Raw genomic sequence first — 72,089 nt, 5'->3', positions numbered from 1 at the left:
CGAAGGAGCCTTGGTGAATTCCTGCAGTGCATCTTGTAGATGGTACACACACTGCTGCTACTGTACGTTGGTGGTGAAGGGAGTGAATGTTTGTGGATGGGGTGCCAATCAAGCGGTGCTGGTTTGTCCTGGACAGTGTCAAGCTTCTTGAGTGTTATCCAGACAAGTGGGGAGCATTCCACCACACTCCTGACTTGTGCCTTGCAGATGGTGGACAGTTTGTGGGGCGGGGGCTGGAGGAAATTACTCTACAAAGTAAAAGGGAAGGGGTGAGGAATGGAGGGATTTGAAACCGAGGGGGTCAAAATGACAAAATCACGGTGCTGCTTAACCGGAAACAGATGTAGGTCGGTATGTGCAGGGGTGATAGGGGAACAGGACTCGGTGTGAATTCGGACACGGGCGGAGTTTTGGATGATGTCAAGTTACCCCAAACCCGTGCACTAAATCATTGTCAAGGGACATATAAATAGCTGGTGTACTCCGGCCTGTCTGCCAGTTGACTCTCCTTCTGCCAACACAGTTAATCATGCTTGTGTTCTCTTGTAGATGCTGCGATCTGTGTTCTCTTCTGTCTTTGGTAGCCTGGGCTCCTTATACTGTCTCAGTGTATCATCTACGGGTTTGGCGAATGGCCCACTGTGTGCCGTTGAGTCTGGGGACTGGCAATATCCCTTCCAGGACTCCGAAAACAGGTAGGTCACAAACTTCCCCGGCCAACATTGTTTTCATGTTGCCTTGATTGGCTGGAGGTGACAGTGATGCGGAGAGGGGGGTGGAATGGCTGACGGGAACAGCCAAAACTGAGCGGTTTTTTAAAAAATTCTTTCCTGGGATCTGGGTGTCGCCGGCCGGGCCAACATTTATTGCCTCATCCCTAATTGCCCCTTGAGAAGGTGGTGGTGAGCTGCCTCCTTGAACCGTTGCAGTACCTGTGGCGTAGGTACACCCACAGCGCTGTTAGGGAGGGAGTTCCAGGATTTTAACCCAACGACAGTGAAGGAACGGCCGATATATGTATGGTGAGTGGCTCAGAGGGGAACTAGCAGGCGGTGGTGTTCCCATGTACCTGCCGCCCTTGTTGCTGGTACAGACTGGGATGTTTGTCCATTTGACCCCTACCCTCTGCTGCTTCCAATAGCCAGAGTGTCTCAGATGGCCTGAACTCACCATTTCTGTAAACTTTAGGTACTACTTGAACTTAAATCCCAATATCTATTTGTTCATTTGAGACTTTAACCATACAGGCAACAGGAGACAGTCTGGTGAAGTAACTCAGAAAACTTTACTTAAGTTGTAAGGTAATACTTAACAAAGCAGGGCAGTGACTATAGTCTTTGCTTCCCAGTTCAGCTTAGGGCGCGGGGTGACACTAGGTCTCAGTCCTCTCCCTGTCACTTCTGTGGTCTTCTGCTTCTCCATGACCAACAGGCTCCACAAGCTTGGTGCACACCTTGGCCACTGAAAGTTGCTGCTTATTAACTCTTCCCAAGCCACAGCCCACAGTGTGATCAATGCCGTTATTGTGATCTGATTGGTCGGCATGAGGCAAGGCTATTTTCTGACTGGCTGAAGGGATGCGTGATCAATCTGTGATTGGCCCTCAAGGGTGATGGTCATTGACTGATGTCACTTCCCACTATCCCCTGACTGGTTCCTTAAAATGCCAATTACTTACAGGACCACCCTCCTCATTATAGTTTGTTTCTGTTACTTTTATGACTTCTTGCTAAGATATTGCCCATTTGTATAGGGTAGGGGACGTATAGCTGCCATGCCCTCATGAATGATACCTTAAGCTCATTGTCTCAGACTTTGATTATTTGATGCAAGTTCCTCATTAAATCAAACCCCTATCAGTGGCTGTTTTTAGGGGCCAGTTACTAGGCTGAACTCACCCCTCCTCATCTCATCAGCATGTCCGGTGACAGTGCGGTCCTGAAGGGCTCAGCTCAGGAAAGATGCCACAGGATCAGGAGAAGATAAAGTTTCCCTGCTGCATCTCCATGATACGACCCTGTCCACAGAGAGCAAGCGAGCTGCCAACAGCCAGAGAGGAGTCAGACATTCACATAAGCTATGTGAGGATGTGAGGATCTGTGAATCCTCCTGGGGAGGGTAGGGGCTAAGCTGCATCTCCATGACAGGAGCCTTATCACAGAGGATAGGCGCACTGCCATCAGCCAGACTGGAGTCAAATGTTCACAGATGCAATGTGAGGATCTATGGAGTCTCCTCGCTGCATGTTGTCATCATCCTTCACAAATCTAGCGGATATGAGGGTTTCCCAAGCCACGCCTGCATCGTCTGGCCAATACGATGGTGTCATTGCCATCATCCTCACATTCAAGGACCTCGTCATCCTCATCCCCGTCGACATCTTCCTCATCGGAGGAGATACACAGCTCCTCCTCAGCCAGCTCGTCTCCCCAGTGCCAGGTTGTAAAGGGCGCGGCAGGCAACGACGATGGGTGACGCCCTCTATGGCCTGTATTGCAGGGCTCCACCAGGCCGGTCCAGGCACCGGAACCTCATTTTCAACACCCCAGTGGTTTGCTCCACCAAAGCGCGAGTTGCAGAATGAGCCTTGTTGTATCTTCGCCCTGGTGCAGTCTGAGGGCACCGCACGGGTGTCATCAGCCATGGCCTCTGCGGGTAACCCTTGTCCCTGAGGAGCCAATCCTGCAGCCTCCGTGGACCCTGGACCTGAAACCTACTGAGAATGTAGGAGCCATGGACAATCCCTGGGAATTGTGCGCAGACCTGCAGGATGTGTTCGAGGTGGTCGCAGACCAGTTGAACATTCAGCGAGTGGAAGCCCTTGTGGTTGACGTAGTCGACTGATGGTTGCCACTGAGATCTGAGCGCCGTGGGAGTGCAATTGATGGCACCCTGCACCTGTGCGGAGCCTGAGATCTGCACAAATCCCAGCGTTCTTGCTTCCTCGCTTTCCTGACCCCGGGCAAAATGCACCAAGTTGTGTGTGAGCGCCTTCGCGAATAAGGCACCCGTGACCTCCTGGGTGTACTTGTGGGCGGAGGCTTGCGAGATGCGGCAGAGGTCACCTGTGGGGCCCTGGAAGGAGTCACTGGTGTAGAAATTGAGTGCCGCAGTCACTTTCACGGCCACTGGCAGTGGATGCCCTCCAAGTCCCCAGGGCGCTAAATCCTGCAGCAGGTGGCATACGTGACCAACCAGATCCCTGGACAGGTGCAGACTTCGGCAACACTGGGTCTCGGTCATCTGCATGAATGACAAGCAGCGTCTGTATACTCTGGGTCTAGCTAGGCGCCGACCAGCGGCGTGAGCAGGAGCCCCAGCTGCCCCTTCTTCTTGAGGGTGCTGCTCCTCCCTCTGCCCAGCCAGGCACCTCCGTCACTCCCTTCTCCTTCGTCTCCAATCCTCGTAAGCCGTGAGGCATACAGCTAGGTCACCAGGCTCCATGCTCCCGATGTACTCTTCCTGCAGGGTGAAAGAGAGAGAGAGAGACACATGGGTTAGCATTGGTCTCCTCGAGGCCTCTGCCACAGCTCTTGGTCAATGCCCCTTAACACATGCCGGAGACTTGCCCGTGCCCTCGCTCGAACGGGTGACCCTTGCAAACGCTGCACAACGTTAGTCATTCTGAAGCCTATGCCGACGTGGGAGGTAAATCCGCTGTGTGGGGGTTGTGGGGGTGGGTGGGGGTGATTCCAGCCGACAGGCAAGGTTCCCGGTGTTGGACGGTGGGAGAGGCAGCCCTTCATTGACGAGCAGAGCAGACGATTGCAGACTGGTTTCACAACGGCGTAAAACCGGTTTTTGGCTCTCTCGCCATATTGTCTGCTCTCATCAGCCCGATGCCAATGGAAAATTGCAGCCATTGTCTTAAGTGACAAGTCTAAAAGGATTATACAGTTACAAAACTAATCACACACTGCGACAAAAGTCAACTCTAATATAAAGAATATGTTAAGCCAAATGTGATTACTTTTCTTCTAAAACACTACAAATTAGAACCAGCTTAATGTAGGACACAGCTGTTGTTATTATTTCCTTCCTCTTCACACAATAAATCCCTTCTAACTTTACTGTGCTGATAACACTTGGTTTGGATAAGGTTTTAACAACGTGAGAGGATGTAAGACAAAAACTGAAAAGGCTGGAAAAATGTGGTTCTGCGAACTGGAAATGTGCACAACATGGGCCTCTCCAGCAGTTGTTCTGTGGTTAATTCATTAACGTGTTACCTTCATTCTGTCCAAAGTCCAGTGGTGCACCTCTCTGTCAAATGAAAGCTATGCGGAGCCACATGATGCATTGATGTTACAGTTTAGACAGAATAATGCAATATTAGGTTAATCGATTAACATGCTTGGTGTGGAAACTAAACTAAAACTAATCATTAACCATCAATTCCCCCACATCTCCCTCACCCAACCCCTCCCCAGCAACATAAACTCCATGGAGTTTAGAAGGATGAGGGGGGATCTGATTGAAACTTACAGAATACTGAAAGGCCTGGATAGAGTGGACATGGGGAAGATGTTTCCATTAGTAGGAGAGACTAGGACCTGAGGGCACAGCCTCAGAGTAAAGGGAAGACCTTTTAGAACAGAGCTGAGGAGAAACTTCTTTAGCCAGAGAGTGGTGAATCTATGGAATTCATTGCCACAGAAGGCTGTGGAGCCCAGGTCATTGAGTGTATTTAAGACCGAGATAGATAGGTTTTTGATTGCTAAGGGGATCAAAGGTTACTGGGAGACGGCGGGAGAATGGGGTTGAGAAACTTATCAGCCATGATTGAATGGCAGGGCAGACTCGATGGGCTGAATGGCCTAATTTCTGCTCCTATGTCTTATGGTCTTATGGTCTTCTATTCAGCTCCTTCCTTTTCCTGAGTGAAAGTTCTCTGCTGTCTGGAATACCAGTGGCAGTGGGATGAGTGGGCATTACTGCCCGCATAAGGCTTCAATTGGCACAGACTTAATCATGGTGGAGGAAGGGTCTTCAAGATAGTTTCATGCTTTCCATTGTAGAATTACTAATTAATTGAATTTAAATTCCATCAGGTGCAATGATGGGGTTTGAACCCATGACCTCTGGATTACTGCTCCAATGACAGTACCCCTCCCACATTTGCAAATGGGAGGGAGGACAGAACGGAAGGAGTGTGAGGGAATAAAGTTACAATTGTCTCCCCGTGATGTCAAACCTGACTGAAACCCATTTCTTTCCCCCAGTTACCTAGGCAACCAGACCTTGTGGGAAATTTGCAAAGATCCTCCAAACATCGTCATGTGGAATGTAGTCCTCTTCTCCATTTTACTCGTGGCCAGTGTGATCGAACTGGTCTTCTGCGTGTTACAGGTTATTAACGGATGCATTGGAGTTTTCTGCGGAGATTGCCGAAAGAAACACAGGAAAGATGTAAGAATCTGTTTTGCGTCAGTCATTCTCTTGTGTTTTCCCTCCTTCTGGGACTTTGACCATGTTGATTCTCCAACCGTTCCAGTGCTGGGTTCTAAACTCCTTGTGTTCCCTCTTCAAAGAGTCATTTTCACATGGAAGGAGGCTATTCAGCCCTTTGAGCCCATGCCGGCCCTCTGTACACCAATCCAGTCAGTCCCATTTCCCTTGCTCTATCCCCGTAAGTTCATCTCCCTCAAGTGCCTATCCAACTTCCTTTTGAAATCATTCATTGTCTTTGTTCCAACCCCACCCCCATCAGGCAGCGAGTTCAGAGCATTACCACTAGCGGAAGAAGGTTCTTCCTCACATCTCTTACCCAAAACCTTATATCTGTGTCTCCTACTCCTTGTACCACCAGCTAGTGGGAACAGCTTTTCTTTATCCACCTTATCTAAACCTGTCATCATCTTGTGCCCCTCGATCAGATCTCCCCTCAATCTCCTTCGCTCCAAGGAGAACACCCCCAACTTCTCCAACCCAACCTTGAAGCCAAAATCCCTCATCCCTCGAACCATTCTGGTAAACCTCCTCCGCACCCTCTCAAGGATCCTCACATCCTTCCCAAAGTGTGGTGACCAGAACTGGATGCAATACTCTAGTTGTGGTCTAACCAGAGCTCTATGGAGGCTCAGCATAACTTTCTTGCCTCTGGACTCAGTACCTCTACTTTTTTTTCTTTATTCTTTCATGGGATGTGGGAGTCACTGGCAAGGCCAGCATTTGTTGCCCATCCCTAACTGCCCTTTCCTCTTGTCACCCTTGCTTGTTTCATCAATCATCTAAAGTTGGTGTCCTCTGGTTCACTAATGGCCATTGAATCTAGTAGCTTGGCCATTTCAGAGGGCAGTTAAGAATCATACAAACAGACAAATATACGAATTAGGAGCAGGAGTAGGCCACTCAGCCCCTCTAGTCTGCTCTGCCGTTCAATAAGGTCTGAATTTCAGGAAGAATTTGGTGAGCTCTAAGACACAATGTAAGTCCATCGGAAACTATTTTCAATCAGGGAGACATGGTGTTCTCTGAGAGAAGGACTTAACGAGTGGAAAGGCCCGGGAAAGATTATAGTTAAAGATAGTAAAACAGTCATTTTATAACATGGGAACCGGGTACAGTCATCGAGGTTAGTTGGCGTGGACTACAAATCTGTGGGTTCGGTAAGTGATGTAGGAAGGGACGAGGAATCATGTACTTCTCATACCCATACGCTGCATCATTGTGAGGACCAGGTAGCTGAAGTTGACGGGGTATCCGAAGATGGAGACAGCAATTTGGATGAAGAAGATGAGGTGATTTGTCCCAGAGGACAATTGTCGAAAGCTGGCACTAAAGTTCCATACTCGCCGGAAGGGGCCCGTCAATGGCGACTGTGGGTAGAGCAGGGAAGGCCGCTGGAAAATATAAAGACTGGTTAAATGTACCAGATAAAGGACTAGGAGGTTAGGCCTATGCATTGCGAACATGAAGATCAAAAATGGAAGGCATGGAAATGCAGTATCAGTTCGGACAGTGGGTCTGGGAGTGAACATGCCTCTAGGAAGAGATCGTAAACTGTTGGAAGAACATCTATAAATGGGAGAAGGAGATCAGACAGCAACAGTCCGGAGTGTGATAGAAGGCAGGATAGAGGGTGTAGCTTAATAAGGTCAAGGAATGTGGAACAGACTGATAATGCTACAAGGAGCAGGAGCATATGTGATCGAGTAGTCTAAGTGGTTTCAAATAAATTCAATGATAAATTAATAAAGGATACCAAACAGCAAGAACTATATAGTTGGAAAGAATTTTGGGTATACAGAGGTGCCAAATAGGGGACAACAAGCTCTGTCTCACAGATGGATATGCACTGAAAAGATGTTTCCTGATGGGACTTATAAAGCTAAAGCCAGGCTAGTGGCACGAGAGTTTGAAGAAAAATTGGGTGACCGGGATATAATTAGATTCACTTACAGCAGGGAAAATTATGCCGAAGATCTTTTTGGCTCTATTAGCTACAAAGGGAAGTTGTTCTCCGTCCACCAAAAGAGGTGCCAAACGCAGAAGGGAGCTCTCTGGAAGCTAAATAAATGCGCATACAGTTTAAATGACGCCTCCAGAGTTTGGCATTTCTCAGTGAGGATAGTTTTGTTAAAGTTGGGCTGTCTTCACTTGGAAGCAGACCCGGCAATGTTTTATTGGTACTGTGGAGGGAAACTTGCAGGCATCTTTATGATGCATGTCAATGATTTTTTTTGTGGGGAGGTGGTAGTGAATGTGAAACCATTGTCACTAATGGGCTCAGAATGGAGTTTAAAATCGGAAATCTGGCAGAGCAGATCCCACACCCTTCTACATCAGCAATCCTATTTGGAGAACTTCAATCCCATTGCAATTAGTTGTGGTAGGGCCTCCCGGAAAGATACAGCGGCTTCTGAAACAGAAAGAGAGGAACTCAGGAGTCTAACTGGGCAACTCAATTGGCTAGGCAAGCAAACAAGGCTGGACGTCAGTTTGGCTGCTTTGGAATTGAGCACTACAATGAACGATCCCAAGGTTGAAGAAATCATTCGGGCGAAGCTAAACATTGACAAAATTAAACACGGAGCAGTGTGTTTTGAAATTCCCATCTTCGGTTAATTTAAGAAAAAGAAACTGATTGTGTTGAGCGATGTGGCTTATGTGTGATGGATTTTCGAGTGTGGGGGGATTTATAATATTTCTCATGGTTGGCGGGGGTGGGGGGAAGGCAAACGCTGCCCTTTGGCATGGCAATCTAAAAAGATACGAAGAGTTCCAAAAGTTACATTGGTGGCAGAGACTCTGATCCTTGTTGAGGTGGTAGCTGTGGCATTCTTGATATCAAAGATACCGGCAGACGTTTTAAATGGGAAAGGGTATTCAGATAGGGTACCGATCGAATGTCTTATAGATAATAAGTCACTCTGGGGAAAACGTTCACTCTACGGAGGTGCGTCAATGAGAAGAGATTGCGAATTGACATTGCAAGTCTGAAACAGATGCTCGAGAGTAAAGAGATCGCCAAGGTCAAATGGATTGATAGCAAGCAACAATCATCTGACCGCTGCACCAAAAGAGGAGTGAGCTCCAAGAAGTTATTAGAGATCCCCAAAGAGGAACGTCGTTTTCTTTAAGAAAAAATACTTCTTTTGTGTGGACACGTGAGGTTTTTTTAAGTAGAGGCAGAAGGTGAATCTATTGAATGAGAAAATATATACTGATATTTGTTATTACTACTCTAGTTTGCTTGTGTGGTTATATCAACTTAAGGGTTACTTTCATTTTTTAAGAGAAGGGGAATCTGTTAGGGAAGGAAACAGTTAAAAAAGTTCAATTGCTAATCATTAGATTGTTTAACAAAGCATCCATTTGGTTGTATCAAGGTCCTCTATAGAGGTGTCCTCCTGCTCTCCATCGGGGACCTGGGGTGGAGGTTGTTGCGCGCAGCAGTCCCCTATAATCGTCGGATGTGTCGGTTCACGGACTCCCCAAGATACCTGCCCTTTCTGCGTTCTTGTGGAGTCCGTGGGCCACGTTTATATCGGGGGTTGTCGGCTGCACTCCCTTTTCAGTTACTTAAAAAAAAACCTTTGGTTGTATCAAAGGGTTAACGGCTGAGACTAGCACAGCCTGTGGGAGAATTTCATGACGAGCGGTAAGATTCCCGGCGGGATTTCCCCCAGCCAACCACAGCCGAGGTCTTCCGGTCCCGCCGCAAGTCAATGGACTTCTGGGCTAGGGTGCTGCCTCTCCCCGCGACAGGTCCCACCCGCGATGGGGGCCGGAAAATCCCGGCCTCTGTCTTGGTTTCGGTCTCAAGTGCTAGTGGTTGTTTCGAAATGAACAGTGAGATTTAGATCCATGCTCTGAAACCATTTGCCTGCAGTTCTGTATTATTAGTCCAGTGATGTTACCACTATGGCAACACTTCTCCTTAATTTGCAAAGCACAAGGTTCCATAACTTTGCTGGCTAAACCAACTATTCTCATGCATGTGGTTGGGACAAGTCTTTTCTCCCATTCCACCGTGTGGAAGAAAAATTGCCCACCGGGCACAGGAAGAGGCAAATAGACCCACGCTCCGCGGGAGCAGAGAAGATGGAGCTGTAAAATGGCGGGAAAGGAAATGTTGATGTCAGCTTCTTTACTTGATCAGGATCATCGAATTCATAAGAATGGTTGGAGCACAGAAGGAAGCCATAGAACCACAGAACCATAGAACACCACAGTACAGAAAATAGGCCATTCGGCCCTTCTAGTCTGTGCCGAAATATCATTCCGCTAATCCCATTGACCTGCACCCAGTCCATAACCCTCCAGACCTCTCCCATCCATGTATCTATCCAATTCATTCTTAAAATTTAAGAGTGAGCCCGCATTTACCATGTCAGATGGCAGCTCGTTCCACACTCTCACCAGTCTCTGAGTGAAGAATTTCCCCCTAATGTTCCCCCTAAACCTTTCCCCTTTCACCCTAAAGCCACGTCCTCTCGTGCTTATCTCTCCTAATCTAAGTGGAAAGAGCCTACTCACATTTACTCTGTCTATACCCCTCATAATTTTGTAAACTTCTATCAAATCTCCCCTCATCCTTCTACGCTCCAAGGAATAAAGTCCTAACCTGTTTAATCTTTCCCTGTAACTCAACTCCTGAAGACCTGGCAACATCCGAATAAATCTTCTCTGCACTCTCTCAATCTTACTGATATCCTTCCTGTAGTTAGGCGACCAGAACTGCACACAATACTCCAAAGTTGGCCTTATCAATGTCTTTGGGCCTTCAGGTGCCTGTGTCCGTTCTCTACAACAGCAACACTCAAAACCCAGTCACCCCTTTTCCTCGTGGCCCTGCAAAATTTTTCTCGTCAGATAGTGATCCAATTCCCTTTCGAAAGTCAGGATTGAATCTTCCTCCACCGCTCCCCGACATCTGCTCCTTGGTTTCCTCATGTCGCCACTGCTTGTTTCCCCAATCACCTTAAACCTGTGCCCCCTCACTCTTGATCCTTCTGCCGGTGGGAAGAGCTTCTCGCTATCTGCTCTGTCAAGACCCCTCGTTATTTTGAAGAACGCTATCCAATTTCCTCGCAACTTTCTCCTTGTCAAGGAGAACAGCCCCAGCTTCTCCAATTTGTCTAGGTGACTGAAGTTCCTCAACTGTTTCTCTCGAGTCTTTTCTGCACCCTCTCTAATGCCTTGACATCCTTCCTAAAGCACGGCGCCCAGAACTAGACGCAATACTCCAGCTGAGGCCGAACCAGTGCTCTATAGCGGTTTATCAAAGGGTCCCTTTACTTATTTTTACCTCCGTGCCCTATTTACAAAGCCCGGGTTCCTGTATGCTTTATTGTCTGCGTTCTCAACCTGTTCCGCCACCTGTAATAATTTTTGTACCTGTACTCCCAGGTCCCTCTCCTCCCGTAGCCCCTATAGAGTTGTGCCCTTTATTTTGCATTGCTTCTTTTTGATTCTTCTGACCAAAATGAATCGCTGCGTTAAATTCCATCTGCTCCTTGCCCTCCCATTCCACCAGCTTGTCTATGTCCCCGTGAAGTTTGTAGATACCCCTCTCAGCGTTCACAGTACATTTTAAACCTCGCTCATTGTAATACTGCTGTCTGCTCTTTATTACAGGAGGATAGCTTTTGAACACCTCGGACCTGAAGTGGCCCTGAAGAGGCAGCTCCCACTGTAGACTTAGCAATTTAAAATGTCCTTGTGATCCTAGTTTGTTAGCTTCGGCTTGCCCCCTCTGTCCTGTCCAGCCTTTCCGTTTTCATTCTTACAAAAGTGACTACACGTTTCAAAAAAATCGCTTAATTAGCTCTAAAGCACTTTGGGATGCCCTGAGGACGTAAATGGCGCTATACAAATGCGAGTCTTTCTTTTCTTGAAAAATAAGCCCAGGGAAGGGTGACCAACTCTTACAAAATAAAATAAGTGACAACTTAACCTATGAACTAGCCGGTGGGATTTGTGGGGTGGTGGCAAAGATGGTGGTGGTGACCATAAGAATGGGGGGCTGCGAGGGTAGGGGGGCTGTTGTGGTAAGCATGAGAGCAGGAGGGGAAGGGGTTCATGGGGGGAGTGCTTTGAGACCATAATAGTGGGTGTAAAGTTTCAAATCAACTAAAACTTATGACTTATCTTGTTGAGTCCACACGTCACCATCTCTCTGCAGTCCGCTCCACTCATTCACTTGCAGTCCTGCTCAAATCATTCAAACTCGCCCTCGAGACTCCCAGGATCAGTCTCCCACAGGCTGTCCTAGAAGTACAGGTCAAAATGTGTCCCTTAAGGGACATGGGACAGTCTAAATAAGGAACAATCACTTAAAATACAGGTAGGTTGATCACCTTGGCTTAGGGCTTTACCTGGGGTCGAGTCAGAGACTTGCTGATTCACCCACTGGTCGTCAGTGACTGGCACTAGATGAACATATGAATTAGGAGCAGGAGCAGGCCACTCGGCCCCTCGAGCCTGTTCTGCCACTCAATAAGACCATGATTGTAACCTCCCACCTACCCCTGATAACCTTGCACCCCCTTCCTTATCAAGAATCTATCTACCTCTGCCTCAAAAATATTTCAAAGACTCCGCTTCCACTGCATTTTGAGGAAGAGAGTTCCAAAGATTCAGGACCCTCTGAGAGAAATGCTCTGGGGGCCTGGGGTTCGAATCCCACCACAACAGAATGTGAAATTTGAATTCAATAAAAATCTGGAATTAAAAGTCTGATGATAAACCACGAAACCATTTTCCATTGTTGTAAATGTCCTTCAGGGAAGGAAATCTGTTGTCCTTACCTGGTCTGGCCTACATGTGACTCCAAACCCACAGTAATGTGGTTGCTCTTAAAAGCCCTCTGATCAAGGGCCATTAGGGATGGACAATAAATGCTGACCTAGTCAACGACACCTCCGTCCTATGAATGAAATAATAAAAAAACGGAGGAAAGTCATTAAGTCTGTTCCCTCGCTGAATTAGATCGTGGCTGCCCTATGTCTAAACTATATTTGGCTGCTGTTGGTCCATTTGACCTGGTCCTCTTACTCAACAAAATTCAACTGTCCTTAGCCTTGAACATTTCATCTGGGCTCCAACATCCACTGTTGTTTGTGGGGGGGAGAGAGCTCCAGATTTCTCAGACCTTAGGCCATTTTGTGTGTGAATACATGTATTAGTGTGTGTTGTGCACGTATGTGTGTGTGTGTGTGTGTCTGTGTGTGTGAGCGTCTGTTTATATGCGAGTATACTTATGTGCGTGTGTTTGTGTCCATGTGTGCTTGCACCGTGCACGTTGATTTGTATGTGCGTGTGGCTGAAATTCTTCTGCCTTTCCTCAAGATGGATCTGTCCTTGGAGTTGATAATGAAGCCAGTAGCTTTAGTTCAGATATTCACTCACAACTCCATTGAGTATGGTCATGTCCTCGTGCCTCCCTTGAGAGTTGAGATAGAGAGTGGGAAAGAAATGGGTTTCACTGCCAATAACTGAAGAAAAGGAAACAGCATTATACAGTGTACATACGAACAAGGAACAGGAGTAGGCCATTTAACCCCTCAAGCCTGCTCCCCCATTTAATAAGATTATGGCTAATGTGATAGTAACCTGAAATCTGCATCCCACCCACCCCCGATAACCTATCACCACCTTGCTTACCAAGAATCTACCCACCTCTGCCTTAAAAATATACAAAGAAATGGTGGAGGATGATCCTTTGCATACGGAGGCTGGTGGGGTGAAAAGTGAAGACAAGGGGAACCCTATCATGGTCCTGGGAGGGAAGGGAAGGGGGGAGGGCAGAAGTGCGGGAAATGGGTCAGACACAGTTGAGGGCCCTGTCAACCACGGTGGGAGGGTGGCTTTAGCTCAGGGAAATGGAAGGCATGTCAGAAAGGCTGTTGTGGAAGGTAGCATCATCGGAACAGAGGTGATGGAGATGGAGAAACTGGGGGAATGGAATGGAGTCCTTACAGGAAGCAGGGTGTGAGGAGCTGTAGTCAAGGTAGCTGTGGGAGTCGGTGGGCTTGTAATGAACATTGGTAGGCAGTCTATCATCAGAAAAGGAGACAGAGAAGCCAAGGAAGTGAAGGGAAGTGTCGGAGATGGGCCATGTGAAGGTGAGAGAGTGGAATTTGGAAGCACAATTGATGAATCTTTCCAGAAATACCAGTGAAGCTTGGGAAACGACCGGTACTGGTCTGAACTGGTCTTGTATATCTTAAAATGGAACTCAGACCTGTACCAGTCGTTTCCAAGTTTTTCCTTCCGGGCCATGCTCATGTTCATAGGAACATGTGAACAGGAGGAGGCCATTCAGCCCCTCGAGCCTGTTCCATCATTCAATGAAATCATAGTTGATCTGTGACCTAATTTCATACACCCGCCTTTGCACCACATCCCTTAAATGCCTTTGGCTGACAAAAATCTATCGGTTTCAGTTTTAAATTAACAATGCACCCAGCATCGATTGCCATTTGAGGCTGAGTTCCACATTCCTGCCACCCCTTTGTGTAAAAGTGTTTCCTAATTTCACTCCTGAATGGTTCTGCTCTAATTTTTTGACTATTCCACCTAGTCTTCAACTCCCCAGCCAGCAGAAATGGTTTCTCTCTATCGACCCTATCTGCTCCCCTGAATATCTTGAAAATTTTGATCGAATGATCCCTTAACCTTCTAAACTCCGGGGAATACAACCCTAGTTTGTGTGTAATCTCTACTTGCAATTTAACCTTTGGTGTCCAGGTCTCATCCTGGTAAATCTGCATTGCACTCCCCCCAGGGCCAATATACCTTTCCCAACCTCAGGTGGCCAGAACTGCTCACAGTAACTCCAGGGGTGGTCTAACCGGGGCACCACACCGGCCTCCTCCTATTTAAACATATCAACGTATCCTTCTATTCCTTTCTCCCTCATGTGTTTATCCAGTTCCCCCGTAAGTGCATCCATTCCTATTCACCTCAACCACTCCCTGTGGTAGCAAGTTCCACACTCTGGGTAAAGAAGTTTCTCTTGAATTCCCTGATGGATTTATTAGTGACTATCTTATACTTGTGACCCCCTGGCTTGGACCCCCACAAGCAGAAAAATCTTCTCGAAGTCTACTCCATTGAGTCCCTTCCCAATATTAAAGACCCCAATCATGTCACCCCTTCTTTTTGCTGGTTTTTTTGCCCCACCTGAGAACTGGCTGAGGTCCAATTTCTGCTCCCCTCCATTTCTTTTGCCATGTAATGGACTGAAGCCCCAATAAGAGGCTTTTCCATCTTTGTAAATAGGTTCCATGGTGGACTTTGCTCTGGGCGATGTGAATAAGATGTGCGTGTGTGCGCGTGTGCATGTGCATGTGCATGAGCATGCATGCGTGTGCCACATGCATGCGTGTGCATTGCGTGACAAGCAGATAAGCCAATCACACTGAGATCACTGCTGGACAATATTGGGGCAAAGATAAAAGTCAGTCGATTTCAACTCTCCTTCAATTTCACCCTTTAATATGTTTCTGCTATTGTGGGCTGGGAATTTACCCTCAGATGTTTCCTTTTAATGAGAAGCAAGAGGGAAAAACAAATCCTGCAATGAAAGAGAGGATTGGGGACTAATGGAAAGGGGGAAGATAGTTACGAGTTGGCAGTGATTGTGGATTACCATTGTGGGTTTTCAAAGCGGAGGACAGACAACTCAGAGGGATAGGAAAACTCTGAACTTCAAGGTTTTGGAATCAATTCAATCGATCAGACTAGATTTCAACACATTGGGGATGGAGGCAGAATCATTCAGGGTCTAGCACTGGCTTTAGGACGCTCACCCTATCCCAGAAGGAAAAATCAGTAAAAACTGGGAAATAAGAGTGCTGGTCCGAACTGTGTTTTCCCTCTGGGTTATTATGTACATGTCCTCCCAGTATTGCTTCTCTTTCTCAAGCCCCATTTCTTTGGTAGAGAATTCCCACATCTGTGGGGACAGTGATGGATTTACAGAGAGTAGACAGGTTACATCATTTTGTAAAGGAGACAGGCTTTGTAGCTGAGAGAGGAAGACACGTTTCACAGCTGGTAAATCTGTCTCAGACATGTCAATGATGAAAACACAGTTTCCCATTGGATCTCTGTAGAGAGCTGTGCCCAAACTCTCAGTGCATGTGTTCCCCATTCTGTCTGCTCTCCAGACGATATCTCACTTCAGTAAAACAACCAGGTTACTCTCCAACGGTTTGAATATGCTTCCTCTCTGAATGATTCTCCCGCCCGGCAGTATCGTGTCAATCACGGTCCTGTTCAGGAATATTGACCTCACGTCATCTGGTTGGAGAGAAATCGCTTCGTAATATTCATCCCCACTTTTCTTCATATTACCGATCGCCTCGCTTATCAAAGTGGGGATAATTATCGATGGAAAGAAGAGGGAAATCATGGAATGGAAATTAAAGATATCACGTGTTAATTGCACAAAAATTGCTTTTAATTGTATGCTGGTGGTGGGCACAAACTGGGGATTCACTCGTGCCTCTGTCAATAGAAACTGATTGAAATGTGATTGTTAGGCGAAGACACTAACTCTGTAAATAAATGCTTATCAAGGTGTGTAAATATTGGCTCCAGTTCTATCCTTCACCACTTGGCTTCCTGGAGTAGAACATGAGGGGACGTATGTGAAATGAAAGTTAAGCATTGGGAAAGTGTTTAATGAAAAAGATATTAACAGAATTTCTCACTGCCTCCTTCGGCGAAATTTAAATTTTTGAGAACTTTTCTCTGCAAAACCTCCCTTGAAACTGTTTCAGAGATTGTTTCCTGCTGGGTCTTTATTTACCATAGCACATGTCAAATCATTATGCTAAATAACGCAGATGTATGCATGAGTATAACTGCATGCAAATCGTACCTTTTTTGCCTAACATGCAAAATGCCCTGAAGAACTCATGGTGTACGATAGCAGTCTTGTTCCTCGCTTCCGAGTACCTCGCTCTTCCACGCTAGAGATGTGTTTGTGAATCAGCCGTGCATCTCCTTTGCCCCTCACTGAAGGAACTACTCTTAACCCTTGCATCGGGGCTGTCCATCATGAACAGAGCCCTTAGTGAGCTGGAGATAGAGAGGAGCACAGAGAGGATTCACGCTGAGGCTGATATACTAGGAGCACAAGCGTGAAAATGGGAAGTGACTGACCTGTTGGCGATGTGGGTGTAAATTTTCAGTTTCATCTAAGGCTCCAACATTTTCTGGGTTTCTTTCAGATTTCTAGCGTCTGCAGTTTCTTTTCTGGCTTTTGATTTTAATGGCGAGCACAAAATGGACATTTGTAGAATCTTACAGCACTGAAGGAGACCGTTCAGCCCATTGTGCCTCTTCTAGCTCTTGGAACTGGGCGATCCAATTAGTTGCATGACCCTACCTTTTCTCCATAGCCCTGAAACATCCTCCCCTTTAAGCATCTATCCTAATTCTGATTGAAAGTTCCTATTGAATCTGTTTCCATTGGCCTTTCAGACAACGTGTTCCAAATCATAACAATATGTTACCTCAAAAGAATTCCCCTCCCCTCACAGCCAGCTCTTTAGCCAATGACCTTAAACCTATTCTGCCCCTTCAGCCATTGCAAACAGCTTTTCCTTCTTCCCCCCCTTTTCAGCACCTCTATTCAATCTCCTCTTAATCTGCTTTGCTCGGAGAATGATACCAGCTATTCCAGCCCCTCTGTGCAACTGAAGCCCCTGTTCTCCAATTCTTGGTAAATCTCCTCTGCACCTTCTCCATGGTTTTGACACCTTTCTTAAAAAAAAAAACATGGCGACCAGAATTGGACCCAATTTTCCAGCTGAGGCCTAACTAGTGAGTGAAAAGGGTCATCATAACTTCCGAGATTTTCTCCTCTACCCTTCTATTGATAAAACCCAGGATGGTTGCCTACTGAAACCCATGGGTTTTAGGGCCTGTGGCAACATGGATACAAATTTAATTAATGAATAGAAAACAAGGGATTGGCAATGATTGGTCAATTTTCAGATTGAAGCAAGTTTTTAAAAAATATTCCTTCATGGCAAGTGACTGTCGTTGGCTGGGCCAGCATTTATTGCCCATCCCTAATTGCCCTTGACAAGGTGGTGGTGAGTTGCCTCCTCCTTGAACCGCTGGTAGCCCCATGTGGTGTAGGTACACCCACAGCGCTGTTAGGGAGGGGTCTCCAGGATTTTGACCCAGCGACAGTGAAGGAACGGCCGATATATTTCCAAGTCAGGATGGTGAGTGGCTTGGAGGGGAACTTCCAGGTGGCGGTGTTCCCATCTATCTGCTGTCCTTCTAGATGGTAGAGATCGGGGGTTTGGAAGATGCTGTCTAAGGAGCCTTGGTGAATTCCTGCAGTGCATCTTGTAGATGGTACACACTGCTGCCATTGTGCGTCGGTGGTGGAGGGAGTGAATGTTTGTGGATGGGGTGCCAATCAAGCGGGCTGCCTTATCCTGGATGGTATCGTGCTTTTTGAATGCAGTTGAAGCTGCACTTACGCCGGGTAACAAGTGGTGTTCCCTCGGTTCAGATTGAAAATCACTGCAGTTTTTGATATACATTAATGTCTTGAACTTGGGGCTACATGGCACAATTTCAAAATTGGCAGCAATTTGCAAGTGTAGTTAACAGTGAGGAAGACTATAGTCGGCTTCAAGAGGACATAGACTCACTGATGGAATGGGCAAACGCACAGTAGATGAATTTCACTGCAGAAAATGTTGGGTGATCCATTTTGCTGAACACGATGAGGAACAGAGAATGTGAGTTAAGTGATTTCATTTTAACAGAATGCAAGAACAGAGAGAGAGCTGTGGAGTCTTTGTATACAAAGCTTTGAAGATTCCAGGAAAGCTTAACAAAGCAGTTAACAATACATATGGGATCCCTGGCTGTACCCCTAAAGACGCTGGTTCAGTCCCCAGCTGGAGAATTGTGTCCATTTCTGGGCACTACTGTTTAGGAAAGCTGGGTGGAATTTTGTGGAGGTGACGGTCTTGGCTATCAGCTGGGATGCTGGTCAGACCCCCGGCGTCACCTGTTTTTGGGAGGGCCTGCCACATCATGTTCCACTCAGGCATTTGACCAGGCTAGCAGTGGCTCTTCCCACAAGGACCACAGGGAACAGAAGTCCCGCCCACCAAGAGCTACCAGCCAATCAGACGCAGAAGCTCTATTGAAAGGCAGTGCCGCTGGGAAGATGGTGGCTGCTGCCGGTATGACAACCACCCAAGGCAAAGATTGTCGCTGAATCCCAGGCTTCTGGTATGGCAACTCCTCACTCTGGCCCTGTCCATTGATCGTGCCCCTGGTGCACTCAGGAAAGTATGGATCCCAGAACCTGTCAGTGCCCTGGATACAGGAGGGTCGGATGTGAGATGTGTGGAAGAGCAGAGAGTGGAGGCAAATAAATGTATTAATCCAAAAAACACAATCCCAGTTTGACATGAAGGTCAACAACTTCCCAACTCTAATTCACCCCCATCTCTCTCAGTCCCACCACAGGCTCTAAATTGTCAGACTAGTGGCCAACATCAAGTATTGGACCAGCAGAAATTTCATGCAACCAAATATTGTGCCCCCGCCATAAACTCTGCTCCCCCACCACCAACTCCATCCCTCTTCTTGGGAACTGTCCGAGGCTGCACCAGACTATTTGCAGCAACCTCGAAGTCCTATTTGTCCCCAAGAGGAGCTTCTGACCACCTCCTCATACCATCGCCGAGACTGTAACATTGCGCGATTCCGTCCCAATCCCACCTTGCCTCCTGCTGAAAGCCTCATCCATATCTCTGTTGCCTCTTGGCTTGATTATCCCAGCAATTTCCTGGCTTTCTTCCTATGTCCCTCCCTCTGTAAAGTTGAGATCATCCTGAATTTTGCTGCCTGTATCCGAACTCACACCAATCCCCTTGCTGTTATCCCCTGTGCGCTGAGATATCGGATTTGCATTTATTCTGGCCACTTGAGCATTCCCCGATTTTAATCACTCCACCATTAGCATCTGTGCCATCGCTGACTGGTCTCTAAGCTCTGGAATTCCTTCCCTAAACGTCTCTACCTCTGTTTCCTTTTTCATAACCGGGCATTTCATATTCATAATTTAAACATGGACTGTGCTCTTATGGAAGCTCCTGGAACTACATTTATTTAATTAAAAATGGACACTAACGAACTGTCAAGATGGCTTTCAAGAGGGTCAGGTGACCTTTGCAACTTCCGCCCAGACTAAGAAGCTTCCAGAAAGTTCTGAATTGAATCATCATGAGTGAGGGTCTCCATCTTGAATGGAAATACCTCAAAAGCACTCCATTGTGGAATTCACATGTGCTACTGTTCGAAGTTTATCCAAAACACAGAGTCAGTGGAATGCAGCAAAAGAAAGCTGACAAGACCAGTTATCCGCAAGGTAAGTGTGAAAGACCACCATCTGCATTCTATTGTGTATCAATGGCCATTGACCATGTGACTGAAACGGTCCTCTGATATTGAAATGTGTTTTTTTCCTAAAACTCAGAAGGGACCTGGGGGAGGGGGGGGGGGGTGCAATCTGCAGAATAGCATTAACAAGACAACAGCTGCAGAAAAATTCTGTCTCACCTTCCACCCTTTAAGAGCCTGAAAGGCTTAAAAGTCTTTTAAAAAGCCTCCCAGCTTGATTCCAAAGCTCCAAGTTCACCTCTAAAGAAACTGGACCTCCTGAAACAGCAGCCTTGACTGCCTGACCTCATGACCGACTGAACATTTTTCTTCCCAAAGCAATCTTGATTTCTGACACCCAGCCATCTGAACTTACCTGAATTACAATTCAAGAGTGATGAAAACTTCCTTCTTCATTGTACCCAAACAGACACCTGAGCTGTTAACTATTCTTTTGGTTTATAGTTGTAGAAGTGTGTTATCTTCTTTTATCGTATCATTCTGCAGTGTGTGTGGTATGTGACTGATATAGCATTTAGTTCTCTCGGGTTGAGTGTGTGAACAAATAATCCTCTTTGTTTAAACCCACAAAAGTCTGCTGCTGCTATCTTTGAACTGACCACACATGTCCCTACCTTTTAAAAATTAAACCACACAGATTATAGACAGAGGGAAGAGAGTTCTGGGATTCAGTTTTTCTTTCCTAACCCTGTCTGAAACACCTCTAAGATGCTTCTTAAAACCTATCTCTTTGATAAAAGCTTTGGTCAATGACCCCATTATCTCCTGGGTGAGCTCCTGCAGCGCATCTTGTAGGTGGTACACACTCCTGCGATTGTGCACCAGTGGTGGAGGGAGTGAATGTCTGTGGATGGGGTGCTGATCAAGTGGACTATTTTGTCAAGCTTCTTGAGTGCTGTTGGAGCTGCCTCCTTGTATATTCTAGCCGTCTAGTTCCAGCTTACACCCTGCTCTTTAGGCCATGAAGCCTTTGGTTCTGATGGCCCTCTCCTAGGCTGCTGTAGACCTGTATCAGACAAGGGGGGGAAATGAGCACTAAGGGCAGACCTTCACTAGCCCCTGTGGGCTGGGAGGTAGGATGCAGAGGATTCCAAAGTTTTGTCTCTGTGACTGACTATTTCTCTTCAGATCACTGCTTTTGACTCTCTTACTGTTTACCTGTCTCTATTTCTTCCTGTCCTGCCGAGCCTCATCTCTCTATCTGTCTCTGTCCATATCTATCTGTCTCATCCCCCTCTCTTTCTAGCTTCAATTTTCTGTCTGCCTCTGTCCTTCTCTGTATCTGTCCTCCGCACTGTCCCCTACATGAGGTTCCCGACCTCTCAGTCTTTCCCTTTCTGTTTACCTGTCCATCCCTGTGTTTATATATCCATCAGTGTCTTCCTGTCCTTGTCTCTCTCTGTCTGTCTTTGTGTCCATACCTCTATCTCTCTCTGCCTCATACACACCCTTTCCCTATCACTGACAAAGCCATCTCTGGCCACTCCCTTGTATACCTCACCGCCCACATTTCTCTCCCATCAGATGCATTCGACCTGTACAAGGGCCCATGTCCTGAACCTAATGTACTGCATTCGTTGATGTGCTTGACCTGTACAAGGGCCCTTCCTGTAATCCATGGGGACCTGTGTGTCCAATCTTGCATTTGTCAGCATATATTTAATAAATTGATAATCTAAAATTATACGTTTGTAATTTAAGACTTTTTTTATTTAAAATGTAGAAAGTGCATTGATTTTAATTGGTCGCTGATAGGATAAGAAAATGATTGAACTGAACCAGTATCAACACACACATTGCTGCAAATCATTAGGACCATTTCACAAACTATCCACCAGTAATAAATCATTTATTAATCAGCGAAACAGCGATTTTCATCAGCTGATGCTGAATAGTTCCACCTCGGAAAAAAGAGCACAAACCTCCTAACTTTTTAAACCAAATAATCCCCCAGACACAGGATTAAAATATAAGAGTTGCAGAAAATGAATTCACAACGAATGCAACAATCTGGGTCTTGGGAGTGTGTCTGTCTCTTTAAGTGTCCTCATGTCCAATAGAGTTAACAGAGAGAAAGTGGTAGATATAAGGACAGAGTGATGTCGAATCTGCCTACACTGGTTGAATGGTAAATGCAATGTGTCAGTCTGTGACTCAGAGGTGCAAAGGATCAGGGAGATTGCAAATTTGCTCCTGATCTTGGTTTCTGAATCAACTGGACCTCAGGCAGAGTGATAATTTCAGCAGCATTTCCATTTTGAGAAATCAGAGTGGAGAGCAAAGCCCCTTGCCAAAGAATGCACCAAGGTTGGAAAGAATAAACGAGGGAGCACATATTCAATTGAATAATCTGCTGTCCTTACCCAGTCTGGCGACCATGTGTGTCCAGGCACAATGGTTGAATATTACCTCTGAAATGGCCTCGCATGCTACTCAGTTGTAGCAAGCTGCTCCAGAAAATGTGAAATATCTGCAGTGATTCGAGAAGGCAGTTCACCACCACCTTTGCAAGGCCAATTAACGATGGCAAGGAAATGCTGGCCTTGCCAGCAGCACTTGTATCCTAAGAAAGGATGAAGGAAGAAAAATGATTGCAGGCAGTCAGAATGACTGAGGGAGGTAAGGAACCTCAGAGGCCTGAGTTTATGGGTAGAATCAGAGGAGCAGGCTGAGTTGTCTTGGTCATAGAGGGACAGTCAGTCAGGTTCTGAAACAAAAACAGAAATACCTGGAAAAACTCAGCAGGTCTGGTAGCATCGGTGGAGGAGAGCATGGTTGACGTTTCGAGTCCTCATGACCCTTCAACAGAACTAAGTAGAAATAGGAAAGGGGTGAAATATAAGCTGGTTTAAGGGTGGGGGGGGGGGGTGGGGGAAGAAGGTGGGGGGTGCGGGGGGATTGTTGGGACAAGCAAGCAGTGATAGGCGGAGATAACCAAAAGATGTCATTGACAAAAGAACAAAGAGGTGTTGAAGGTGATGATATTATCTAAAAGAATGTGCTAATTAAGAGTGGAGAAATATGGCTGTGTGTTTGTCCTGGTTATAATCTTGCAATAGTTTGGAAAATATCCCCTTCTATTACGTAGGAATTCTTCAAGTATTGCTTCCTTTTCTCAAGCCCCATTTTTTTGGTGCAGAATTCCCACATCTGTGGGGACAGTGATGGATTTACAGAGAGTCGACAGAGTACATCACCTTGTAAATGAGGCAGGCTTTGTAGCTGAGAGAGGAAGACACGTTTCACAGCTGGTAAATCTGTCCCAAACATGTCGATGATGAAAATGTAGTTTCCCATTGGATCTTTGAAGGGAGCTGTGCCCACACTCACAACGCGTGTGTTCCCCACACTGTCTGCTCTCCAGACGATATCTCGCTTCAGTAAAATATCCAGGTTACTCTCCAGCGGTTTGAACACGCTTCCTCGCTGAATGATTCTCCCGCCCGGCAGTATCGTGTCAATCACGGTCCTGTTCAGGAATATCGACCTCACGTCGTCCGGTTGGAGAGAAATCGCTTCGTAATATTCATCCCCACTTTTCTTCATATTACCGATCGCCTCGCTTATCAAAGCGGGAACATTTATCGATGGAAATCGAAGAAAAACCATGCACTGGAAATGAAAGATATTGGAGAAAGAGTTTGTAACAGAAGTGTGCAATGAAGATGAAATATGGTTTTTCACTAGTTAAAGTCTTTAGTGGGTAAGATACAATCAGAATCTCTCACTGTCTCCCTCTGAGAAATGTATAGTTTCTTGTGAAAAATTTAATTTGAAGCTCTTTGCCAGTGTTACAGAGATTGCTCAGTACTGGGGTTTGTTGATATCATCCAGGAGAACTCATTGTGTGAAATTAAAGAATGAAAAAAACGGGAAGACTTGCATTCACATAGCACTTTGAACCACGAGACGTTTCAAAGCACTTGACAGCCTTTGAAGTATTTTTTGAGCTGTAATCATTGTTGCAGTAAGCACAGCGGCCAATATGTGCTCAGCAAGATCCCACAAAGAGCAGTGAGATAATGACAGGCTAACCTTTCTTTCTCGGGATAAATATTGCCAGGATCAAGGGTGATATCTCCCACTTTTCTTTGAAATAGCACCACGTGGACTTTTACACCCACCTGAGTAGGTACACGGGCATCAGTTTAACGTTACATCTATTAGACAGTACCACTGACAGTGCAGCACTCCCTCAGTGCTGCATTGGGAACATCAGCTTTGAATTTTATGCTCAAGTCAGTCTTGATCCCAGAAAGTTACCACACAGAGGCAAGAATGCCACCCCAGCTGAATCACAGCGGGCACCGTGTGAGAGTATAACTGCATGCTAATCATACCTGTTTGCTTAATACAGAAAATCCTTTGAAGTACTCATGCTGTGTGAGGTAACACTGCCTCTTCACCTCCGGGTACCTCGCTCTTACACGTTCGAGAATGTGTTTATGAACCAGCCGTGCAATTCCTTTGCCCCGCTCTGAAGCAGCTACTTGAAGCCCTTCCATCAAAGCTGTCTGTCCATCGTTCACGATGTGGGCAGAACTCATGCCAACCTGGAGGTAGATGGGGGGTGGGGGGAACACAGGGAGGATTCACAATGGTGTCGATGGATGAGAAGCTGAAACTTAATAGTGGCGAGTCGTTGACCTGCTGGTGCTGAGGGCATGAGGTTGCAAATCCACCTCCCAACACTTTGCGACTTTGCTTTGGATTTCTGACGCTGCAGGGTTTTACTTTTTGACTCGTGGTTCTAAACAAAAGCAGATCCACAGAGGGGAAATGAAGACTCATGGAATCTAACAGAGCAGGAGGCCATTCAGCCCATTGTGCCTCTGCCAGCTCTTGTAGTTGATCTCCAGTTGCAATAGCCTACTCCATCCCCATAGTCCTCTAACATTCTCCCCTTTAAGCGTCTATCCTAATTCTCTTTGAAAGCTCCTATTGGATCTGCTTCCATTGGCCTTTCAGATCATATGCTCCAGATCGTACCAATGTGCTACCTCAAACAAATTCCCCTCCTCTCACTTCTAGCTCTATAGCCAATGGCCTTAAATCTACTTTCCCTGGTTACTGGAAACAGCTTTCCCTTCTTCACCCCTTAGCAAAATATTGCATCGTTTTTAAAACATGATTCAATCTTCCCATTAACTCAAAAAGAAAACCCCCAGCTTTTCTCTGCCCTTTTTTTAACTGAAGTCCCTCATCTCCAACTTCTCTGTAAAACATGGTGCCCAGAATTGGGCCCAATTCTCCAGCTGAGACCTAACCAGTGATTTATAAAAGTTCACCTCAGCTCCCTCATGTTTCTACTATGAGTTCCTACTTATAAAAGCCAGGATATTCACTGGAGTAAAATGGGCGGAATAAAAGTGACAGTAACAGGGTGAATACAGATTTGGCTAAGGGACAGATAATATAGATTTGTGACGGATGCTTGAATCTCTGAATGGAGGGAGTTAAGCAGTGCTGTTCCCCAGGATTCAGGATGAGGGCTGCTGCTCTTTTCAATATACATTAAAGATGTTAATATATTGGCGAATCCTCAACTGTCCACGCAGGCAGCAAAATCTGAGCAACGTTCAGGTTTGGGCTCATAAATGACAAGTAACATATGCACCATCAAGTGCCAGGCAATGATCATGTCCAACAAGAGAGATCTAAATTCCCCAACCATAAACATGGTTAGGGTTCCCACTGATCAGAGAGTGAATTCACCCTGAAATTAATGTGTTTATTAATGATATCAGAGTGTGATATCACCCTGACATTGTTGTATTCATTAATGGTATCACAGGGTGATTTCACACTGACATTCATGTGTTTAATACTGAGATCCCAAAGTGATTTCACCCTGACAATCATATGTTTATTACTGAGATCCCAGAGTGATTTCACCCTGACGTTCATGTGTTTATTACTGAGATCCCAGAGTGATTTCACCCTGACATTCATGTGTTTATTACTGAGATCCCAGAGTGATTTCACCCTGACAGTCATGTGTTTATTACTGAGATCCCAGAGTGATTTCACTCTGACATTCATGTGTTTATCACTGATATCCTAGAGTGATTTCACCCTGACATTCATGTGCTTATTACTGAGATCCCAGAGTGATTTCACCCTGACATCCATGTGTTTCTTACGGAGATCCCAGAGTGATTTCACCCTGACAGTCATGTGTTTATTACTGAGATCCCAGAGCGATTTCACCCTGACATTGATGTGTGTAATACTGAGATCCCAGAGTGATTTCACCCTGACATTCATGTGTTTATTACTGAGATCCCAGAGTGATTTCACCCTGACATTCATGTGCTTATTACTGAGATCCCAGAGTGATTTCACCCTGACATTGATGTGTTTAATACTGAGATCCCAGAGTGATTTCACCCTGACATTCATATGTTTATTACTGAGATCCCAGAGTGATTTCACCCTGATATTCATGTGTTTATTACTGAGATCCTAGAGTGATTTCACCCTGACATTCATGTGTTTATTACTGAGATCCTAGAGTGATTTCACTCTGACATTCATGTGTTTATCACTGATATCCTAAAGTGATTTCACCCTGACATTCATGTGTTTAGTACTGAGATCCCAGAGTGATTTCACCCTGACATTCATGTGTTTATTATTGAGATCTCAGAGTGATTTCACCCTGATGTTCATGTGTTTATTACTGAGATCCTAGAGAGATTTCACCCTGACATTCATGTGTTTATTACTGAGATCCCAGAGTGATTTCACCCTGATATTAATGTGTTTATTACTGAGATCCCAGAGTGATTTCACCCTGACATTCATGTGTTTATTACTGAGATCCTAGAGTGATTTCACCCTGACATTCATGTGTTTATTACTGAGATCCCAAAGTGATTTCACTCTGACATTCATGTCTTTATCACTAATATCCTAGAGTGATTTCACCCTGACATTCATGTGTTTATTACTGAGATCCCAGAGTGATTTCACCCTGACATTCATGTGTTTATTACTGAGATCCCAGAGTGATTTCACCCTGACATTCATGTGTTTATTACTGAGATCCTAGTGTGATTTCACCCTGATATTCATATGTTTATTACTGAGATCCCAGAGTGATTTCACCCTGACATTCATGTGTTTATTACTGAGATCCCAGAGTGATTTCACCCTGACATTCATGTGTTTATTACTGAGATCCTAGAGAGATTTCACCCTGACATTCATGTGTTTATTACTGAGATCCCAGAGTGATTTCACCCTGACATTCATGTGTTTATTACTGAGATCCCAGAGTGATTTCACCCTGACATTCATGTGTTTCTTACGGAGATCCCAGAGTGATTTCACCCTGACAGTCATGTGTTTATTACTGAGATCCCAGAGTGATTTCACCCTGACATTGATGTGTGTAATACTGAGATCCCAGAGTGATTTCACCCTGACATTCATGTGTTTATTACTGAGATCCCAGAGTGATTTCACCCTGACATTCATGTGCTTATTACTGAGATCCCAGAGTGATTTCACCCTGACATTGATGTGTTTAATACCGAGATCCCAGAGTGATTTCACCCTGACATTCATGTGTTTATTACTGAGATCCCAGAGTGATTTCACCCTGATATTCATGTGTTTATTACTGAGATCCCAGAGTGATTTCACCCTGACATTCATGTGTTTATTACTGAGATCCCAGAGTGATTTCACTCTGACATTCATGTGTTTATCACTGATATCCTAAAGTGATTTCACCCTGACATTCATGTGTTTAGTACTGAGATCCCAGAGTGATTTCACCCTGACATTCATGTGTTTATTATTGAGATCTCAGAGTGATTTCACCCTGATGTTCATGTGTTTATTACTGAGATCCTAGAGAGATTTCACCCTGACATTCATGTGTTTATTACTGAGATCCCAGAGTGATTTCACCCTGATATTAATGTGTTTATTACTGAGATCCCAGAGTGATTTCACCCTGACATTCATGTGTTTATTACTGAGATCCTAGAGTGATTTCACCCTGACATTCATGTGTTTATTACTGAGATCCCAAAGTGATTTCACTCTGACATTCATGTGTTTATCACTAATATCCTAGAGTGATTTCACCCTGACATTCATGTGTTTATTACTGAGATCCCAGAGTGATTTCACCCTGACATTCATGTGTTTATTACTGAGATCCGAGAGTGATTTCACCCTGACATTCATGTGTTTATTACTGAGATCCTAGTGTGATTTCACCCTGATATTCATATGTTTATTACTGAGATCCCAGAGTGATTTCACCCTGACATTCATGTGTTTATTACTGAGATCCCAGAGTGATTTCACCCTGACATTCATGTGTTTATTACTGAGATCCCAGAGTGATTTCACCCTGACATTGATGTGTTTAATACAGAGATCCCAAAGTGATTTCACCCTGACATTCATGTGTTTATTACAGAGATCCCAGAGTGATTTCACCCTGACATTCATGTGTTTATTACAGAGATCTCAGAATGATTTCACCCTGGCATTCATGTGTTTATTATTGAGACCCCAGAGTGATTTCACCCTGATGTTCATGTATTTATTACTGAGATCCTAGAGAGATTTCACCCTGACATTCATGTGTTTATTACAGAGATCCCAGAGTGATTTCACTCTGACATTCATGTGTTTATCACTGATATCCTAGAGTGATTTCACCCTGACATTCATGTGCTTATTACTGAGATCCCAGAGTGATTTCACCCTGACATCCATGTGTTTCTTACGGAGATCCCAGAGTGATTTCACCCTGACAGTCATGTGTTTATTACTGAGATCCCAGAGTGATTTCACCCTGACATTGATGTGTGTAATACTGAGATCCCAGAGTGATTTCACCCTGACATTCATGTGTTTATTACTGAGATCCCAGAGTGATTTCACCCTGACATTCATGTGCTTATTACTGAGATCCCAGAGTGATTTCACCCTGACATTGATGTGTTTAATACTGAGATCCCAGAGTGATTTCACCCTGACATTCATATGTTTATTACTGAGATCCCAGAGTGATTTCACCCTGATATTCATGTGTTTATTACTGAGATCCTAGAGTGATTTCACCCTGACATTCATGTGTTTATTACTGAGATCCTAGAGTGATTTCACTCTGACATTCATGTGTTTATCACTGATATCCTAAAGTGATTTCACCCTGACATTCATGTGTTTAGTACTGAGATCCCAGAGTGATTTCACCCTGACATTCATGTGTTTATTATTGAGATCTCAGAGTGATTTCACCCTGATATTAATGTGTTTATTACTGAGATCCCAGAGTGATTTCACCCTGACATTCATGTGTTTATTACTGAGATCCTAGAGTGATTTCACTCTGACATTCATGTGTTTATCACTGATATCCTAAAGTGATTTCACCCTGACATTCATGTGTTTATTACTGAGATCCTAGAGAGATTTCACCCTGACATTCATGTGTTTATTACTGAGATCCCAGAGTGATTTCACCCTGATATTAATGTGTTTATTACTGAGATCCCAGAGTGATTTCACCCTGACATTCATGTGTTTATTACTGAGATCCTAGAGTGATTTCACCCTGACATTCATGTGTTTATTACTGAGATCCCAAAGTGATTTCACTCTGACATTCATGTGTTTATCACTAATATCCTAGAGTGATTTCACCCTGACATTCATGTGTTTATTACTGAGATCCCAGAGTGATTTCACCCTGACATTCATGTGTTTATTACTGAGATCCCAGAGTGATTTCACCCTGACATTCATGTGTTTATTACTGAGATCCTAGTGTGATTTCACCCTGATATTCATATGTTTATTACTGAGATCCCAGAGTGATTTCACCCTGACATTCATGTGTTTATTACTGAGATCCCAGAGTGATTTCACCCTGACATTCATGTGTTTATTACTGAGATCCCAGAGTGATTTCACCCTGACATTGATGTGTTTAATACTGAGATCCCAAAGTGATTTCACCCTGACATTCATGTGTTTATTACAGAGATCCCAGAGTGATTTCACCCTGACATTCATGTGTTTATTACAGAGATCCCAGAATGATTTCACCCTGGCATTCATGTGTTTATTATTGAGACCCCAGAGTGATTTCACCCTGATGTTCATGTATTTATTACTGAGATCCTAGAGAGATTTCACCCTGACATTCATGTGTTTATTACTGAGATCCCAGAGTGATTTCACCCTGACATTCATGTGTTTATTACTGAGATCCCAGAGTGATTTCACCCTGACATTCATGTGTTTCTTACGGAGATCCCAGAGTGATTTCACCCTGACAGTCATGTGTTTATTACTGAGATCCCAGAGTGATTTCACCCTGACATTGATGTGTGTAATACTGAGATCCCAGAGTGATTTCACCCTGACATTCATGTGTTTATTACTGAGATCCCAGAGTGATTTCACCCTGACATTCATGTGCTTATTACTGAGATCCCAGAGTGATTTCACCCTGACATTGATGTGTTTAATACCGAGATCCCAGAGTGATTTCACCCTGACATTCATGTGTTTATTACTGAGATCCCAGAGTGATTTCACCCTGATATTCATGTGTTTATTACTGAGATCCCAGAGTGATTTCACCCTGACATTCATGTGTTTATTACTGAGATCCCAGAGTGATTTCACTCTGACATTCATGTGTTTATCACTGATATCCTAAAGTGATTTCACCCTGACATTCATGTGTTTAGTACTGAGATCCCAGAGTGATTTCACCCTGACATTCATGTGTTTATTATTGAGATCTCAGAGTGATTTCACCCTGATGTTCATGTGTTTATTACTGAGATCCTAGAGAGATTTCACCCTGACATTCATGTGTTTATTACTGAGATCCCAGAGTGATTTCACCCTGATATTAATGTGTTTATTACTGAGATCCCAGAGTGATTTCACCCTGACATTCATGTGTTTATTACTGAGATCCTAGAGTGATTTCACCCTGACATTCATGTGTTTATTACTGAGATCCCAAAGTGATTTCACTCTGACATTCATGTGTTTATCACTAATATCCTAGAGTGATTTCACCCTGACATTCATGTGTTTATTACTGAGATCCCAGAGTGATTTCACCCTGACATTCATGTGTTTATTACTGAGATCCCAGAGTGATTTCACCCTGACATTCATGTGTTTATTACTGAGATCCTAGTGTGATTTCACCCTGATATTCATATGTTTATTACTGAGATCCCAGAGTGATTTCACCCTGACATTCATGTGTTTATTACTGAGATCCCAGAGTGATTTCACCCTGACATTCATGTGTTTATTACTGAGATCCCAGAGTGATTTCACCCTGACATTGATGTGTTTAATACAGAGATCCCAAAGTGATTTCACCCTGACATTCATGTGTTTATTACAGAGATCCCAGAGTGATTTCACCCTGACATTCATGTGTTTATTACAGAGATCTCAGAATGATTTCACCCTGGCATTCATGTGTTTATTATTGAGACCCCAGAGTGATTTCACCCTGATGTTCATGTATTTATTACTGAGATCCTAGAGAGATTTCACCCTGACATTCATGTGTTTATTACAGAGATCCCAGAGTGATTTCACTCTGACATTCATGTGTTTATCACTGATATCCTAGAGTGATTTCACCCTGACATTCATGTGCTTATTACTGAGATCCCAGAGTGATTTCACCCTGACATCCATGTGTTTCTTACGGAGATCCCAGAGTGATTTCACCCTGACAGTCATGTGTTTATTACTGAGATCCCAGAGTGATTTCACCCTGACATTGATGTGTGTAATACTGAGATCCCAGAGTGATTTCACCCTGACATTCATGTGTTTATTACTGAGATCCCAGAGTGATTTCACCCTGACATTCATGTGCTTATTACTGAGATCCCAGAGTGATTTCACCCTGACATTGATGTGTTTAATACTGAGATCCCAGAGTGATTTCACCCTGACATTCATATGTTTATTACTGAGATCCCAGAGTGATTTCACCCTGATATTCATGTGTTTATTACTGAGATCCTAGAGTGATTTCACCCTGACATTCATGTGTTTATTACTGAGATCCTAGAGTGATTTCACTCTGACATTCATGTGTTTATCACTGATATCCTAAAGTGATTTCACCCTGACATTCATGTGTTTATTACTGAGATCCCAGAGTGATTTCACCCTGATATTAATGTGTTTATTACTGAGATCCCAGAGTGATTTCACCCTGACATTCATGTGTTTATTACTGAGATCCTAGAGTGATTTCACCCTGACATTCATGTGTTTATTACTGAGATCCCAAAGTGATTTCACTCTGACATTCATGTGTTTATCACTAATATCCTAGAGTGATTTCACCCTGACATTCATGTGTTTATTACTGAGATCCCAGAGTGATTTCACCCTGACATTCATGTGTTTATTACTGAGATCCGAGAGTGATTTCACCCTGACATTCATGTGTTTATTACTGAGATCCTAGTGTGATTTCACCCTGATATTCATATGTTTATTACTGAGATCCCAGAGTGATTTCACCCTGACATTCATGTGTTTATTACTGAGATCCCAGAGTGATTTCACCCTGACATTCATGTGTTTATTACTGAGATCCCAGAGTGATTTCACCCTGACATTGATGTGTTTAATACAGAGATCCCAAAGTGATTTCACCCTGACATTCATGTGTTTATTACAGAGATCCCAGAGTGATTTCACCCTGACATTCATGTGTTTATTACAGAGATCTCAGAATGATTTCACCCTGGCATTCATGTGTTTATTATTGAGACCCCAGAGTGATTTCACCCTGATGTTCATGTATTTATTACTGAGATCCTAGAGAGATTTCACCCTGACATTCATGTGTTTATTACAGAGATCCCAGAGTGATTTCACCCTGACATTCATGTGTTTATTGCAGAGATCCCAGAATGATTTCATTCTGGCATTCATGTGTTTATTATTGAGACCCCAGAGTGATTTCACCCTGATGTTCATGTATTTATTACTGAGATCCTAGAGAGATTTCACCCTGACATTCATGTGTTTATTACTGAGATCCCAGATGATTTCACTCTGACATTCATGTGTTGAATACTGAGATCCCAGAGTGATTTCACCCTGATATTCATGTGTTTATTATTGAGATCCCAGAGTGATTTCACCCTGACATTCATGTGTATTTTACTGAGATCCCAGAGTGATTTCACCCTGACATTCATGTGTATTTTACTGAGATCCCAGAGTGATTTCACCCTGACATTGATGTGCTTATTACTGAGATCCCAGAATGATTCCACCCTGACATTCATGTGTTTATTACTGAGATCCCAGAATGATTTCACCCCGACATTCATGTGTTTATTACTGAGATCCTAGAGTGATTTCACCCTGACATTGATGTGTTTATTACTGAGATCCCAGAGTGATTTCACCCTGACATTCACGTGTTTATTACTGAGATCCCAGAGTGATTTCACCCTGACATGTTACTGGGCTGAATTTTCCCAGAATTGCACTAATTGCAGTAAGCGTGCGAGTAAAATGGAGTCCTACCCGCCAACGAAAATGGCGGGTTTTCACACCGTATCTTCCAGATCTGCCTCATTATATATTCACACCCCCCCCCCCCCACCCCCCACCCCACCGTGAAACACGCTGTTTCCATGGTGGGCGGGCTCTCACTCGCCTACTCGCCGTCACCTCACTGTTACATCACGCTGGCTGCCACCTTTAATAGGCAGCCGGCCGCAAAGCGCTCATCGCCACCAGCTCACCACCGATGTCCGGGAGACATGGCCAGCAAAAGGGAAAAGGACTGCAGCACCCCCCCTGCTTTAATGATGGATTCTTGGAGCGACTGCTGGATGCTGTGGAGACCCACCAGGATGTATTCTACCCTCACTGTGGCCGCAGGATGGGTAGCAACGTCACCAACACGGCATGGGTACCTGATGGATCGTTGTACTGCTGGTTCCTCACTTGGTAGAGCAGCGCTGAACTCACCGTCAGCACAGGGACCAGTCCAGATCGTGGCCGATCATCTGGATGGCTCTGTTCTCCAATTCTGTCAGATCTTTGAATTCTGACATCCCCCCCCGACCTGTCTGCGACCTTCCCCTCCTGTTGTGAGCCAGTTTGTCCTGCATGGATGGCGATGGGGAGAGGGTATCAGGACGCTTGCCGGGCCAGATGATAAGTATGCCTGGCCCGTGTGGGTGGTGAGTGGTCCCACAGACAGGAACAGGACAATGACGGTGAGTGTGAGAGAGTGAATGGTGATGTCCCTTGAACCGAGAGCGAGTGAGGGCCCTGTGTGTGTGTGTGTGTGAGATGGGTTTGTGAGTGTTAGAGTTGTGAGTGATGAGAAAAGTGACTTACCCTGGTGGAATGGAGGAGATCATTCACTGGGTGGCTGTCCTCTTCTGAAGGGGGTTGGTGCTGTCAACCAGTGCCACAGCCTCCCAAGCCGGGTTGGTGACATTGCTGCCCATCCAGAGTGGGGGTACAGCACCTCCTGGTGGACCTCCACGGCATCCAGCAGTCGCTCGAGGGACCTGTCGTTAAGGTGGGGGGGGGTGGGTGGTGCTGCATTCCTTTTTACCATGTCTGGCCATGTCTCCCAGGTAGCGGTGGTGAGCTGGTGGGCGATGAGCTGGTGGTGATGAGCGCTTTGCTGGCGGGCTGCCTTTTAAAGATGGCAGCCAGCATGATGTAACAGCGGGGTGACGGCGAGCGGCGAATGAGTGCCCGCCCGCCATGGAAACAACGTGTTTCACAGGAGTGAATATATAATGAGGCGGGCTCGGGAAGACATGGTGTGAAGACCCGCCATATTCATCGGAGGGAAGGACTCCATTTTCCCCGCCCGCTATCGCACTTAGTGCAATAAATAAAATTCAGCCGGCGGAGCGATTTCAGTCTGACATTAATGCGTTTATTACTGATACCGCGGAGTGATTACACCTTTGTTGATTTTGGGGGCTAAATGATTGTAAATGGTGATAAGTGAGAATGGGAATCCGAGTGCTTTGACACAAAACGTAAGTCATTTTGAAGTTGAGCACTTCCACAATTCGGAAAGCTGATGGGGCCTTGGGTTTCTGTGGAACTCACCACTCCGCGATTACATTTGGCCAAAATGACCACGCGGTTCCTCTCTTGGAGCCAGGAATGGTAGATGCTCGACATGTAATGTCTTTCGTCGCTGCAAAGGGACCGAACCTGTGCAAAATCCTTTTCTGTCGCCGGGTAAAAGTCCAGGTCCAAATCTGAGAACTTTAACACATCCATAAAAAGGTAAAGGTTAAGATCATTGCTGAATACGTCATGAGGTTTGATCGGCAGGTGGAACGTGATGACCCATGAGGCTTTGTGGCACTCTGAGGAACAAAGTACTCAATTTATTTAAGCTTGTTAGATCAAGCCTGGGCCAATAGATGGCAGATGAGCCAAGGAACACCAACATTAACAATTTGCAGAAAGCAGCATTAACTTAGAAACACAATCCAAACAACAGCCCAGAGGCGCAGTCGGACCAGAATCGACACCAAACCACAGAAGGATATATTAGGAGGAGCGAAAGGTTCCACAAAGGATCAAGTTTTCAAAGATGGCTCTGAAGGAAGAGACAGAGGTGATGTGAGCAATTGCAGACCTTAGGCCCTGGTTGGTGCAAGGCACAGCCACCAGTCATAGGGCAAAGGAAAAGGAAGACACACACAGCAGGCCCAAGGTGTAGGAACACAGGTTCCCCGCAGGGATCCAGGGCCTGGGGAGGTTACCAAGAGAGGAAGAGATACAACTAGGAGGACCTGAATTCTAAACTGGAGGACTTGTACCTAATATCGGTCAGCAAAGGTGGGTGAGCAGGACTTGGTACGGGTTAGGTTAGAGAGGGTTGGCCCAGCTGGACCCCATGCAGGGTGGAACTGGCCGGGAAAGCACTGGAATTGTCAGGTCTGGAACTGAGAGAAGCATGGGTGAGGGTTTCAGCAGCTGGTGGACTGAGGCAAGTGCAGAGGTGGGCAAGGTTACGGAGGTGGAAGTATGCGGTCATTATCTTAGAATGGATACAGTATAAGGAACTCAGCTCAAGGTCAAACAGGCTGCTGTGGTCGTCAACAGTCAGGTTGCACCTCAGAGGGTAGGCGGGTGGAGGGGTTAAATTAGTGATGAGGGAACACAGTTCGAGTTGCAGACCGGAGGCAATGGCTTCCACCTTCCCAAGGTGAAGGTAGTTTGTGACCTTCCCAGGACTGGGATGCTGCACAAGCAGGACCTGAAGGCACAGAGGCAGTGGGTGCTGGGGAGAGATGCTGGAGAGGTCGAGCTGGGTGTCATCGCCATGTCTGTGGAACCTGACACCGTATCTTCAGACGGTGCTGTAGCATGTAGATGAGGAACAGGAGGGGGCTGAAGACAGATTCTTGGGGGTGCCTCTACACGCAACAGTGCACGGACGTGAAGAGGAACCATTGCTTGAGGTACATAGGGCTACATTTGGGGATCTGAGGTAACACGGGGGAAGCACAGGGGTCTTGGTGGGGGAGGGGTGACATACCAGAGGCAGCTGAACAGATGGTCTCGAGTTTAGTGACTGAGAATTCGATGAGGCCACATTTGTGGCAGTTGGCAGCGGGAGAGAGGGTTTTGAGGTGACTGAGAGGAGAAATTTGGGGTGACCTTTGCACTCCGAAATGATTTTGAAATGTCAATGACAAGGCTCAATATTGGTTAATGTGATCCAGCCAGATGTGGCGATGGATGGTTAAACCAGTTGTGTGCCAGTTCAATGAAGTCTTCTCCCATTGGTGGGTGAAGATGTGGGGCATGCCAGGAGGAACCAGTGAGAGAGAGAGAGAGAGAGAGAGAGAGGAAGTGATATAAGGACAACAAAGATGGAAATAAGAGAGTGATTGAGCAGACTGGAATATTATAGTGAATGGATGGCTAATGGCTCAACAATAATCCGTGTGTAAGTGACATACAAGAGAGACTTATCCAGGGTTGGATATAGCAAGGAGTCATGGCAAAATTGAGGTGAGACATTGAAAATGGCCAGGGATATGAAGAAGTGATTTTTTTTTTGTAATGGAGAAGAAAGAAATCAAGAGGCCATAATTTTTATTCTTTTATGGGATGTGGGTGTCACTGACAAGATTTGTTGTGTATCCTTAATTGTCCTTGAACTGAGTGGCTTGTTAGGCTATTTCCAGGGGCAACTGAAAGTCAACCACGTTGCTGTGGGTCTGTAGTCACATGGCAGATTTCCTTCCCTAAAGGGCATTAGTGAACCAGATGGGTTTTTACAACAATGGATCTTAGCTTCATGGTCACTAATACTGAGGCCAGCTGCCATGGTGAGATTTGAACCAGGGAACCCCCCAGAACATTAGGCAGGACCTTTGGATTACTAACTCAGTGACAATACCACTCGACCACCACCTTCCCCACATGAGAGGGCAAGGTAGTGGGGGTGGTCATGAATATGGATCAGGAATTTATGTGGAAGCAGAGGCTGAGGGAGAAAGGGAATGAGGATATCTCAGGGTGAGGTTTGGAGGGATGATAGAGGAAGTGGATTTAAAAGACGAGGTGATGGGAATGGAAGAAGGTGAATCAGCCAAAGGAGGAAAAGATGCCAGAGGAGATGGGGTGGAGACCAGATTCTGGTTTGGTGACAACTCTATAGGGTCAGCATTACGAAAGGTGCCTCATGTCAACTTACTCCTCTGGTAGGGCACCTCCTCAATCCCGACCAGTCCATTATCCGTGTCCTTGGCGCTCTCAGGAAGGTATGGGTCAGCGCCCTAGAAGCAGGAAGTTCGGATGTGAGATGTGTGGAAGGGGAGAGAGTGGAGGCAAATAAAAATGAATCTTCAATGTATTACTCCAAAAACACAATCCCAGTTTGACATGAAGGTCAGCAACCCCCAACTCTAATTCACACCCATCTCTCTCAATCTCTCTACGTCTCAGCATGGTCAGACTGTAGGCTGACATCCAATATTGGATGGGCAGAAATTTCCCCCAACTAAATATTGGGAAGACTGAAGACATTGTCTTCTTTTCCCTCCCACCAACCTAATCACTCTTTCTGAGAACTCTCTGAAGCTGAATCTGGCTGTGAACTTGGTGTCATATCTGACCTGGGTTACGTTTCTAATTTCACACCTGTTCCTTTACCTCTGTAATATTGCTAGCTGAAGAAAACAAAGGCTGGATCTGCGAGCAGGGATAATGGAAAACAAGGTTACTGCCACTGATTCAGTTTTTTTACAGGAGCTGAATGATCAGTGCTGGCCATAGATTGCACAGGGCTGCTACTGAGGGTTCAGATAAAGGTGCCTCTGGTGGATTCACATTGTCAAGACTGTTGTGAGCAGAGGCATTGAGGATCTGCAGAAGCTGTTGTCAGATGAATATCAATGGCTAATGAAGAAAAAAGCTGGAGTTCTACCAGAGGAAGGTCAGAGCTTTGAAGGACTTGCTGCTGAAATTAGCACTGTAAATGCTGAGTGGAATGCCCAGTAAATCCATGAGATCTATCTTTGTTGCATCTGCTGTTTAATGTGGAATTTATAGTTTAAATTGACTGTAATGTGGCCGTTAATTAATCTATAATTTAAGCTAATTTTGGTTTGATTGTTAAAGAAACAGTTATAGAGTGTGAAATCTTGTCCATTGGTTTTCTTGTTGGGGTCATTCAGTAAATTCAGTTCCCTGGGTTTGTTGGTCTCGATGGGTTTCATAACAAAAATTGGGGGCTAATCCATGATCGATCTGAATTCGGATGTGAAATAGGTTCTCGGGAACTTAGCATAATTTGAAAAAAAAACAAGGTTTGACCTTTACTTCAGCAGTGTTCATTGACTATTTAACATGATTGGCTTGGATGCACAGAATTTTGTGAAGAGAAAGGATTTGTCCCTTACTGCCTCGTAGCAGTTTGCAAAAGAGTATTTGAAGGTCCTCGCAGAAAAAAAATCAGGCTCAGCTTAAAATCAGGAGCTATGAAGGCAGAGATTGTTGAAGAACTTGGTTCGTCATTTGAAAATCGAGGAAGAAAATATGTTGCTGCTAGTGCTCAAGCAGAACTAACCAGACTTCAGTGAGAAAAGAAAGGTTAAAATTCAAAAAGTGAAAGAGAGAAAGAAAAGTTAGACTTTGAAAGAGAAATGAAAGAAAACTTGATTTTGAAAAGGAAAAATAAATATCAGAAAGGGAGAAATTAGAATTGGAAAGAGAAAGGCTCAACATTTAAGGGAAATTCTGACTTAGAAGTGGTCAGTCATTATCCCACAGATGGTAACTTTGCACTATTGGCTCCTCTGCCAAGCACACATGCCAGATTTGTAAACTTGCGGTTATGGTGAAAGTATAATAATTTTCGGAATATTTTTCTGGATTATTGTGAAGTAGGTTTATGGGGGTAGCTATAGTTGTGTCTGTCTGTGTGCTTTAATTACATTTAGAGTCAAGTAGACTGCAAGCTTGAAATCATCAAAAGAAGCTAGGTGCTTGACATGTTAATGAGTAAAGATGGATGCTGGCTTAGCATGTAAGGTGTGCATTTTTAGTGCATTTTAATTGGAGAGATTTAGATTTCAAAGGGATCTTAGTCTGTTTGCAACTAGCCAGATAAGCAAGGCTAAGGAGTGTGTTCATTTTTCCCAAAGGCTACTGACAATATTGGCAACATGAAAGATTTTACATTATGAGGATGATACAGTTTCAAAGACATATGGAACAATAGAATTTACATATCAAAAAGAGAGGAACATATATAAAGGAGAATGAAATGGTATGCGGGATAAGGCCATGTAAGCTCTAATGGGAGTGTGTGAAATAGCTTTTGTACATTAGTCTGCTATATAACGAAACTGAAGTTGGGGAAAAGCCATTTGGAATTCCACTGTCAAGTGGACATTGTGTTAGCTTGCTGATTCTGTTTTAAATCTAAAATCTATTTTAGACTGTCGCCTTAAAGGGGGTATAACTGGGAGTCAGGTTAATTTTAGGATTTGTTATAATAGTAAGTAATTGTAGTCTTATGTATGTGCCTGAAAACTTTTATTTTGTTAATAAATATTTTAATTTAATTTTTAAAAAACCTCTAAAGATCTTGGTGGACCCATTACTTATGAATTCAATGCACACATCTCGTAATAAATACAAATTGCAAAACTGTTGTGATAGCATGACCAAGTTTCCCTCATGGGTTTGATTTGCCTGGCACACACCATCTGCCTTATTATAACACAGTTCCTCTCGTACCGAGCCAAATTGCTATTGCAATGACACAATCACCAGTAGAGTAAAACTAACTTGCCTCACATGATCTAAGCCCAGTTTACATTCCCTGCTAATGGGTGAACAATTCAATGCTTGGCGAATTCTGCTTCACAATGGTAGGAAGAGCTGACATCAAAGAATCGAATTGGAGGTGTAAGGTGAGGATGACCCCCCTCTGTAGCTTTAATTTGGTGAATAATATTCACTTGGTACTTAAATTCAGTGAGCAGGGAGTTTACTCTTTTAAATACCTCGATAAGCCTAGCAATCACACAACTCAAAAGTCCAATCCTAGAGTCATTGAATCATAAAGTTATACAGCACAGAAACAGGACCTTCGGCCCATCATGTCTGTGCCAGCCATCAAGCAACTATCTATTCTAATCCCACTTTCCAGCACTTGGCCGGTAGCCCTGTATGCTATGGCATTTCAAGTGCTCATCTAACTACTTCTTAAATATTGTGAGAGTTTCAGTCTCTACCACCTCCTCGGTCGGTGTGTTCAGGATTCTAATCACTCTCTGGGTGAAAAAAAAATCCTCAAATCCCCTCTAAACCCCCTGCCCCTTACCCGAAATCTATGCCCCCTGGTTATTGACACATTTCTTCCCATCTATCCTTTCCAATCTTTCCTCATGACTGCAAATCTGACTGCTAGGGGTCAATATTGTGACTCGACTCCGCACTGTCTCGCCTGAGACTCACTAACCAGAACTGGACATAGTCCCAATCCTGTGGCCAGACCAGAGCTTGGTCACAAATTTATTGGGCTTATATTCTGCTGTTCTGACGATGGAGTTCAACATTGAATTAACCACAAAAGTATCCAGCTGTTAGTGTGGAGAATGAGAGGGTTAACAGTGAGGCATAGAAACTAGGAGCAGGAGTAGGCCATTCAGCCCTTTGAGCCTGCTATGACATTCATCATGATCATGGCTGATCATCCAACTCCATAACCTGCTCCCGCTTTCTCCCCATACCCTTTGATCCCTTTCGCCCCAAGAGCTATATCTAACCCCTTCTTGAAAACATACAATGTTTTGGCCTCAACTACTTTCTGTGGTAGCAAATTCCACAACTCACCACTCTCTGGGTGAAGAAATTTCTCCTCATCTCAGTCCTAAATGGTCTCCCCGTATCCTCAGACTGTGAGCCCTGGTTCTGGACTCCCCCCATCATCAGGAACACCCTTCCTGCATCTACCCTGTCTGGTCCTGTTAGAATTTTATACGTTTCTATGAGATCCCCCCTCATTCTTCTGAACTCCAGCGAATATAATCTCCCATCCCCCTTCTCCTCTCCCCCTCCCCCTTCTTCCCCACCTCCCCTCTCCCCCCTCTGCTCTCCCCCTTCCCTCTCGCCTCCTCTCCCCCTCCCTCCCTCGTCTCCCTCTACTCGCTCCCCTCTCCCCCTCCCTCCCTTCTCCCCTTCCCTCCCCTCTCCCCGTCCCTCCCCCTCCCTGCTCCCCACCTCGCTTCCCTCCCCTCTTCCCCCTCCCTCCCTCCCCTCTTCCCCCTCCCTCCCTTTCCTCCTCCCTCTCCACCACTCCCCCTCCCTCTCCTCTATCGTCCCCTTCCGCCCCCCCTTCCCTGCCTCTCTCCCCCTCTCCCTCGCTCACCCTTCCCTCCGTCTTGCCCTTCCTCTGTTGTATTTCTCTCAGTCTCTCCGTATAAATGTTTGCCTTTTTCTCACTCTATTATATATCTATATATAAATGTGTATTTATCAATGTTTCGCACTCATTTTCTGTACCGGCGTCGTTCTGACATCATCGGATTGTGACTTCAGTGACGTCACAGAGGACAGGTACCGCAAGGGGTTAGATACAGAGTAAAGCTCCCTCTACACTGTCCCCATCAAACACTCCCAGGACAGGTACAGCACGGGGTTAGATACAGAGTAAAGCTCCCTCGACACTGTCCCCATCAAACACTCCCAGGACAGGTACAGCACGGGGTTAGATACAGAGTAAAGCTCCCTCGACACTGTCCCCATCAAACACTCCCAGGACAGGTACAGCACGGGGTTAGATACAGAATAAAGCTCCCTCTACACTGTCCCCATCAAACACTCCCAGGGCAGGTACAGCACGGGGTTAGATACAGAGTAAAGCTCCCTCTACACCGTCCCCATCAAACATTCCCAGGACAGGTACAGCACGGGGTTAGATGCAGAGTAAAGCTCCCGCTACACTGTCCCCATCAAACACTCCCAGGACAGGTACCGCAAGGGGTTAGATACAGAGTAAAGCTCCCTCTACACTGTCCCCATCAAACATTGATAAGGTTGGATGAAGTAAAGTTTGAGGAGGCTCATGTGAAGCACAAATGGAGTTGGGCTGAATGACATATTTGGATGCTGTACATGCTTTCATAGTAAGATCATATTGAACGTAGTGTTTGAAAGGCCGGAACATGACGCAGTTAAGATTCGCAATTTAGTTAAAGTTGACCTCAATGTGATGAGACTAATACCATGCCACTTTAAACAGGGCAAATCTGTTGATAACATAACAGAAAATCATTGATAGAGTTCAAAAAAAAGAATTTATTGCAATATCAGCTGATACACCTAAAGGGCAAGAAATCTACTTGCAAAAAAAAAAAACCATAAATGACTAAAGAGTTAAAAAGTGGCAACATTTAACTAAAAGTTAATACTGACAAGAATGCAAAAAAAACAGCAGTGTCCTTGACAAATGGCCAACAAAGTACAAGGCAGAAAATAGTGAGAACGATATAAAAAGAGTCTTCAAGGCAAAAGCAAAACCAGCCACATCATTTAAAAAAATTATATCAGCAAAAGGACAGTTTTAGTTTAAACCCACCCCAACCACTCTGGCAAATACTCCCCCCAGGGTATCAGTCCCGGTCCTGCCCGGGTGTAACCCGCCCAGTTGGTACTGGTCCCACCTCCCCCAGAACCGGTCCCAATGCCCCAGGAATCTGAAACCCTCCCCGTCACACCATCTCTTCAGCCACGTATTCATCCTGCTATTTCTACTCTGACTGGCACATGGCACTGGTAGTAATCCTGAGATCACTACCTTTGAGGTCCTACTTTTCAACTTACTACCTAACTTCCTATTATCTGCTTTTAGGACCGCATCCCTTTTTTTCCACCTATGTCGTTTGTACCAATGTGTACCTGGCTGTTTACCCTCCCCCTTCAGAATGTCCTGTAGCCACTCTGAGACATCCTTGACCCTAGCACCAGGGAGGCAACATACCATCCTGCAGTCTCATTTACAGCCACAGAAACACATATGTATTACCCTTGCAATTGAATGCCCTATAACTATTGCATTCCCACACTTTTTACTCCTCCCCTGTGCAACAGAGCCAACTGTGGTGCAACAAATTTGGCTGTTGCTGCTTTGCCCTGAGAGGCCATTCACCTCAACAGCATCCAACAGTATATTTGTTTTGCAGGGGTATAGCCACAGGAGATTCCTGCACTGCCTGCCTGGTCCTCTTGCTCTGCCTGGTGGTCACCCATTCCCTTCCTGCCTGTGGACTCTTGGTCTGCGGTGTGACCACCCCTCTATACGTGCTATCCACAACACTCTCCGCCTCGCGGCTGGTCCACCATGTCCCCAGCTGCTGCTCCAGCTCCGAAACTTGGGCTTCCAGGAGCTGCAGCTGGAGACACTTTCCACACACATGATGGCCCCAGGCACTGGAAATGTTCCCTGGCTTCCCACATAGAGCAGGAGGAGCACACCATGGTTTTGAGCTCTCCTGCCATGACCATAAGACCATAAGACATAGGAGCAGAAATTAAGCCATTCGGCCCATCGTGTCTGCTCCACCATTAATCATAGCTGATAAGTTTCTCAACCCTATTCTCCCGCCTTCTACCTGTAACCTTTGATCCCCTTACCAATCAAGAACCTATCTATCTCACTCAATACGCTCAATGACCTGGCCTCCACAGCCTTCTGTGGCAATGAATTCCATGGATTCACCACTCTCTGGCTAAAGAAGTTTCTCCTCATCTCTGTTCTAAAAGTCTTCCCTTTACTCTGAGGCTGTGCCCTCGGGTCCTAGTATCTCCTACTAATGGAAACATCTTCCCCACGTCCACTCTATCCAGGCCTTTCAGTATTCTGTAAGTTTCAGTCAGATCCCCCCTCATCCTTCTAAACTCCATCGAGTATAGACCCAGAGTCCTCAAACATTCCTCATATGTTAAGCCTTTCATTCCTGGGATCGTTCTCGTGAACCTCCTCTGGACCCTCTCCAGGGCCAGAACATCCTTCCTGATATACGGGGCCCAAAATTGCTCCCAATATTCTAAATGTGGTCTGACCAGAGCTTTATAAAGCCTCAGCAGCATATCCCTGCTTTTATATTCTAGTCCTCTCGAAATAAATGGCAACATTGCATTTGCCTTCCTAACTACTGACTCAACCTGCAAGTTAACCTTACGAGAATCCTGGACTAGGACTCCCAAGTCCCGTTGCACTCCAGATTTCTGAATTCTCCCCCAATTTAGAAAATAGTTCATGCCTCTATTCTTCCTACCAAAGTGCATGACCTTACACTTCCCCACGTTGTATTCCAACTGCCACTTCTTTGCCCATTCTCCTAACCTGTCCAAATCCTTCGGCAGCCTCCCCGCCTCCCCAATACTACCTGTTCCTCCACCTATTTCTGTAACATCTGCAAGCTTAGCCAGGATGCCCTCAGTTCCTTCATCTAGATCATTAATATATAAAGTGAAAATTCGTGGTCCCAACACTGACCCCTGCGGAACTCCACTAGTCACCGGTTGCCAGCCTGAGAAGGACCCCCTTATCCCCACTCTCTGTCTCCTGCCAGACAGCCAATCTGCTACCCATACTAATACCTTGCCTCTAACACCATGGGCTCTTATCTTACTGAGCAGCCTCCTGTGCGGCACCTTGTCAAAGGCCTTCTGGAAGTCCAAGTAGATAACATCCATTGGCTCTCCTTTGTCTAACCTACTTGTTGCCTCCTCAAAGAATTCTAACAGATTTGTCAGGCACAACCTCCCCTTGATGAAACCATGCTGACTTTGCCCGATTTTTACCATGCACTTCCAAGTATTCTGAAATCTCATTCTTAATAATGGACTCTAAAATCTTACCAATGACCGAGGTCAGGCTAATCGGCCTGTAATTTCCCGTCTTTTGCCTCACTCCCTTCTTAAACAGGGGGGGTTACATTAGCGATTTTCCAGTCCTCTGGGACCCTCCCTGACTCCAGTGATTCCTGAAAGATCACCATTAACACCTCCACTATCTCTTCAGCTATCTCCTTCAGAACTCTGGAGTGTAATCCATCTGGTGCAAGTGATTGCAGTTGGTCGCCACATGACCAGACTTGCCACATGAGTGACAAGGTTTTGGGCTGCCCGGCGTAGACAAGGTATCCACACCTTACCCCAATAGTGAAGCTGGAAGGAGGGTGGAAGAATGCTCCCTTACCATCGGGCTTGAGCATGACCTTAACCTGGTGTTTGCATGTCCAAATCCCGAAGGCATCTCTAACCTTGGTGCAGCTCCCAACCTTGTCAACGTACCTGGCGAGGAAGGTGAGCACGTCGGTGACAGGGACGTAGGGGTTGTGGAGATGCACCGTCACCACACGGTCCCATTGCAATGGCAGAGCAAAGAGCGGCTCCACCGTCAGGATCTTCATCTCCTGCTGGTCTCTCTTCTCCTCGAACACTTTCAGGAACTTGACACAAGCTGCCACAAGCTTGAAAGTCACGTCGAAACATCCAGCGCTGGGCAAGTCTTGTACACCCTCAGGACTTCTCCCAGAATGCTTCAGTCACTTCTCACCAGCACCCTCTGTTGGATGCTCTTCCTCCTGTTGAGTGCAAGTGGCCTTCTCCTCGATTCCCTCCTGAGTCACGGTGGCTGCGGTGACTTCTCCCAGAATGCTTCAGTCACTTCTCACCTGCGCCCTCTGTTGGACTTACCCCTTTAAATTAAACTAAACCTTTTGCAAGATACTAATATCAAATAATATCAATTACTCTATTCTTCCCTGCTTCTCGTTGTGATAGGATATAGCCCTTACAAATGATGAACCACAAAATAAGACCGTAAAAACTATAAGTGATAAAAATAGGAAATACCTGATGGGTAAGGTGATGGGATAGGAAGGGCATTGGAAAAAGTAAAAAAGATTTATTGGTAAAGATAAATCAAGTGGATAATGTGGAGATGGGATCACCAGCGTGAGAGAGAATGATAGCTTGCAGAGAATGCCAGCATTACTCTCCAAGCCATAAGAATCTACTTGGTGTCAGGTTTCCAGTAAATCATTTACCTGCTGCAAGCTGAGAGAGTGTTCAACATTCTCGACACCTCCACCACGGTGCTGGATACTGTTCCAAGAAAGGCCGATCCTGGTGCCTGATGTGCTGGTTGGATTGGATGTGGTTCAGTGATGTCCCGAGCAGACACAACCACCTGGAAAGACTTTCCAGCGGTGCAAGGCAAGGATTTATACCCTCGTGCTGCTTTTTAAACTGCTGGAAGGATTGGTTAAAAAAAAAACATCAGAGGAACAGATCAGGAGGAGTCAGAGTTGGCAGCGGTAAAGAAAGGCGGGAGTGTGCTGACGTGGGATGATTACAGAGGGCAAAGTGAAGCTGGCAATTGCTCTGATAGACAAAATGTCAATGAACAGCATCCAAGCAGAACAATGGTAAAGTCACCAGGTTGATTGTAATAAATATATTCATCTCGAACCTGCTGCCTGGACGGGCAGTGGAAGCAGATTCAATATTAATTTGCAAATGGAAATTGGATAAACAGTTGGAAAAAGGAAACTTTTGTTTGCAGGGCCCTGGGGAATGGGCAAGGGAGTGGGAGTGATCCAGTACAGTCATGAAGGGCTGAGTGGCCTCCCTGTACCTTATGATGCTGTGTGTGTGTGTGTGTGTGTGTGTGTGTGTGTGTGTGTGTGTGTGTGTGTGTGTGTGCGTGTGTGTGAGTGTGTGAGTGTGTGTGTGTGTGAGTGTGAGGGTGGAAATAACCCATTGAAAGTTCATGTGCGCTGGGTGTTATTGTATCGTATCAGCTCTGGTCTGATCGTGTGATTTTCATCACCTCCCTCAAATCTCTCTGGAGGGGGGTGGGGGCGGTGAGAGTTTCTGGCCCCGCCCACAGTCAGGGTCATCCACTCCCCACTGAAGGTCAATGGCCCTTTGGCTGGGCAGCGGTAAGGCCCCACCGCTTCGGGGGCCGGAAATCCCAGCCATAGTCTTCCCAGCCCTCTGGGGAAGAGCGTCAGCCTCTGGTCTCCGTGTGTAACCAGTCACCCTGCGCCCTGGGAGCGTTCCAGCCAACCTTGCCCCTGCCCTAGCCCCACGATTGGGGTCCGAAAACAGAAAACGCAGACAGGCAGGGAGGCAGAGGAAGGAATCACGGGAACAGCTGACCGGCCGATCGGAGCGAGCGTCCAGCTATCGTCCAGCCTCGGCTCTCTCTCTCTCTGGGGCTGGCCAGAGAGAGAAATCTCCACCCTGAGCTTCAGGGAACGGGACACGGAACCAGATCAGCGGGCTGGCTGAGGTTTCCGAGGAAGGCAGCTAGAGGCCACAGAGACGCGGGGGATGGGTTGGTTGCGCTGGGGCTGGGCGGAGGTTGGGGGAGGGGTGGGGAGGGTTGGCAGGACCATCGAGCCAAACCTGGTGGACTGCGTGTGGCAGGTGACTGGACCCCGGCTGTGGCCATGATCCTGGTGACCGGCTGGTTCCCAATGGCCGGAGTGCTGCACACCTCAGGCAGCGCTGTGAGTCATATTCCAGCACAGACAGGAGGTGGGGGGTGGGGAGGCGGGGGGCGGGGGGGGTGGGGGAGAGAAATAACACCCGCCAGGCACTCAGCCAAGTGGCAGAATGTGGACGGGGTGCAATAGCATCGCCATCGCTGAATCACCCCGCTATCGACATTGACCAGAAACCCAACTGGGCCAGGTGTTAAATACTGTGGTTACAAGAGCAGGTCAGAGGCTGAGAATTGTGCAGCGAGTAACTCACCCCTCCAACCTCCCTAAAGCCTGTCCACCGTCTACAAGGCACAAGTCAGGAGCGTGATGGAATACTCCCCACTTGCCTTGTAGATGTGAGAACGGGAAGTAAATGGAGGCATTAGACACAGTTAAAGATACATAACAATTGACCAAGTGGTAACCCGGAGAACGGGAGCTGATGTTAATGTCTCCACAGATCTACGATCCTGGTTGTGGGCGTATCAGTACTGGCAACAAGGTTGGGGATCATCACGGCTCATCCTACACCGCAGGAGGAACTTTGGTACAGCACGGACAGTGCTGAATGTGACACGCAACGGGGAATGATCAATGTAACAGTAGGAGAACAAGTGATTTTGAATTGTAGCAATGGTTTTCTTCAGATCGGGTGTGGAAGTGTCAGGGATATGACACGTACAGGGTTAATGGTTAATTCGGTTGATCTGGCAACTGTTGACCAGAAGGTCCAGACCTTGAGCTCCAAGCTTAAGGAAATTTTAGAACAGGAACAGGGAATTCACAACACCCAGTTAAACACAGACCAGAACATGACATGGTTAATTCAAAATCTGACTACCATGCTCAAAATTCATGCGAGGATTATCAATAAACTGATCGGGATAGGGAAAAATATTTCAAATGAAGTGAGCAGAAATGATGTTTGCAGCATCAATGGATCCTGGGCACTGGAACAAGCCTGACAGAATTGAAGACAGATTAATGAAGGGGTAGTTCCTTAATGGATAACTAAGGAACATTGCTTTAATCTTTCACAACATAAGGATCATGACTTGACTGGTTGCCAGCTCAGAGGTTTGACACGTGAATATGGAATGAATGTTGAATGTATAGTGAATAATAATATGCTAATAGGCATTGTCTTAGTGATACCTGTTATACCTATGTTAACACCTGGCAGAACATTACATGTAGTAGAAAATATTGGGGTGATACAGAGGGATTATTATATTAGGTACCATGACATTCCACCATATCCAGACATAGAAGGGAATATAGTTAGCGCCACCTTAGAAGGGTGTAGAATGGAGGTCACCACAGTAGTATGTGCGCATCCAATATATTAGACGGAAGAAGCTAACTGTGGATTTAAAGCGGCAGCAAACTGTACAATGGAAACTATATGGGCTGCGAAGGAACTGACCCATGTTGCATATATCGGGAATGGGAGATATTGTATCACTACGTGGCAGCAAGAGATCCAGTACGGGAGCAACCGGATGTGCCCCATCCACAATCATTCAGTGTGCCTACACCCGCAGGTGCCGGCAAGCGTGACGAAGGTGGAACTGGTCGAAATATACAAGAGAGGAGCGGCTACTATTCAGGTCAGAGAAAGCCTTAAGGATAAACTGACACAGTGTTTGAACCAGTTCTCCTACAAAATTCCTCTATTACCAGAGCATTTCACCGCAATTCGGGGTCAGGTTCAGCAGATATACAGAGCTCACTATACACTGCGGCAACAGGTTAGAGCCATAAAAGAGGGTATCGAGCAAATAGGTTCCTCCGCATGGTGGTGGTGGAATTGGGGCTCAAATGTACAAATACACCCGTGGATTCGGATGACCTCCCATGCCCTGGTTGTGACTTAGCTGGTACTAGTTATATATTTAACATACTTGATTCATTGCAGCCGAAGGTCACAAAAGAGGTGGCGCTGGGGGAGTTTTAGCAGGCGGAGAAGAAATTTAGTAAGCCAGAGGCCTGAATTGAAGGGCCAAATGATACAGATGGTCTGACAGTGCCTTTTACAACCCAAAGCTGGATGACTGGCCAGCATCAATGGGCAGCGGGGCTTAAAGGGATGGACAGGCCCACTATAGTTGGCTCCCTTGGGCTAGGCCAAGGGCCAAAAGGAGGGACTGTTAGGATGAAGAAAGTAAGTGAGAAGTTATGGTGAGGGAGAATTCATTATAAGGGAATGAACTGCCTACATTAGAATCTACAGGCAGGCCAGCGCAAACCAGTAAATCAACAGTTAAACAGTTAAACCAGATGAACTTTGTACACTCTCAGGGCTTGCAATCACCAGCAAGGTCCTGGAAGCTAGACTGGACATGAAGGAATTAAAAATAAGATAGATTGGGTGTTCTGGGAGTCAGACTGGAGACTTAGGTTGGAAAACAATGATGATTAAGTGTGCTCTTCAACAGGTAGGGGAAGGACAGATGGTCCCAGCTTAGATAGGAGGGAAGGACTCTGCCTGGGTGAAAAGTGGGATGTACCTGATGCCAGAGATGTATGTGATCAGTAAAGTATAAATTTGCTGAACACTTGTAATTTAGCAAAGTGCTATCTCAAGCTGCCGTGAGATGGTTCTCTCCTTTCAATTGCTTGAATAAACGATCGTGACCTGTACCTGAGCCTCCTGTAGTCCATTTCCCAAAGGTACCACAACACATAGAAACATAGAAACAAGGAGCAGGAGTAGGCTATTCAACCCTTCGAACCTGCTCCGCCTTTCAATATGATCATGGCTGATCCTCTATCTCAACGCCATATTCCTGCTTTCTCTCCATACCCCTCGATGCCCCTAATATCCAAAAACCTATCAATTTCTTTCTTGATTATACTCAGTAACCCGATCTCCACAGCCTTCTGTAGTAGAGAATCCCACAGGTTAATCACCCTCTGTGTGAAGAAATGTTTCTACATCTCAGTCCTAAATGGCCTGCCCCATATCCTGAGACTGTGGCCCCTGGTTCTAGACTCCCCAACCAGGGGAAGCATCCTCCCTGCATCCAGTCTGTCTAGCCCTGTTATTAATTTATACCTTTCAATCAGATCCCCTCTCATTCTTCGAAACTCTAGTGAATACAGGCCCAGTTAAACCAATCCCTCCTCATACAACAATCCTGCCATCCCCGGTATCGGCCTAGTGAACCTTCACTGCACTCCCTCTATGGTAAGTATATCCTTTCTTAGGCAGGGAGACCAAAATTGCACACAATACTCCAGGTGTGGTCTCACCAAGGCCCTGTATAACTGCAGTAAGACATCCCTACTTCTGAAGTCAAATCCTCTTGCAATGAAGGCCAACGTACTATTTGCCATCCTAATTACTTACTGCACCTGCCTATTTACTTTCATTGACTGGTGTACAAGGACACCCAGATCCCTTTGTGCATCCACATTTCCCAATATATCACCATTTAAATAATACTCTCAAAGGCAATTAGGGATGGGCAGTGAATGCTGGCTCCTGCTCCTAGTTTCTGTTTCTATGAGAAGGTGGTGGTGAGCTGCCTTCTTGAACCGCTGCAGTCCGTGTGATGTAGGTACACCCACAGTGCTGTTAGGGAGGGAGTTCCAGGATTTTGACCCAGTGACAGTGAAGGAACGACCGGAATATTTCCAAGTCAGAATGATGAGTGGCTTGGAGGAGAACTTTCAGGTGGTGGTATTCCCACACGTCTGTTGCCCTCATCCTTTGAGGGATTATCCTCCCATTGGGAATCTGCCAGTCACTGGGATCGTGGCCAGAAACTGGATCCAGTCACGAGTTCGCCTGTCAAACTCAGTGTACCAGATTTGGCTTGAAGATTAGAAGTATTCAAAGGACAGGTTACTGAACCTGTTAGGTTACCTGTCAGAAGGCAGGAAAAGAAAAGCTTGGAGGGTTTTTAATTCTATTTCTTAAAGGGCATTAGGGGACCACTGTTGGGTCCAGTACCCTTGGTTTGTTGGGGCTAAAGCAGCTCGCTTGCTTCGTGGTGACCGAGTGGGTTGTTATCACTGAGCAATTGGTAAAGCTGAGTTATTTAAAATAAATCCCAGAGGGAAACTTTAAACAACTGTCATAACCTATCATTTTAATTGTTGTGTTTGAGATGCAACTCTAAATTCAGGAATCAGGCCACCAGTTCTGGAGAGGTTTTATATTAAGCTAAATAAAACATTTTGTTAATTTACACAAGTTAAACTTAAAGAGTCCTAGTCCAGGATTCTCTTAAGGTTAACTTTCAGGTTGAGTCAGTAGTTAGGAGGGCAAATGCAATGTTGGCATTTATTTCGAGAGGACTAGAATATAAAAGCAGGGATGTGCTGCTGAGGCTTTATAAGGCTCTGGTCAGACCACATTTAGAATAATGAGAGCAATTTTGGGCCCTGTATATCAGGAAGGATGTTCTGGCCCTGGAGAGGGTCCAGAGGAGGTTCATGAGGACGATCCCAGGAATGAAAGGCTTTTATTAACATATGAGGAATGTTTGAGGACTCTGGGTCTATACTCGATGGAGTTTAGAAGGATGAGGGGGGGATTTGATTGAAACTTACAGAATACTGAAAGGCCTGGATAGAGTGGATGTAGGGAAGATGTTTCCATTAGTAGGAGAGACTAGGACCCAAGGGCACAGCTTCAGAGTAAAGGGAAAACCTTTTAGAAGAGAGATGAGGAGAAACTTCTTTAGCCAGAGAGTGGTGAATCTATGGAATTCATTGCCACAGAAGGCTGTGGAAGCCAGGTCATTGAGTGTATTTAAGACAGAGATAGATAGGTTCTTGATTGGAAAGGGGATCAAAGGTTACGGGGAGAAGGCGGGAGAATGGGGTTGAGAAACTTATCAGCCATGATTGAATGGTGGAGCAGACTCAATGGGCCGAATGGCCTAATTTCTGCTCCTATGTCTTATGGTCTTAAATATATACACATGGCTACAAATTTCTACAATCATAGCTTTTATCAAATTCCCAAACTAATCTCCATTAAGGTAACAGCAACCCATAGACTTAACCAATCACCAGGCAAAGCATTTTCACCTTATGAATTCAAAATGAGGTTCTTTTCACTTTAGTTCCAGTGTAGCCAGTTGGAGGCTTACAGCTGCCTTTGATTTCACATTGCCTCTGCTCTGCACACACAAAACGGTTGTCTGTTATACCTGGCACATCCCATTGAATGTAAATTCTCATTGTATTACCAACCTCTTTGAACTTCACCTCTTTTAACAATATAACTCCTTTCAGAGTACCAATGTTATTAGTAATATAAACATATTGCTTAGAATCTGCTAGCTAGGTGGTAGTTTTCACCCCGCTTCTTGAATGCTCTTTTCAAAAAAATGCAAGTGCACTCTACCCCTCTTATATATCAAAACTAGTATACATCAAAGCACCCAGACTAGCCGGCTTCAATCCAATTAAGGCACACCCACAGACTAAACCTCTATTTTAAAAGGAAAATATTTTCCAATAATATTATATACATTAATAGCTTCATGACATTGGTACAGAGACAGAGAACGTCTGGAGATTGTTGTTAGAATAAACACATGCAGTTTATTTACAAGCTAATCTCAACAACTACGCTTGTGTACTCACAACTTAAAACTCTGTCTTCACTCTTCAGTGACTAACTCAAGCATGGATTTATGAAAGGGAAATCATGCTTGGCAAATCGACTGGAATTTTGTGAGGATGTAACTAGTACAGTTGATGAGGAGAAGCCAGTGGATGTGGGTTATTTGGACTTTCTGGAGGCTTTCGACAAAGTCCCACATAAGAGATTGGCATGTAAAATTAAAGCGCATGGGATTGGGTGTAGAGTATTGAGATAGATAGAAAACTGGTTGGCAGACAGGAAACAAAGAGTAGGAATAAATGGGTCTTTTTCCGAATGGCAGGCAATGACTAGTGGGGTACCATAGGGATCAGTGCTGGGACCCCAGTTATTCATGATATATATTAATGATTTAGATGAGGGAATTAAATGTAATATCTCCAAATTTGCAGAAGACACAAAGCTGGGTGGGAGGGTGAGCTGTGAGGAGGATGCAGCGATGCTTCAGTGTGATTTGGACAAGCTGAGTGAGTGGGCAAATGCATGGCAGATGCAGTATAATGTGGATAAATATGAGGTTATCCATTTTGGTAGCAAAAACAGGAAGGCAGATTATTATTTGAATGGCTATAAATTGAGAGAGGGTAATGTGCAATCAGACCTGGGTGTCCTTGTACACCAGTCGCTGAAGGTAAGCATGCAGGTCCAGCAGGCGGTAAAGAAGGCAACTGGTATGTTGACCTTCATAGCCAGAGGATTCGAGTACAGGAACAGGGATGTCTTGCTGCAATTATACAGGGCCTTGGTGAGACGACACCTTGAACATTGTGTGCAGTTTTGGTCTCCTTACCTGAAGAAGGATGTACTTGCTATAGAGAGAGTGCAGCGAAGGTTTACCAGACTGATTCCTGGAATGACAGGACTGACATATGAGGAGAGATTGAGTCGATTAGGATTATATTCACTGGAGTTCAGAAGAATGAGGGGGGATCTCATAGAAACGTATAAAATTCTAGCAGGACTAGACAGGGTAGATGCAGGAAGGATGTTCCCGATGGTGGGGGAGTCCAGAACCAGGGCTCACAGTCTGAGGATACAGGGGTAGACCATTTAGGACTGAGATGAGGTGAAATCTCTTCACCCAGAGAGTGGTGAACCTGTGGAATTGGCTACCACAGAAAGTAGTTGAGACCAAAACATTGTATGTTTTCGAGAAGGAGTTAGATATAGCTCTAGGGGCAAAAGGGATCATTGGATATGGGGAGAAAGCGGGAGCAGGCTGTTGAGTTGGATGATCAGCCATGATCATAATGAATGGTGGAGCAGGCTCGAAGGGCCGAATGGCCTACTTCTGCTCCTAGTTTCTATGTTTCTACGTTTATAACTCAAGACTCTCCCACAGATGTAGCCCATGCTGCTCTTCTATTGGGTATTAAGATCATGTGACCTTACATTACAATACTTGTCTTAAAGGTATATTACATATCAGATTACCACATTCCTCCCCCTTTACTGAAAAATTCATTTTACAATTTTTTCAATATATCACGTTATTTCCACAGATCAATTATGTACAAAATCAGTCTCTCTGGGGGTTTCCTTATGCACGTAGAATGTTTCAGCTCCACGGCTTCTGAAGTTTGATTAGGAACCTCCTTTACTGAAGTCGTCTGTGCATCTGGTTCTTCAGTAGGTACCTGTAAATCTGTTTCTTTGATTCTTTCAGGTACAGTTGGCCCTTCAAATACACTTGTGCTCAGATAAGCTCTTTCAACAGGAAATGTTGACTCAGTCTCGAACTCTGGTAGAATCACTTCTGGACATTTGGTTTCTTTTCTTATGTGGTCCACATGTCTCATTATTATCGAACCTCCAGATAATTTCTTCATGCCAGATTTGAACACCTGAACTGCTATCTCCGTAAGTCCAATTGAAGAAGTGGCTGGCTGGTAATTGGCCCGCCAGCGTGAAATCGTGGTCAGGGGCTAATTGTGGGTGGCAGACTGATTCCCGGCCGCTCCCCAGTCTGCCTGCTCCCCCCGCCTAATGACCTGAAACTCCTGTCCCAAGTCTAGAGGTCATGATAACCTCACATCAGCTGAGATGGATGGTGATGTCATCAGAATGCCCAACTCAAGGCTGCCCAATCAGGCGCTCTACTGAGAGCTACGCCAGACGGGGAGCCCATTCTTACTTGAAATGTTTCAAAGGTAATCTCAAAGCCCCCGTGATGGTCTGCTCCATTAACATCCACTGCGGATGTCCAATCACGACCTAAATGGCGATCCTTTATCAGAAATGGTTCCAAGACCCTCCAATTAACAAGAGCAGCCATTGAGAGAGAATGGCAAGAGAGATGGAAAGATGGGAGAGGCAACAATTCACAACCAACCCTACTGGCTGACTGTCCTCACTGTAACAGAGCCTGCAAGGCTAAGACGGGATTCCTGAGCCACTTGAGAACCCACGGACAAAGCTGACATCTCCACTTAACCCCAGCTACCTGCAAGGAAGAATCATCCTTGACCCGAGACTGCTGGTGGTGACATGCTCTGAAAGTTAGAGCCAGCACAGCTGTAATGCTGAGGCTGAATGCATGCGCTCTATTGCTGTGAGCTGTGAACTTGCTTGGCTGTTTCAGGCATCTTTGTCCGCTTTCTGTGACCAGTCACTGTTGACATTATATATCCAGGATTTCCTTGCTTTTTCTTACCTTGTGTCTTTTATGCCACTGTAGGAAGTATACTAGCTCCTTCTGTCCTTGAAACAGCTTTGTTAATTGTCAGTCATCGACTCGGAGGAAGGTTACAACACAGAAGGTGGCCATTCAGCCTGTTGGGTCTGTGCTGACTCTCTGCAAGAGCAACTCACTTCATCCCACCCTCCTGCCCTTTTCCCCATTTCCTTCCAAATTTTTTCTCTTCAGATAACTAGCCAATTCCATTTGGAAGGCCACGATTGAGTCTGCCTCCACCACACTGTCAGGCAGTGAATTCCAGACCCATTCCAGACCCCATCCACTCGCCGCACGAAAGCATTTCTCCTTGTGCCACCACGGTTTCTTTTGCCAATCGCCTTAAATCGTTGCCTTCTGGTTCTTGACCCTCCTGCCAACAGGAAAGGCTGCTCCCCACCGACTTGGTCTAGGCCCCTCATGGTTTGGAACACCTCCATATTCAAGGCTAGAAGAGCCTCTTATCAATTTGACCCTGCCAATCCGTTTTTTAGAAGTTGCTATCAGGTCAATGTCATCAGTAAATCTGACTTTGTTTAAAATCTTGCCATGTAAGGAGATTTCCCTGGTCTCATCTTTTGGTGTGAGATTCATTGGCAGTGCCTACCGTTTGTAACCGGAGCGCCAGTCCCTGTGGAAATTTGCTCACTATACACATTGGCTGCTGTAACCAAGAAACCTCTGAAAAGCATGAAGAGGTTGTTCATCCTTTGACTCTTCACTTCCCACTCAGTCTCCCTATTATACTTGCATTGGAGGTAGATCAACAAGGTTCACTAGACTGATTCCTGGGATGAAGAGACTGTCTGAAGAGGAAAGGTTGAGCAGGTTGGGCCTATCCTCATTGGAGTTTAGAAGAATGAGAGGTGATCTTATTGAAACATAGACGATTCTGAGGGGTCTTGAGAGGGTAGATGCTGAGGGGATGTTTCCCCTCATAGGAGATTCTAGAACTAGGGGCCACAGATTCAGAATAAGGGTCATCTATTTAAGATGGAGATGAGAAGGGATGTCTTCTCTCAAAAGGTCTGTTAATGCCCTTTAGGGAAGGAAACCTGCCATCCTTACCTGCTCTGGCCTACATGTGACTCCAGACCCACAGCAAAATGGTTGACTCTTAACTGGCCTAAAAGGGCAATTAGGGATGGGCAACAAATGCTGGCATTGCCAGTGATGCTCACACCCCATGAAAGAATAAATAAATAAATAAATCTTTGGAATTCTCTCCCCCAGCGAGCAGTGGAGTCTGGGTGGTTGAATATATTCAAGGCTGAGTTAGACAGATTTTTGATCGATAAGGATGTCAAGGGGTGGGGGTGCACCCCTTGTGGAGTTGAAGCCACAATCAGATCAGCCACGGTCTTACTGAATGTCAGACCAGGCTTGAGGGGCCCAATGGTCCACTCCTGATCCTATTTTTTATGTTCCATTGTCTTAACAGCCCAGTGTAAATTGCACCCCACTGATGGGAAGGAGAGGTACAGTCTCCTCAGTGGTGTTCGGAGAGCTGAGCGGGGCTGAAATACCCTGCTTTCTGGCTGCGGCTAATTGCAACACAAGTGGGTTGGACCCGCACAGTCCCAGAAACAGTTTTCAGGCTCACCTTGGGCAGTCTTCAGGCTCCCCAAGCCGGCCGTGCAAGAGGGCTGGAAAGCCCGGAAAGTCATCGGACTCCGCTGCCCCATAAGCAGCACTTAAGGGTCCGAGGAGCCCCGGGAGGTGATTGAATTGGGTGGGACATGATGGCGCGCAAATCCCATTTTACAAGGGCAACTGCTTGAACCAGCCGAGATAGTTTAATCAGCACTTAGCGCAGTACCAAATGGTCAGTACCATTTGATCAACATGGATTGGGATAGGTGAGGACCAGGTACGTGGTGGGGACTGTAATAGATGGAAACATAGTTTGCGCCTATGTTTTACCACGGCTGCTAATCTAAAACATTCCGTTCGTCGAAATCGCTCCACCAGTTCCGTGAACACTTATAACTGCACTCGCTGTTAGAGTTGCTTTCGTTTAGTCTAGCAAGTTTCTCAGGAAGGAGATGGTGTAGTGGTACTGTCACTGGGCTAGTAACCCAGAGTAATTCTCTGGGGACCTGGGTTCGAATCCTGCCACCATGGATAATAGAATTTAAATTCAATAAAAATCTGGAATTAGAAGTCCAATGGTGACCATGAAATTGTTGCAAAAACCCATCTGGTTTACTCATGCCCTTTAGGGAAGGAAATTTACTGTCCTTACCAGGTCTAGCTTACATGTGACTCCAGACCCACAGCAATGTGGTTGACTCTTAAATGCTCTTCTAATGCAATTAGGGATGGGCAATATATGCTGGCCTGGCTGGGACTGTTAGTTCATTGTTGTATTGATCCATGTGGTTTACTTGGAAACACAACAGTCTATGAGTGAAATAGGTACAGGCTTTAGGACTGTACAAGAATGTAGTGGGAACCCCCATTCGATAGGTACCATTGCTAACCCAGTGTCAGTGTAACACTCAAATGGGTGCAAGATTCAGTTCACAGGGGCCAGTTATAGGGGCTGTCCTTTCACTGTGCACACAAGTTAGTGTTGGGAGGGAGAAAAGTGTATTTGTTCAAATATTGAGTAAAGCCAGACAGATGAACTTTGCCTTTCTGGGCTTTGCAACATAGCCAGCTGACCATGCTATCAGATTATAAATAAAACAGTATCTGTCCCTTTGGAAAAGACACACCAGGCGAGCTGTAAGCAGCTTCTTTATAAACTTTAATTCGCTTCAAGGATTGTGAATCTTTGGAATTCTCTAAGGCTGGGGGACATGGATGTTATATTGCTGAATATATTTAAGTCCAGGATAGACAGATTTTGGGTCTCTCAAGGAATCAAAGGATGTGGGGAATGGGCAGGAAAGCAGAGTTGAAGCCCAAGGTCATATTGAAAGGTGGAGCAGGCTCGATGGGCTGAGTGGCCTACTCCTGCCCCTATTTCTTGTGATCTTGAAACTGGGAATTGGGACTAAATTATTCTGGTGTCATCTGACAAGACTCACTCTGTTTCCTGATGACTGAAGATTGTAGCTGTACTCATTGAATCATGGCGCTAGGTCTATTGCCCATGTTTTACATTGCAGGGACCCTTGTTGATTAGAAAGGTCCAAGCACTCATCACTTCTCCTTTGATTTACAAAACATATTCTGTTCTCTTCTGTAGGCATCCAGAATGATGGCCATTATCACTCCAATGTTGCTGACTATGGTTACACCCGTAACACTGAACAAAGAGTAATCATCTTTGCAATGCCATTAGGTCTGGTAATACCATAAGCCTGGTTGCACAATGCACAGGCCTGCTCAGGCCTGTGTTTGGGTTATATTCTGACACAGCTGATGGGGAAGGCTGAGTTGCTCAAATCCCAGAGGGAAACTTGAAACAACTGTCATAACTCATGTTTGCAACTTGTATGTTTTGAGATGCAGGCTTTGAATTCAGTAGTAATAAGACCACTGAGTCTCAAGAAGTTTTTTATATAAAACTAAATTAAACATATATCAATACAAGGAAAATTGTAGACACATACATACATCTACAAAGTTACTACTATAATAACTTCAAAAAAACCCTAATTAGTCTGACTCTCAGTTATATCCCCATTAAAGCAACAGTAAAACTCAGATTTCAACAGACCCTTGGCAAAGCACACCCTGGATAGTCACATTCAAAATTAGTTCCTTTCAGCTCTGGATCCTTGCAGACAGACTGGAGGCTTACAGGCTGGAGGCTTCTCACACTTGTTGGACCTTAAAATGCCTCTACATTACCCATGACCTCCTTTCTCCTTTATACTTATCTTTCTCTTTGAATGTAAAGTTTCCATTGTATCTCTCGGCTTTTAACTTTCCCTCTTCTAATAATAACATCCTTTCATTCCACCAATTTTAACAGTAAGCTGAAAAAGAAAATAAACACATTGCTTGGCATCTTCTAGCTAGGTGCAAGATTTCACCCACAGTCTTGAATGATTTCTTTTAACAAATGCAAATTTACACTTTACCTTCTATCCTCCTTACATTTACCTAATTAACACCTCAAAACTACTATACACCAAAGCACTCAGACTAGCTGGTTTTAATCTAATTAAGACACACTCACACACACACACACACACACACACACACACAGACACAGATCCCCCAGCCTCTATTTAAAAAAAATAATTTCCAATAACACTGTTCTATCTCCTTGACAGTTACAGAATAGCTGGGGTTTGGGATCATATTCCAACCCAGGTCTATAGCATGTGAGCCAGGCTGATGGAGTATTGCATTGCTGGGGATTCCATTATACTGATCAGACATCACACCTATGTGCCTCTCTCTGCTCAGCTGGAGGTTGAAGAGACAATGGGAGATTCTGATGGATTGGGATGAAAGGCTTAATTGAATTGAATGGGTCATGTTAAGAGTTTTAGGTTTTATGGTTGTGTTTGTTTAACTTTATCTCTTTGTCACTGTGCTCCCTGCTGTATTTTTCTTTTTTCATTCATTCATGGGATGTGGGCATCGCTGGCTGGGCCAGCATTTATTACCCATCCCTAATTACCCCTTGAGAAGGTGGCGGTGGGTCGCCTTCTTGAACTGCTGCAGTCATTGTGAGTTATTCGCCACAGGAATCCTAGCCTCAGACCTGCTCTTGTAGCTGCAGTATTTATATGGCTAGTCCAGTTCAGTTCCTGGTCAATGGTAACCCCCAGGATGTTGATAGTGGGAGATTCATTGATGGTGATGCCAGTGAATGCCATGGGAAGATGGTTAGATTCTCTCTTGTTGGAGATGATGATTGCCTGGCACTTGTGCAGCGTGAATGTTACTTGCCCCTTGTCAGCCCGCATGCTTGTCACCTGTTAACTCATCACATGAGAGACTGAACAAGCCTGAAGAAAATTGGGTGGGATCACTCACAGTGCGACCCATTCAAATTTGGTCCCTTTCCCTGTACCCGCTCCACTTTCATCCCCTTTTCCCTGGAGCTGTTCTGCTGTGGTTCCATTTTCCCTGTTCCCATTTCGCTTTTCCCTGTATCTGCTTTATTTGTTTACTATTTATTCTTTCAATAGATTTGGGTTTTGCTGGCAAAGCCAGCATTTCCTGCTCATCGCTCATTGCTCTTGAAAGGTTGGTGGTGCCGCCTTCTTGAACTGCTGCATTCCATAGGAATCGTGCGACGAGTAACTCAACTCCTGACTCCCTAAAGCATGTCCACCATCTACAAGGCACAAGTCAGGAGTGTGATGGAATACTCCCCACTTGCCTGGATGAGTGCAGCTCCCACAACACTCAAGAAGCTTGACACCGTCCAGGACAAAGCAGCCCCACTTGATTGGCACCCCATCCACAAACATTCACTCCCTCCACCACCGACACACAGTGACAGCAGTGTGTGTACCATCTACAAGATGCACTGCAGCAACTCACCGAGTCTCCTTAGACAGCACCTTCCAAACCCATGACCGCTACCACCTAGAAGGACAAGGGCAGCAGACACATGAGAACACCACCACCTGCAAGTTCCCCTCCAAGCCACACACCATCCTGACTTGGAAATCACTGTTCCTTCACTGTCAGTGGGTCAAAATCCTGGAACTCCCTTCCATTAGCGCTGTGGGTGTACCCACACCACATGGATTGCAGTGGTTCAAAAAGGCAGCTCACCACCACCTTCTCAAACTAGGGATGGGCAATAAATGCTGGCCTAGCCAGTGAAGCCCATATCCGGTGAATGAATTTTTAAAAATGTGATGTCGGTACACCCACAGTGCAGTTAGGGAGGGAGTTCCAGGATTTTGACCTAGCAGCAGTGAAGGATCGGCGATACAGTTCCAAGTCAGGATGCTGAGTGGCTTGGAGGGGAACTTGCAAGTGGTGGTGTCCCCATGTGTCTGCTGCCTTTGTCCTCCTAGATGGTAAAGTTTGGAATTTTGGAAGACTCTATCTAAGGAGGCTTGGCGAGTTGCTGCAATGCATCTTGTATATGGTACACACACTGCTGCCACTGTGCGTCGGTAGTGGAGGGAGTGAATATTTGTGGATGGGCTGCCAATCAAGCGGGGCTGCTTTGTCCTGGATGGTGTCGAGCCTCTTGAGTGCTATTGGAGCTGCACTCATCCAGCCAAGTGGAGACTATTCCATCACACTCCTAACTTGTGCCTTGTAGATGGTGGACCGGTTTTGGGGAGTCAGGAGGTGAGTTACTCACTGCAGAATTCCTAGCCCCTGACCTGCTGTTGTAGCTATGGCATTTATATGGCTAGCCCAGTTCAGTTTCTGGTCTATGGTAACCCCCCCCGGATGTGGATGGTGGGGGATTCAGCGATGGTAATGCCATTGATTGTCAAGGAGATGTGGTTAGATTCCTTCTTGTTGGAGCTGTTCATTGCCTGGCACTTGTGGGGCATGAACATTTGCAATCTGTCCTAGTTCATCCCTATTTCCCTTCACCCATTTCACCATGGTTTATTTTCACTGCCCTGATTTTAATTTGACTGCCAGTCTCTCCAATTTCACCACTCCTATAAATGTGTATCCTTTGGACATGTTCACCTGACTTTTTTCCTTTCCTTCCATTTCCAGTAACCAGCTCCATGTGTCAAGGGCTGGTCTAGTGCCCTTGGTTGTAATGATTGTTGGAGCTAATGGAGTTCTGGGTCTCTCTAGAATTCACACAGCTAACTAACCTCGGTGGGTCCTGAGGTCATCTCAGAAATAAATTTAGAAACTGGCCCCTGACAGTTTTGTTATGAGAACTGAATGCCATCTGGAAATATCTCCTTGAAAGGGCTACAGATTGAAATTTTCATGAGTGAGACTGACTGATTTCTGTTAGGTGAGGGTGTCAAGGGATATGGGCCAAAGGTGGGTAAATTGGGTTGAGGTACAGGTCAGGCATGATTTAACAGGATTGTAGAACAGGTTTGAGTTGCTGCGCTGTTCCAGTTATTGATAGAGGGCAGGAACTCTAGACAGCAGCATTCTTCAAAGGGCCACAACAACTTATAGGTCACAATTCCCTGGTACCACATGATACTCAGCTTCATTGGGTTTGGTTCCATATCCAGCACCGTCACTCTCAAGAGCATCCCGGTTCACCAGTTGCAGCCAATGTGGGATTTGATGCACCGCCATTCCCATAGGTCCATTCCATGGCCGTTATCTTAGACGGTCTTGAAATATCATTCTGGATTTTTACTTTTTTGCTTTCAATTCTGCCTAGCTTTGACCAGCTGTGGCTTGTTTCCCTTTATCCTGTGGAACTCTGGCAGTTTTCAGCAGCTTTCCCCGAGAGAATCCAAAAACGGGCTATGCGGAGCTGGTCCCACTGCGGAATGACTCGCTGCAGGCTCTGACGCTTTGCGTGCACGTGGTGTCTGAAGGCTTGAATCGGGATGTCATTCTGTTCTCTTAGGCCGCCCTCTACAGCCCGAACGAAATGTGCTTGTGGTGGGAGAGGGTGTTGGAAGGTAATCCTTCTACCTAGGAAACCAGTACTTCAGCAACCCACCCCCCCCGCCTACCCTGGACCACCCTCATAAGGCATCTCTGCCTGACCTGGGATTGGCCATCAGGGCTGACCACGTTCTGGATGGAGGGCAGACCCACGCAGAACAAGACTTTAACCCAGGGCCACACCTTCCTTGAACCAAAAGTCGTGCTGATAGGTCAGAATCAGGACAGCAAAGAAAATGGCTTCAACGAGCAACAGTCCTTCATTGGAGCTCAAACGGATGTTCACTTGTGGGAACACGTTCCATCTGCTGACAAAATCAAAGCTGTTGATTAGGGATGTGTCCGGATGGGTAGCAATATCATCCGCTGGGGTAGAGGGGATTATGAGATAGGAGGGCATGTGATCTTACAACCTAAAGGTGATTAACAACAATTAACTTCACTGTGACCGTTACATACCTAGAACATGTGCATGCTGCAACACACACATGGGTACATCTATCTAAAAGCATAATATATTAAAAATCTCATGTCTGAGCTGCTTTGTCTCATCTTTTCCCATTTTAACTTCCTTTGCTGACATTTATAATAGAGATTGTCCATGTAAACCTGTCACGTTGTAATTACACTCTCCTGCCAGTTGTGGTGTCATTGCTCCTCTGTTTTGCATCTCCTGGCTCTTCAGCCAGTACTGTTAGGAAATTCCCATGTACCAGTTGAATCTACTTCCCTTCATTCCAAATTATATTAATATTGAAAGACCTTATAATGGAAAAATAATATGTCAACATTTGCTGTCACATGGTAGGTGGTGCTGTTTCAAGAGGCTGGGGCAGTGGTTTCTCCAGCCACTGTGTCACTGGTCAGCTGGGGTCCATTTACCTTTCTGTTTTCCCTCCTGATTTTCTAAGAGCCTGGGCCCTCACCAAACTAACCTGACAAAGTTGCAACCATTTGTTCCTGGAAAATGGGCAGTGACCTACCTACTTCCCTCCCATTCTCTGGAGCTGGACTCATGCCCAGCACTTGGTGTTGCTGTGCAGCTCTGCTTTCAAAGGGTCAGTGTGGCTATTTTGTTCCGACCACTTGATCCCGCCAACCCAAAACTCTGTTTAATAGCCTCAGTTGTACCACTCAGCCCTAAATCAGCCTCGGTCTTACACTGCAACTCATTGCTATCTTTCCTAATTTTCTCTCATTCTAAACCTCTGAATCCCTGGAAACTATCTGTTTCCATCAAATTTGTCCCATCCCTTCATAATTTTAAACGCCTCTACCAAATCACTCCACAATCTCTTAAATGAGAACAAAGATAGCCCCACAAGCCTGTGTACCAGGCAGTATCCCTGTGAATCTACTCCCTCCAACTGTGATAATTATGGTTTTATCTAATGTGTAATATACCTTTAAGAAGAATGTGGTTAAGGATGATCACATGATCTTGAGTAGCCAATAGAAGAGTAGCGCGGGCAACCTCTGCAGTTAATAGTCAGTAGTATGGAGATAGGGTCCAAAGTGAAAGCACACATGAGTTGCTGCTGAGTACCTTTGTATATAAGCATAATGTTTTCCACCTAAGAAGTGTCTGCTGATCAACGCTATCTATAGTACCAACTCGGCTACCACTTGCAACAAGTGTGTGACGAGGATCCACATGATCTAACAAAGAGGCGATGAGGATATAGCAAGCATAAAACAAGCTAATGGAAGGAATAAAGAGAAACAAAATCAGGCTGTACCTCGCACAGTAATTATAAGTAGAAGTTCCGTTCAATTCGACGAAATAACTCCATCTCAGATTGCCGCAATTCAGAAGAATTGATCCTTTCTGTCCAGCCATGGATGATTGGTCTCATTACATTGAACGCCTCGCATCCTTTTTCCAAGCGAACGAGATTATGGGGGAAGAGAAGAGGCGAGCGATCCTCCTAAGCACATGTGGGGATAAAGCCTATGGCTTGGTTCGAAGTTTGACGGCACTCAGTGCCCCAGATTCGAAAAATTTTGGTGAATTGGTGCACCTTGCAAAGGGTCGTTATCAGCCAAAGCCCTTAGTAATGATGCAGCGGTTCAAGTTTAACTCGAGAAATTGAGCCCCGGGGGAGACAGTTGCTTGTTATGTGGCAAGTTTGAGGCAGTTAACAGAACAATGTGAGTTTGGTACATCTCTGAACGACATGCTCAGAGATCGTTCAGCGTGTGGTGTGAATGAGGACATGGTTCAGAAGAGATTATTGTCCGAAACAAATTTGGATTTTAAGAAGGCACTGGCCATAGGAAGTGTAGTAAGGGACTCGAAAGCCATACAGGAAGCACAAAAGGGCACTGTCCCCCACATTGGGCGGGAAGCCCCAGCCAAATAGGGCGCAAAAATGCAAGACCCTGCTGAGAAGCGGGAAACGGCCCCCAAGGTGTTCAATGTTTTGAGACCAATCGTCCACGACTGGATTGACAGGATCAATTCTTCTGAATTGTGAAAATGAGAAAAAAATGACTTGGCAGCATAAACAAGGAATAACTTCAACAGAGGTGGAAACAAGCAGCCTTTTAATGATCGGCAGTTTAAAAATATTGAAAGTTTTTATTGTCATTGAAATTGACACATCCGCAAGGAAAGAGCAGCCTTTCAAACAAAAGAAAAAACCCAGTGAGATCTACAATGTAGAAAAGCTTCAAGCAACAAATTCAGATATTTATTCATTGTTTAATTTGAAGGTTGGAAAGACAGAACCAATATATGTAATGGTGAAAGTAAATGGCAGACCTATCAGAATGGAAATGGACACAGGATCTTCCACTACAGTAAACGAGGAAATACCTTCAGATGTCTGAATTATGGTGAACATCAATTAAAATTAGAAGAAATTGATGCCAAACCAGAACCATATGCTGGTGAAGACATCCAAGTCAAAGACATAAGTAGAGTAACTGTCCATTAAGAAAGCCAATCGGTAAAGCTACCAGTGTTGCTACTGAGAGGCAGAGGACCAAGCCTCCTAGGGCAAAACTGACTAAGGGAGATCAACCTTGATTGGCCACTGAGATTCTGAAAGGAAATGGGAAACGTTCCTTTTTTTGAAAAGGAGTGTAAAAGGGCTCAACAGCCTGTAGGAAAGCAGGCTATATTAAGCCAAAGCATGGTAGAACAGCAGAAAGAAATCGAATAGACCCTGCTTGATGACAGAGTTCGAGACGGGATGAGCAATCTTTGCAAGGATAAAGAAACCCTGCTGAAAGATCTTGCCATGAAGAGATATTAATGTCTGTAATGGAAATTATTCTAAAAATGGAATGGTAGTGGGGTCTGTGTCTATGTGTTTGACTATGTGTGTCTTAATTAGATTACAGCTAGCTAGTCTGGGTGCTTTGATGTATAATAGTTTAAGATGTTAATTGGGTAAACAGTAAGGCAGATAGAAGGTAAAGTATAAATTTGCATTTGTTGAATAAAGCATTCAAGAGTGCGAGCAAAATCTTGCACCTAGCTTGAAGATACCAAGCAATGTGTTTATTTTTTTTTCAGCTTACTAATAAAATTGGTGGAATCAAAGGATGTTATTATTAAAATTAAAAGCCTAGTGATACAATGGAAAAATTATCTTCGAAGGAAAAGGGAGGTATAAACAGAGAGGAATTTGTGTGTGTGTGTGAGTCAGAGGCATTTAAGATCTAACCAGCCAGTAAGCCCTACAACTGTGTCTGCAAAGGAACCAAATCGCAAAGAACCTCATTTTGAATTCATAAAGGTTAAATGTGCTTTGCATGATGTCTGTTTAAAGTCAATGGGTTATTGTTGCCTTGGTGAAGGTTTACCTGGGAGTGATTAATTTGGGGATTTGTTTAAAAGTTATTATGGTAATAATTTGTTGACATGTGTATGTGTTTAATTTGTTGTTAAATTAATTAATGTTTAATTTAGTTTTATATAAAATAAACCTCTTGAGGCTCAGTGGTCTTATTCCTGAATTCAGAGCTGCATCTCAAACATATCAATTGAAAATATAAGTTATGACAGTTGTTAAAGTTTCCCTCTGGGTTTGAACAACTCAGCCTTAACCAACTGCTGTGTCATAACACCTCTCACACACTACAAGATTCTCTCAGGTCTAAGTTTATACCTCTGGGAAAATGTGAAGAGAAACAGAATGAATTCAGCACTCCTCTGGATAAACTGAGGGATGAGTTGTCAGTAATTTTCCAGGAGGCAGCAAACAAATATAGAAAAGAGATGGAAGAGCTGAAGAATCAGCTGCAAGAAGCCAAAGAGGTTTTGGAGGCACAAGTCTCAGAATTTTCTAAGAAGCAGACAGATGATGACATTTTGAGAGATTTAACCATTGAGTTCATTTCAGTCAAGTTTGCATCTGAGAGTAGGCTGGCCAACATTGAAGTGAAAGGAAGGCCGAGATTAAAGTCTGCGCTAGAAAGAATAAGGCACCTAGAAAGAGGATACAGAAAAGCAAATAAGACTTTAATCCTGGCAGCATACGAATACACTTCTGTACATAGGCCTGGAAATCAAATTCCAAACACTCATGCACTTAGTCCAAGAAAATGATGAGCACGTCCCAGTTCCACAGGAACTTGTTTTATTGTTAAATTTCTTGGATTTCTCGCCGGTTTGTGCTCGACAGATCAGAGACTGGACAAGCCGGGACTCAGTCCTATCTCAAGTACAAGAGCAAATACTTCACGGTTGGTCACAAGAGCCTGTATCTGATGAAATGAAACCGTACTTCAACAGAAGACATGAAATAACCAGTCAGGATGGCATCTTATTGTGGGGAGCATGAGTGATAGTTCCTCCAAAGGGAAGGGAGCCACTTTTAATTGAACTACACAGTGTCCATCCAGGAATTTCCCGAATGAAGATCATAGCACGCAGCTATCTATGATGGCCTGCGATGGGTGCTGAAGTAGAGGGTTCAGTGAAGAACTGTGTGCAATATCAGCAACTGCAAAAGTTGCCTTCAACAGCTCAGTTACACCCATGGGAGTGGCCGGGAAGGCCATGGGTACGATTACACATTGACTATGTGGGACCTTTCATGGGAACAAAGTTCCTGCTCATTGTTGATGCCCACTCAAAATGGATGGAGATATATGAGGTGAAGTCACCAACGTCAGGCGCTACAATTGAGAAGCTACGTCAGAGTTTTGCCATTCACGGACCACCAGAAGTAGTCGTTTCCGATAACGACACAGCTTTTACGAGTGCTGAGTTTCAACGGTTTATCAGCCTCAATGGTATCACTCATGTGAAAACTGCATCGTATCACCCTTCCTCAAACGGACTGGCCGAAAGGGCGGTTCAAACATTCAAGGCAAGCATGAAAAGGTTAACTGGAGATTCCTTGGCAATCAAGCTAGCAGGCTTTCTTTTTCATTTTGGACCACCGCTCACACAACAACAGGTGTCACACATGTGGAGTTATTGCCGAAACGCCGTCTCAGGTTGAGATTGAGCTTAATAATGCTGAATTTGAAGGGGAAGGTGGAAAGGAGTCATGGGGGTAAGGAAACTAGACATGACTGGCATAGTCTTGAGAGGGAATTTACTGTGGGAGAGTGGGTATACGTGAAGATCTTCGGATAAGGACCAAAGTGGTTACTGGGTTAAATAAGTGCAGTGACTGGACCTCTATCTTACCACATGGTGGTGGAAGGCTGAGTCATATGTCACATGTGGATCATCTAAGGAAGAGAGAAACAAATCAGCGAGAAATGATTCCACCAGTGTTCATAGCCGGGTCAATGATTTCTGTTGAAAGGACTCAATCCAGTACAGACATGCCTGATGTGTCAGATGTCCCTGCAAGTGTTGAGGATACAGGTCTGCATGTACCCTCTGAAGGGTACCTGGTGTACAGACAGCTCCAGAAAAGGAGGTTCCTGGCAAAGCAGTTCAATTCATAGAGCTGAGATGTTCTTCAAACTTAAGGAAACCCTCCGAAAGACTGAATTTGTAAATTACTTACTGGCGTAAATAATTTGCTAACTTGAGAAAATTGCAATTGTAAATACAAAAAGTATTCCCGAGTAAAGGGGGAGGGGTGCGTTAATTATAGTTTTATCTAATGGGTAATATAGTTTTAAGAAGAATGCTGTTAATGGAGATCACATGATCTTGAGTAACCAATAGAAGGCTACCTCTGTAGTTAGTAGTCAGTGGTATGGAGATAGAGTTTGAAGTGAAAGCACGCATGTAGTTGCTGCTGAGTATCTTTGTAAATAAACATAACTCCACCTAAGAAGTGTTTGTTGATAAACTCTATCTACAGTACCAACTTGGCCACCACTTGCAAAAAAGCATGTGTCAAGGATCTACAAGATCCAACACCATCCTACCGACAGTATGGAGCCCAAAACTGCACAAAATACTCCAACTGTAGTTTTACAAAGGTTAGAGACAGATTCACAAACATCTCAAGTGTTATATTCTTGAGCTCTGCCCATAAAACCATCATCCCATTACATAGAAAATAGGATCAGGTCTAGGTCATTTAGCCCTTCGAGCCTGCTCTGCCATTCAATATGATTGTGCCTGATCCTCTTTCTCAACGCCGCACTCCCATTGTCTTCCCATACCCTTTAACGCCTTTAGAGTCTGGAAATCTATCTATTTCTTTCTTAAATATGTTCAGTGACTTGGCCTCCACAGCCTCTGTGATAGAGAATTCCACAGGTTCAACCCCTCTGAGCAAAGAGGTTTCTCCTCATCTCAGTCCTGAATGGCCGACCCCGCATCCTGAGACTGTGACCCCTTGTTCTAGACTCCCCCCCGCCAGCCAGAGGAAACATCATCCCTGCATCCAGTCTGTCCGGCCCTGTCAGAATTTTATATGCTTCGAGATCCCCTCTCATGCTTCTAAACTCCAGTGAATACAGGTCTAGTCGGCCCAATCTCTCCTCATACGACAATCCTGCCATTCCAGGAATCAGTCTGTGACCCTATCCATCCGTTAGTGACCCTATTTATTGGGGGGGGGGCATTGATTTTAAGGTCTCATGGACCTGAAGCCACAAATCTCTGCTGTCCCATGTCAAAGTGCAATTCCTCTTTTGACTTTTCTCCAAGCAGAGGCACCATTTTACAGTAAGAGCGATCTGCCACAATCCACCATTGTATCCATATTCTCTCATGGCTCCCTTTGAGCCTTGGGCTGGTTGACCGTTCCTCCTGTTTTAGCATTGCCCTTGAGCTTGGACCCCATTTCCTTGAACCTTTTATCCAAACCATTGATCTACAAGGTGAACAGACGCAGTCCCAGGACAGGACTCGGTGGAACACTGCGTTCCAAGGTGAGTGGTTGTTCGGTAATTTACGCTTTTGATAAGTTGTAAGCCACAAAGCTCACTGATAATGTACAAGATCCAACATTTCTGCACTCCTGAGACATGACTTCAAACATGGCCGATGAGAATTTGGGCCCCATTCTCTTGCCTCCTTCCTGACGAAGCTGATAGACCTTGAACCCACCCACTACCCCCCCCTCCCCCCAACTCTGCCAGAATCTAGTAAACCCCCTCCTCAATCGTCCCTCTTCACCCTTATCCAATCCTTACTCTAGCCTCTGCCAGTCTAGATCCTGGTATCTCGGTGCCCCCTTATCCAGCAACTGCATTCCCAGCAACCTCTATTTTTCAAAAAATTCATTCATGGGGTGAGGGTTTTGCTGGCTGGGCCCAGCATTTATTGTCAATCCCTAGCTGCCCTTGAGAAGGTGAGTGGTGAGCTGCCTTTTGAACCGCTGCAGTCCATGTGGCGTAGGTACACCCACAGTGCTGTTAGGAAGGGAGTTCCAGGATTTTGACAAAGGGAGACTGGGGATGGGGGGAGGGGTGGGGTTGGGCAGCTGATGGGGGTGGTGGTGGAGACGGTGGTGTAGTGATAATGTCACTGGACGTGTAGTCCAGAGGCCCAGGTTAATGCTCTGGGGACACAGGCTCAAAACCCAACACAGTAGCTGGTGGAATTTCAATTCAATTAATAAAATCTGGAATTAAAAGCTTAATGATGACCATGAAGCCATTGTTGCTTGTCGTAAAAACCCATCTGGCTCACTAATGTCCCTTTAGGGAAGGAAATCTGCCACCTTTACCCGGTCTGGCCTACATGTGACTCCAGACCCACAGCAATGGTGGTTGACTCATATCTGCCCCTCTGGAATGGCCGAGCAAGCCACTCAGTTCAAGGGCAATTAGGGACGGGCAACAAATGCTGGCCTCGCCAGCGACGCCCATATCCCAAGAAAAAATTTTAAAAAACACAAACTCCTCCCAGTGCTTGCAGCACCCCCCACCCCCCCAAGATTTTCCTCCCTATACCCCACATCCCAGA

At 45.3% G+C, this 72,089-nt stretch overlaps 2 protein-coding genes and 1 long non-coding RNA gene across 3 annotated transcripts in view; 1 reads left to right on the top strand and 2 right to left on the bottom strand.

The window, feature by feature from the left end:
* The window catches only part of tm4sf5 (transmembrane 4 L six family member 5), an 18,454-nt gene extending 7,303 nt beyond the window's left edge, over positions 1 to 11,151 (top strand). The window contains exons 3-5 of the mRNA XM_041178990.1: positions 550 to 695; positions 5,223 to 5,409; positions 11,083 to 11,151. Of these exons, the coding sequence (XP_041034924.1) occupies positions 550 to 695; positions 5,223 to 5,409; positions 11,083 to 11,097 (348 nt within the window). The 3' untranslated portion in view covers positions 11,098 to 11,151. The remainder of the gene's footprint in view (positions 1 to 549; positions 696 to 5,222; positions 5,410 to 11,082) is intronic.
* An 11,790-nt stretch (positions 11,152 to 22,941) lies between these two features.
* On the bottom strand, positions 22,942 to 35,211 carry LOC121272243 (histidine N-acetyltransferase-like). Its single transcript, XM_041178771.1, has 3 exons — positions 35,035 to 35,211; positions 24,240 to 24,452; positions 22,942 to 23,511 (listed from the first exon to the last, which is right to left on the bottom strand). Exons 1-3 carry the CDS (start codon positions 35,209 to 35,211, stop codon positions 22,942 to 22,944), a joined length of 960 nt encoding a protein of 319 aa, XP_041034705.1.
* A 37-nt stretch (positions 35,212 to 35,248) lies between these two features.
* On the bottom strand, positions 35,249 to 46,657 carry LOC121272274. Its single transcript, XR_005941864.1, has 3 exons — positions 46,521 to 46,657; positions 37,649 to 37,730; positions 35,249 to 35,300 (listed from the first exon to the last, which is right to left on the bottom strand). It is a non-coding gene; the product is annotated as an uncharacterized LOC121272274 (long non-coding RNA).
* Positions 46,658 to 72,089: the final 25,432 nt, after the last annotated feature.

The sequence above is a fragment of the Carcharodon carcharias genome, chromosome 33 (assembly GCF_017639515.1).
Source record: "Carcharodon carcharias isolate sCarCar2 chromosome 33, sCarCar2.pri, whole genome shotgun sequence".
Lineage (NCBI taxonomy): Eukaryota > Metazoa > Chordata > Chondrichthyes > Lamniformes > Lamnidae > Carcharodon > Carcharodon carcharias.
The sequence above is the reverse complement of the archived record's forward strand: the minus strand, read 5'-3'. Positions and strand labels throughout refer to the sequence as shown.

Coding starts and splice junctions, on each gene's coding strand:
- LOC121272243 (XM_041178771.1), bottom strand. CDS start 35,211: ATGGATGTGTTAAAGTTCTCAGATTTGGACCTGGACTTTTACCCGGCG. Junction 24,453..35,034: donor CCAAATGTAATCGCGGAGTG/GTGAGTTCCACA, acceptor ATCTACCTCCAG/GTTGGCATGAGTTCTGCCCA. Junction 23,512..24,239: donor TTTCTGTATTAAGCAAACAG/GTATGATTAGCA, acceptor TTTCATTTCCAG/TGCATGGTTTTTCTTCGATT.